At 46.5% G+C, this 70,243-nt stretch overlaps 2 protein-coding genes and 1 pseudogene across 23 annotated transcripts; 1 reads left to right on the top strand and 2 right to left on the bottom strand.

Moving 5' to 3' along the window:
- Gm5678 (predicted gene 5678) lies at positions 1,735–4,214 on the bottom strand (annotated as a pseudogene).
- Cbr1 (carbonyl reductase 1) lies at positions 21,849–24,361 on the bottom strand. Its single transcript, NM_007620.2, has 3 exons — positions 23,944–24,361; positions 23,302–23,409; positions 21,849–22,403 (listed from the first exon to the last, which is right to left on the bottom strand). The coding sequence occupies exons 1-3, from the start codon at positions 24,230–24,232 to the stop codon at positions 21,967–21,969; spliced, it is 834 nt and encodes a 277-aa protein (NP_031646.2). The 5' UTR covers positions 24,233–24,361; the 3' UTR covers positions 21,849–21,966.
- A 3,045-nt stretch (positions 24,362–27,406) lies between these two features.
- Positions 27,407–48,741, top strand: Setd4 (SET domain containing 4). Of its 22 annotated transcripts, XM_030249097.1 has the most exons (14): positions 27,412–28,632; positions 29,002–29,061; positions 30,400–30,560; positions 32,891–32,986; positions 33,533–33,881; positions 34,778–34,837; positions 35,863–35,900; positions 38,863–38,951; positions 40,895–41,324; positions 42,113–42,287; positions 44,298–44,379; positions 45,881–45,961; positions 46,896–47,019; positions 48,514–48,741. In XM_030249097.1, the coding sequence occupies exons 7-14, from the start codon at positions 35,880–35,882 to the stop codon at positions 48,646–48,648; spliced, it is 1,137 nt and encodes a 378-aa protein (XP_030104957.1). In that variant the 5' UTR covers positions 27,412–28,632; positions 29,002–29,061; positions 30,400–30,560; positions 32,891–32,986; positions 33,533–33,881; positions 34,778–34,837; positions 35,863–35,879; the 3' UTR covers positions 48,649–48,741. The 22 variants fall into 22 exon arrangements, 14 of the variants coding, with proteins under 14 accessions (XP_017172466.1, XP_017172467.1, XP_030104959.1 ...); XM_030249095.1 differs by lacking the exon at positions 34,778–34,837 and having other exon boundaries at positions 27,411–28,632; XM_017316973.2 differs by lacking the exons at positions 29,002–29,061; positions 33,533–33,881; positions 34,778–34,837 and adding an exon at positions 48,298–48,397 and having other exon boundaries at positions 27,410–28,632.
- The last annotated feature ends 21,502 nt before the right edge of the window (positions 48,742–70,243 follow it).

Genomic DNA, 70,243 nt, shown 5'->3' with positions numbered 1-70,243 from the left:
GGGCAGCTTATGGGTAGTTCTTGATGCTCACTGCAGGGGTCCTGACAGAGGGCATTATGGGTAGTTCTTGATGCTCACTGAAGCTTCCTTGGGTGACAGTAAATATGTGCTTTTCTTAATTCTGGGGATTGTGTCATCCCCAATGGCAGTGTGACATGACACCATATCCTATGCATGCCTGCATGCCTGATAATGCTTGCACACTTAAACGGTGATGTGTATCCTGTTGTTATCTCCCTGACTTGATAGTCAATGTGATAGAGGCACATTGACACGTAGTCATCCTGGGTCAGATCATGCATTAAGTAGGGAAAGCCGATGGTCTCTTCCTGCTCCTCCTTGTTCTAAGGACTCAACCCATTGCCTCAGGCAAGCTGGCATATACTTTATGGCTGAGTAGGATCCTAGTCTTTGGCCAAGGTTGGAAATCTTTCAACAGATAAAGAGGTGAACAAAAAATTAGTACATGCCTCCTAGCCTCTCCCATGGTTGGAGAGATTTCAGCAGATTTAAAAGTGAAAGAAAAAAAATAGTCTAGAAGTCATTGTGCAGGTTGAGGAGTGAGTTAGGCCAATCAGGGAAGTGCTTGCCTTACAAACTTGAGTCAGAGCCCAGGACCCATGGCATAGACTTTATCCCCCACACTAAGCAGGTAGAGACAGCAGATCCCTGGAGCTGGTTGGCCTGCTAGTCTAGCAAGTAACCTAACTTTGAAACTAAATGAAGAACCAAAATAAATCAGAGCAGGGCCCAGAATGTGAGGAATGACCCCTGAGGCTGTCATGTATGTGTACATGAAAGCACACATTTACATCATGTATGTGTACATGAAAGCACACATTCACATCACGTATGTGTACATGAAAGCACATACACATCATGTATGTGAACACAAAAGGACACATACACATCATGTATGTGCACATGAACACATACATACACATCTGTATAGAACCACATGTACTTTCCCAACTCTGAACTAACCCCTCATGTTAATAAATAAAAACCTCTTAGAAGCTCCGGACTCGGTAGAACACAGGCTCCCAGCAATCCAAGAACTAAGAATGTCCTCAGGTAGCCTCTTGGGCCTATAGATGATTGTATGTGTCTCACTGCTGTGCTCCTCACAGTATTTCAAGGTTGCCTTGATCAATAGCTTTCTTAGTTTTATAACTATAAAACCCTCCTGAAAGAGCTTCCAAGGTGCACCATGTAGTTGGGTAATCTCATGGTCACTCAAAATGCCCCCAGGGGAAATGATCTCTTTTCCTTTTGAGCACCTTGTTTTGTGTCAGCATTGCCATGACTCAGGCTTTCCACACACAGTGTCTGTTAAGGACACCCCTGAGCTGATAGCACATACTGTAGGGTGCACAAGCATCCCCAATCTGCTTTGGCTCCTGAGATGTTCACTGTCTGCAGTCACACCGTGCCATCCCTTGGCCTGAGTTCTGTTTTAATTAAACGCCTGGGATGAAGGCAGTTTTGCCTGAAAGGCATCTGTAGAAATGAGGACAGAAGACATGGCTCAGCAGGGAAGCTCCCTTGCTGCTCTTGTAGAGGCCAGAGCTCCTTTTCCAGCACACACAAACAGGCTTACAACACCTTTATGCCCAGTTCCTGGCATCCACTGTCTCTCCTGGCACTCAAGAGCACTGTATGGGTGTAGCACCCTTCCTGATATACACCAAAGACAATCATATGAACAAAATAAAGGATAACTTAAAAACATTTGTAAACCTCTGTGCATTCAAAGAATTCTATGTTTATTTTTCAGAAGTGTTACTACATTATAAATGTCCTTGCCTTCAGCAAGTCTGGATATAAGGGGGTGAAAGGGAAGAGTTGGGTTCACCATGGTTCAACTGTTTTATCTTGAACAAACTGCCCATGAGGCCCCTCTGCATCTGGAGGCAAGAGGGCCAAGTACACAGGGGTCTCTGCTCCTTCTTCTGGGCTTTTGGTGGCTTGTGGTCCTGTCATGTCGGTTCTGACCCACCCAGGGCAGCAGGCATTCAGAAGGATCTTGTCCCCTCTCCTCTGCTCATTGAGTTTCCTGGCAAGGATTCTGGACAGGACCGTCACTCCTATCTTGCTGACTTCATATGCACTATTAGGCCAGTCTTCTTTCACATAGACTCCTTTCTTTGCATCCTCCACATACTTGTTCATGAGCCCCACCAGCTCCTCCTCTGTGATGGTCTCACTTCGAAACTTCTGCTGCAGCTCCGGGCTGCAGTCTTTCAGGGCACTGAGACTCACCATGCTGGACACATTCACCACTCTGCCTAAAAACACATCACCATGTAGAGATGCACATACAAGAACAGCACTTTACATCTGGTGAGAATTGTATCAGAAAGATTTCATGTGAGACAGGGATGCACAGAACAGGAGTTAAGTAGCAGAGAATCTGGTTTTTTGCCTTTGAGGTTTGTGTGAGCTGAGACACCAGATGAGCATCAGGTTTGGTCCAGAGGGGAAGACAGGAGAGAGCCATACTTAGTCAACTCTATACCAGAGACTCACATTTCTAAAGGGACTCCCTCATCATTCTGGTGTGTATTTAATGACCGGTCATTCACCTGCTATCCAAAGACTTGGGGTATGAGAGCAGTTCATGAGAAATTTAACATAATAGCTTATCTTGTAGAAAGATTCCTTATTTTAATGGAGAGCTAACATGAGCCCAGATGAAGGAAGGGTCACATCACAGAGTCTTATGAGCCCTGCTTAAGGCCTGATCTCCTTGCTGAAGGATTTTAGGAGGGGAGGAGTTCTTAGAGAGGCACAGAAGCCCTGGAAAGGATCCTGCTCCAGAAAAGAGGCCTCATCAAAGGGTTTGCAGGGTGCATCTTGACAGCTGAGAGCTGCTGTGTAGCTGAGCTAAGGGATGTAGTTGGGTACAATCTTAGCACTTGTGGGGACAGGCCATTGTGGCCAATGGGATGTCAGTACGTGTGCAAAATGTTTCAGATATTAATGGAATCCTAAAGCCCCTAATGGTTGAGGATGTGGAAGAAATGGATTCTGGAATCTTATTTGGAGATTAAAGAAAGTTGGATATGCAAAGGGAAAGTCAATGGCCACAAAAGATTGAGGTCAAAGAACAGAGCCAGGCCTCCAGGTGGCAGAGAGGCTGTGTGGAGAGGGAGAGGAGCTGAGCCCGGAAGTCACCTGGCAGACTCACCTTGGGGTTTTATTAGAGGGAGCATCTCCTTGCAGACATCTCGGGTACCAAAAAAGTTCGTTTTCATTGTCACCTCTCCTTTAATGTGGAAGGGGGTGGGGTCATCAACTTTCAGGGTGAAAGAAAACCGAGTTAGCGGAGTGGAAATGTAAAGACTTAAGCCAGAGCTTTAGAGATCCACTTGCAAGTACAGTCTTGTTTACATACAGCTCTGTGTCACTGTCCATCTGACAATGTTCTGTTGTTTTTGGAAGACTCCACCACTGGGTGAGGCGGGGGAAATTTGTATATATCAGGATCTTAATGTAACACCTTTCCCCTGGTCTCTTTCCTCCTCTAAATCTCTTTATGTCATTATCAGTTAAGTATCTGTAAACCAGAGTAGTTAACAACCTAGTGAGGCAAACCTGGAAGAGATGGCGACTAGAGATACTTAGGTAAACACACTGAGGCTCTTCATTCCTGTATCCCTGCAGCCTGACCCTGTCCTGATTCTCCCAGGGGATCTGTTTCAGAGTCCCACCGTATAGTGCTGCTGGTCCTAGAAATGCCAGAGAGGCATAGCCCACCATTGTACCAGGCTTGGGGAAGCCACCTTCCCTCTCTACATCCCATGTCTTACCCTTGAAGGCTATACCCGCATTGTTAACCAGCACGTCCAGTCCCTTGTACTCCTTGAGCAGAAAGTCGCGCAGAGCGTGGATGCTCTGAGGGTCATCAATGTCCAGCTGGTGGAAGCGTGGGTTCAGCCCCTCAGCCTGCAGCTTCTGCACTGCTGCGCAGCCCCGTGCCTCGTCCCGCGCAGTGAGCACCACGTCCCCGGAGAATTTCTGACACAGGTCACGAATGATCTCAAAGCCGATGCCCTTGTTACCTCCAGTTACTAGGGCCACACGGCTGCAGGGCGACATGGCTGCGTGTTCCTAGGGAGGCAGTCAGAGAGCAATGAACATATGGCAAATTCTGATGCTGGAGGCAGCTGTACAGCCTCTCTAGAAGTGCTTTTCTAGGCGCCTGGAAGTGGGCGGCCCTGAGGGTGGAGGAACTGTGGGCCGAGCAATCATGTCCTATGTAAGCCAAACCAACAAGTGGGCCAGTTCCCACACACTGGGGACAGTCTTTGCAAGCTTTTCTGAAAATTGGTGTTTATTTACCGTGTGGTGTCTCACTCCACCAACAGGGAGGCCCTGCAGAACTCGGGCTGTTTTGACAAAAGTTTGCCATGGAAAGAAAGGTGTCAAGTTGTCTGTTAACTCAGAGTATTCAGGGTGACGTAGGGGGTAAAAACCAGCCAGGAAAAGGATGAGGTCAATGACTGGCATCTTGGGCTTTTTCCTTAAGGAGTTTTGAAGCCAGGTAAGACTGTAGGAGAAGGCTGGCAGGAAGGTGCTCAGCTGTCTACCTGGCAGTCATGCATTCAGCTTGCCCATGCATCTCGGTCTTCTTCTGTGTTTCTATACATTTTCCATTTTTTACCCAGTCGTACATGTTCTTTTTGGTGTTCATATAAAATAACGTTGCCCCTTAACTCCTAGGAACTTGAATTGCAGGTGGACCTGGCAGAAAACGAGGAGGAATTGAAACTTGTGTTGAATTTCCCACTTAGGACACTAACACAACTTCATCAGATAATCCTTGGGCAGGGAAGTTTTTTGCTAGGATAGAGCATCCCTTTGGATACTTCTAACAGCTTTGCTCAGTCTCAGATTGTCAAGCCAGTGCCTTTCCATCGCACCGACTTCCTACTGAGAACTCTTGACACTCTGAATTTGAAGTCGCATGGGTAAGGGAGCCAGATGTTATTCTATAACAGGGAAGAGATGTTATTTTCAAAACAGGGAAGCTATCTTTGTGTAAGATCTATCAATTCTCTCTCTATCCTCCTTCCCCAATTCTCTTGGCATGCCTTGTTTTTCTTTCTTCTTCTGTTTCTTTCCTCTCTGATCTGGAACTCAGAAAGCCCTGAGCTCTCAGACCTGGCAGCTTTTGGGAGCACAGTCTTGCTGTGCTCTTGGGTTGGAGTGAGGGCTCTCCTGGTTTTCCTATCCCACTGCTGTCCAGGAGGTGGCAGAGCTAGGCTTTGCTCTGATCTGGGATCTCTCTCCTTCCTCCCCTGAGTTCTGTAATCCCCGAGGAGACCTAGGTCTCATTCCTTTTGGCAATGCAAGTGTTTGGAATAGGGTCTGGCACACAATTTGTATTTGATACATATTTACTGATGGACATATCATAGAGCATTTATGGAAAAAAGAGCTTGGACAATGGTTAAAGAATCCTACCTTGGGAGACAGACAGACAGACAGACAGACAGCCTTTCCTGGGGTGGTGTGTACAGGAGAGTGTATTTGCAGGGTAGGTTACGGGGTAGGACTCCTTTGGAGAGCAGAGAAATAATTCATTGGTCACCTGGTTTTGAAGTCCATTGAGGGTATGCAATGAAGGGGACACAGTTAAAATCTGGGCCTCTGCTGCCACATCTGCCTCTGCATGGAATGGCATCTTGGGAATATGGAGGCTGCCTTGTTAGCTCACAGGATGCTGAGTGGAGAGCCTAGGGCAGCCTCGCTGTTTCATGTGTGGCTGAGGTCATCAGTTGCTACTTCCCCCCACCCCCGGGCGTGTGCGAGTGTGTCTGTCTGTCTGTCTGCCTGTCTGTCTGTCTACATTGTTTCTTTGTGTAGTAGCTGTTATCCTGGAACTTATTCTGTAACCAGGCTTGTCTCCAAATCAGAGCTCTCTGCCTCTGCTTCTGCTTCTGCTTCTGCCTCTGCCTCTGCCTCTCTGCCTCTGCCTCTCTGCCTCTCTGCCTCTGCCTCTGCCTTTCTCCCTCTCTCCCTCTCTGCCTCTCTGCCTCTCTGCCTCTCTGCCTCTCTGCCTCTCTGCCTCTCTGCCTCTCTGCCTCTCTGCCTCTCTGCCTCTCTGCCTCTCTGCCTCTCTGCCTCTCTGCCTCTCTGCCTCTCTGCCTCTCTGCCTCTGCCTCTGCGTGCTGTTATTACAGGCTTGCACCCCCCACCACCGAAGATATCTAATACTCCTATAATGAGATAGGTTTACTCCAGTACAAGGCTGGAGAGCCTGTCAGCATTAGCTGAGAGGGTCTGTGGTTGAGGCTGGTGAACGATGCCATGCATGTATAGGGCAAGAGTGGGTAGCAGGACACAGATAGCTCCCACTGGGCTCAAGTCTATTGGTGCTTCTGTGCATCAGGAGGAAAAACAGTGGCTGTGTAGGCTTCTGCAAGAAGAGTATAAACACAGCGGGCATAGGACACAAGGGCCTTGAACTAACAACGTCCTTTTGTTATTGTGTTTTTAAAGATTTTATTTATTATTTATTTGATACACGAATGTTCTATCTGCACATATGCCTGCATGCCAGAGATCCCATTACACATGGCTGTGAGTCACCATGTGGTTGTTGAGAAGCAAACTCAGGATCTCTGGGAAGAGCAAACAGTGCTCTTGAAAACTGAGCCAGCTCTGCAGACCTGTGTTGTTGTTGTTGTTGTTTTTCTTTTCTTTTCTTTCTTTCTTTCTTTCTTTCTTTCTTTCTTTCTTTCTTTCTTTTTTTTCTCTTTCTTTTTTCTTTTTTTGGAAGGCATATCTTCAAATAGAACTTCTGGCTGAGGTTACATGGAGAAGTGGTTTTGTTTTTCTCCACACACACAAAAAACTTGTGTAAGAATTCCCATGTGGGTGAATTTAAATGGACTTAGTTACACAACATCTGCCTTCAGAATTTCCTCAAGCAAAATTGTAAAGCAAAACAGAGCCACCTATGGCCTCCTGAAAAGAAGCTTGAGCTGGGCAGAGCCAACTGGAGTGCCAGCACTCTGTCCAGGGGACGGAAGGTTTAAGGGCAGCTTTGATGATATGGTCAGTTTAAGGTTGACCTCAGCTGTATAGTGAGACCTTCTTGAAAAACAAAAAAGAGTCTGTTTTGTGACCCCTAGTTAGAGAATTTCCTTAACGTTTTAATATTAATGGGAATGTGAGAGTCAAACTTGAAAGGTGCCTCTGCTCACACCAGCCGTGTGCTCACACCAGCCGTGTGCTCACACCAACCCTGTGCTCACACCAGCCTTGTGCTCACACCAGCCCTGTGCTCACACCAGCCCTGTGCCTGTGGATGTGTGTTCTCGTGAGAGTCCTTGTCTACCATGCAGTTAGGTAGAATGGCACTGGGCTAGTGCAGGCTAGACCATCCTCTAGCAGAACCTGTCAGCACAAATCATGGTCCAGGTCAGGGGTGGTGGGCTAGACAAGACTGAAAACTCACCCTTCTACAATTTCATTTTTGGAAAAGATCAGGTTTTATATTGGGCAGCAAGACTGAGGCCACACCAGCTGTGGTGGCTGGATTTTTTTTCTTTTCTTTTTTTTTTTTTTTTTTCGTTTTTATGTTTGTTTTTTGGTTTTTTTTTGAGTTGTCCAGGATGATCAGAGACATCCTTGCTCATTTTTACCCTAATCTTTGTGGTTTCTCTAATGGTTTGGAGAATTCAGCTTTGAATCCATGTGGTCTTGGAGTTTTGCCTTGTTGGAGGATTTTGTGAAAAATTACTTCCTTATCTTGTTGATGGTTTAAGCTCTTTAAATCATTTTGCTTTAATGTTGGCATGTCGTGGGTGTTAAGGCCTAAGTAACTCTTACTTGGCTAGCCTGCCATTATAAGGAAGATTTCTCACAGGTTTCTGCTGTTACTGGACCCTTCCTAATGCCAGGATAGGTGACATATTCTGTTCTGTCTGTGCCCATGGAAACCAATCACGACAGAAGTCATGGAACTGCTCTGCATAGTTACCCACAACAAGACTGGACCAGAAGCAACCACCACCAGCACTTCCTGTACCTGTGTACAAGATTTTATGATACAAACTGCCCCTGGGACAGACCCCAACATAAGAGAGACACAAACCATTTGGAATAAGACTTCCATTTTGAGTAGTGCTCTTGTAAAGATCAGGTTCCCAAGCCCTTCCTGGGAACGGACACCTACTTGGCAGAAAGAGACATGGACGTGTGTAACTGACATCCTAGTTGGCAAGTTAAGACATGAATCTGAGACAAGTCCTGTTCAGTTAGATAAGTGAGGACATGAATGTTATTAGGCAAGGGAAGACCCCGCCTCCTTTGAATACTCCCACCAATGGGAGCAGGATGAGTGTCCAACAAAGACGTGTTCCTATGGAAATCCCCTACCCCTACATCCTGATTGGTGGAATAACTTGTCACAGATGTTTGTGGATTTGGGACTTAAAACTTTTATAGAATCTTAACTCAGGATCATGGCTCAGATTCTGCGTCTGGACCATGGCCCTGGTTGACCAGTCTTGGGGCACATGCTCAATAAACTCTCCCTGTCTCACTGAGATCCGTGTCCATGTGGTTTGTGAAGCAACTCCTGAACCCTAATAATGGGTCTTGGAATTTACCTATTTCACTAGGATTTTCTCGTGTTTGCAGTAGGGCTTGTTATAGCATTTCATAATAAGTCTCTGTATTTAATTGGAATCTACAAGAGCTCCTCTCCTTTCATCTCTAATCTTTAAAAAATTGTTTGAGATTGACTGACTTATGTGTGGGTGTTTTGCCTACATGCATGTCTGTGCATCATGTGCCTGCCATACCCAAGTGCTGTGAGCCATCATGTGGTGCAGGGGAGAGAACCCAGGTCCTCTGGAAGGCACTCAGTGCTCTTGTCTCCTGAGCTCTCTCCAGCCCCTCACCTCTAATCTTACTTTTTCATCTCTCCTTCTTGGCGAGTTGGCTTGAGTTTTCTCAATTGTTTATTTTCTTCATGAACCAAACCTTTTATTGATCCTATCTATTGTTCGTTTAGTCTTCATTAATTAACTACTGCTGAAGCAAGTTTTTATTTATTGCTATTGCTGCTTTGGGTTTATATTGTTCTTGTCTTTGTAGAGTCCTGTGGCACACCAATAGGTTATTCACTTGACATCTGTCTAATTTTAAAGGAAAGAATTATAATTATTTGTATTTCTTTTAAACCGCCCATAGCTGTATTTCAAAGGTTTTTTTCTTTTCTTTTTTTTTATTACGTATTTTCCTCAATTACATTTCCAATGCTAACCCAAAAGTCCCCCCCCCCCCACTCCCCTACTCACCCATTCCCATTTTTTGGCCCTGGCGTTCCCCTGTACTGGGGCATATAAAGTTTGCCTGTCCAATGGGCATCTCTTTCCAGTGATGGCGGACTAGGCCATCTTTTGATACATATGCAGCTAGAGTCAAGAGCTCCAGGGTACTGGTTAGTTCATAATGTTGTTGCACCTACAGGGTTGCAGATCTCTTTAGCTCCTTGGATACTTTCTCTAGCTCCTCCATTGTGGGCCCTGTGATCCATCCAATAGTTGACTGTGAGCATCCACTTCTGTGTTTGCTAGGCCCTGGCCTAGTCTCACAAGAGACAGCTATATCATGGTCCTTGTAACAAACGCTTGATAGTGTATGCAATGGTGTCATCGTTTGGAGGCTAATTATGGGATGGATCCCTGGATATGGCAGTTTCTAGATGGTCCATCCTTTTGTCTCAGCTCCAAACTTTGTCTCTGTAACTCCTTCCATGGGTGATTGTTTCCAATTCTAAGAAGGGGCAAAGTGTCCACACTTTGGTCTTCATTCTTCTTCAGTTTCATGTGTTTTGCAAATTGTACCTTATATCTCGCTATACTAAGTTTCTGGTCTAATATCCACTTATCAGTGAGTACATATCATTTGAGTTCTTTTATGATTGTGTTACCTCACTCAGGATGATGCCTTCCAGGTCCAACCATTTGCCTAGGAATTTCACAAATTCATTCTTTTTAATAGCTGAGTAGTACTCCATTTTGTAAATGTACCACATTTTTTGTATCCATTCCTCTGTTGAGGGGCATCTGGGTTCTTTCCAGCTTCTGGCCATTATAAATAAGGCTGCTATGAACATAGTGGAGCATGTGTCCTTCTTACCCGTTGGGATATCTTCTGGATATATGCCTAGGAGAGGTATTGCAGGATCCTCCAGTAGTACTATGTCCAATTTTCTGAGGAACCGCCAGACTGATTTCCAGAGTGGTTGTACAAGCTTGCAATCCCACAAACAATGGAGGAGTGTTCCTCTTTCTCCACATCCTCGCCAGCATCTGCTGTCACCTGAATTTTTGATCTTAGCCATTCTGACTGGTGTGAGATGGAATCTCAGGGTTGTTTTGATTTGCATTTCTCTGATGATTAAGTATGTTGAACATTTTTTCAGGTGCTTTTCAGCCATTCGGTATTCCTCGGGTGAGAATTCTTTGTTTAGTTCTGAGCCCCATCTTTTAAGGGGGTTATTTGATTTTCTGGAGTCCACCCTCTTGAGTTCTTTATATATATTGAATATTAGTCCCTTATCTGATTTAAGATAGGTAAAGATCCTTTCCCAATCTGTTGGTGGCCTTTTTGTCTTATTGATGGTGTCTTTTGCCTTGCAGAAGCTTTGCAGTTTCATGAGGTCCCATTTGTCAATCCTCTATCTTAAAGCACAAGCCATTGCTCTTCTATTCAGGAATTTTTCCCCTGTGCCCATATCTTCAAGGCTTTTCCCCACTTTCTCCTCTATAAGTTTCAGTGTCTCTGGTTTTATGTGAAGTTCCTTGATCCACTTAGATTTGACCTTAGTACAAGGAGATAGGAATGGATTGATTCGCATTCTTCTACATGATACCAACCAGTTGTGCCAGCACCATTTGTTGAAAATGGTGTCTTTCTTCCACTGGATGGTTTTAGCTCCCTTGTTGAAGATCAAGTGACCATAGGTGTGTGGGTTCATTTCTGGGTCTTCAATTCTATTCCATTGGTCTACTTGTCTGTCACTATATCAGTACCATGCAGTTTTTCTTTTTTAATCACAATTGCTCTGTAGTAAAGCTTTAAGTCAGGCATGGTGATTCCACCAGAGGTACTTTTATCCTTGAGAAGAGTTTTTGCTATCCTAGGTTTTTTGTTATTCCAGATGAATTTGCAGATTGCTCTTTCTAATTTGTTGAAGAATTGAGTTGGAATTTTGATGGGGACTGCATTGAATCTGTAGATTGGTTTTGGCAAGATAGCCATTTTTACAATGTTGATCCTGCCAATCCATGAGCATGGGAGATCTTTCCATCTTCTGAGATCTTCTTTAATTTCTTTCTTAAGAGACTTGAAGTTCTTATCATACAGATTTTTCACTTCCTTAGTTAGAGTCACACCAAGATATTTTATGTTATTTGTGACTATTGAGAAGGGTGTTGTTTCCCTAATTTCTTTCTCAACCTGTTTATTCTTTGTGTAGAGAAAGGCCATTGACTTGTTTGAGTTAATTTTATATCCAGCTACTTCACTGAACCTGTTTATCAGGTTTAGGAGTTCTCTGGTGGAATTTTTAGGGTCACTTATATATACTATCATATCATCTGCAAAAAGTGATATTTTGACTTCATCTTTTCCAATTTGTATCCCCTTGATCTCCTTTTGTTGTCGAATTGCTCTGGCTAGGACTTCAAGTACTATGTTGAATAGGTAGGGAGAAAGTGGGCAGCCTTGTCTAGTCCCTGATTTTAGTGGGATTGCTTCAAGCTTCTCACCATTTACTTTGATGTTGGCTACTGGTTTGCTGTAGATTGCTTTTATCATGTTTAGTTATGGGCCTTGAATTCCTGATCTTTCCAAGACTTTTATCATGAATGGGTGTTGGATCTTGTTGAATGCTTTTTCCCGCATCTAACGAGATGATCATGTGGGTTTTGTCTTTGAGTTTGTTTATATAATGGATTACATTGATGGATGTTCGTATGTTAAACCAACCCTGCATCCCTGGAATAAAATCTACTTGGTCAGGATGGATGATTGCTTTAATGTGTTCTTGGATTCGGTTAGCGAGAATTTTATTGAGTATTTTTGCATCGATATTCATAAGGGAAATTGGTTTGAAGTTCTCTATCTTTGTTGGATCTTTCTGTGGTTTAGGTATCAGAGTAATTGTGGGTTCATAGAATGAGTTGGGTAGAGTTCCCTCTACTTCTATTTTGTGGAATAGTTTGTGCAGAACTGGAATTAGATCTTCTTTGAAGGTCTGGTAGAACTCTGCACTAAACCCATCTGGTCCTGAGTTTTTTTTTTTTTTTTTTTTTTTTTTTTGGCTGGGAGACCATTAATGACTGCTTCTATTTCTTTAGGGGATATGGGACTGTTTAGATCGTTAACTTGATCCTGATTTAACTTTGGTACCTGGTATCTGTCTAGAAATTTATCCATTTCGTCCAGGTTTTCAGTTTTGTTGAGTATAGCCTTTTGTAGAAGGATCTGATGGTGTTTTGGATTTCTTCAGGATCTGTTGTTATGTCTCCCTTTTCATTTCTGATTTAGTTAATTAGGATGTTGTCCCTGTGTCCTCTAGTGAGTCTAGCTAAGGGTTTATCTATCTTGTTGATTTTCTCAAAGAACCAACTCCTCATTTGGTTAATTCTTTGAATAGTTCTTCTTGTTTCCACTTGGTTGATTTCACCCCTGAGTTTGATTATTTCTTGTCGTCTACTCCTCTTGGGTGAATTTTCTTCCTTTTTTTAAAAAGAGCATTTAGATGTGTTGTCAAGCTGCTAGTGTGTGCTTTCTCTAGTTTCTTTTTCGAGGCACTCAGAGCTATGAGTTTCCCTCTTAGAAATGCTTTCATTGTGTCCCATAGGTTTGGGTATGTTGTGGCTTCATTTTCATTAAACTCTAAAAAGTCTTTAATTTCTTTCTTTATTCCTTCCTTGACCAAGGTATCATTGAGAAGAGTGTTGTTCAGTTTCCATGTGAATGTTGGCTTTCCCTTATTTATGTTGTTATTGAAGATCAGCCTTAGGCCATGGTGGTCTGATAGGATGCATGGGACAATTTCAATATTTTTGTATCTGTTGAGGCCTGTTTTGTGACCAATTATATGGTCAATTTTGCAGAAGGTCCCATGAGGTGCTGAGAAGAAGGTATATCCTTTTGTTTTAGGATAAAATGTTCTGTAGATATCTGTCAGATCCGTTTGTTTCATAACTTCTGTTAGTTTCACTGTGTCCCTGTTTAGTTTCTGTTTCCACGATCTGTCCATTGATGAAAGTGGTGTGTTGAAGTCTCCCACTATTATTGTGTGAGGTGCAATGTGTGCTTTGAGCTTTACTAAAGTGTCTTTAATGAATGTGGCTGCCCTTGCATTTGGAGCATAGATATTCAGAATTGAGAGTTCCCTCTTGGAGGATTTTACCTTTGATGAGTATGAAGTTTCCCTCCTTGTCTTTTTTGATAACTTTGGGTTGGAAGTCGATTTGATCCGATATTAGAATGTCTACTCCAGCTTGTTTCTTCAGACCATTTGATTGGAAAATTGTTTTCCAGCCTTTCACTCTGAGGTAGTGTCTGTCTTTTTCCCTGAGATGGGTTTCCTGTAAGCAGCAGAATGTTGGGTCCTGTTTGTGTAGCCAGTCTGTTAGTCTATGTCTTTTTATTGGGGAATTGAGTCCATTGATATTAAGAGATATTAAGGAAAAGTAATTGTTGCTTCCTTTTATTTTTGTTGTTAGAGTTGGCATTCTGTTCTTGTGGCTGTCTTCTTTTTGGTTTGTTGAGGGATTACTTTATTGCTTTTTCTAGGGCGTGATTTTCGTCCTTGTATTGGTTTTTTTTTCTGTTATTATCCTTTGAAGGGCTGGATTCATGGAAAGATAATGTGTGAATTTGGTTTTGTTGTGGAATACTTTGGTTTCTCCATCTATGGTAATTGAGAGTTTGGCCGGGTATAGTAGCCTGGGCTGGCATTTGTGTTCTCTTAGTGTTTGTATAACATCTGTCCGGGATCTTCTGGCTTTCATAGTCTCTGGTGAAAAGCCTGGTGTAATTCTGATAGGTCTGCCTTTATATGTTACTTGACCTTTCTCCCTTACTGCTTTTAATATTCTCTCTTTATTTAGTGCATTTGTTGTTCTGATTATTATGTGTTGGGAGGAATTTCTTTTCTGGTCCAGTCTATTTGGAGTTCTGTAGGCTTCTTGTATGTTCAAGGGCATGTCATTCTTTAGGTTTGGGAAGTTTTCTTCTATAATTTTGTTGAAGATATTTGCTGGCCCTTTAAGTTGAAAAATCTTCATTCTCATCAACTCCTATTATCCATAGGTTTGGTCTTCTCATTGTGTCCTGGATTTCCTGGATGTTTTGAGTTAGGATCTTTTTGCGTTTTCTATTATATTTGATTGTTGTGCCGATGTTCTCTATGGAATCTTCTGCACTTGAGATTCTCTCTTCCATCTCTTGTATTCTGTTGCTGATGCTCACATCTATGGTTCCAGATTTCTTTCCTAGGGTTTCTATCTCCAGCGTTGCCTCACTTTGGGTTTTCTTTATTGTGTCTACTTCCCTTTTTAGGTCTAGTATGGTTTTGTTCATTTCCATCACCTGTTTGGATGTGTTTTCCTGTTTTTCTATAAGGACTTCTACCTGTTTGGTTGTGTTTTCCTGTTTTTAATTAAGGACTTGTAACTCTTTAGCAGTGTTTTCCTGTATTTCTTTAAGTGAGTTATTAAAGTCCTTCTTGATGTCCTCAACTATCATCATGAGATATGCTTTTAAATCTGTGCCTAGCTTTTCGGTTGTGTTGTGGTGCCCAATACTAGGTGGGGTGTGAGTGCTGCGTTCTGATGATGGTGAGTGGTCTTGATTTCTGTTAGTAGGATTCTTACGTTTGCCTTTCGCCATCTGGTATTCTCTGGAGCTAGTTGTTATAGTTGTCTCTGGTTAGAGCTTGTTCCTCAGGTGATTATGTTAGCCTCTATCAGCAGACCTGGGAGACTAGATCTATCCTTAGTTTCAGTGGTCAGAGTACTCTCTGCAGGCAAGCTCTCCTTTTGCAGGGAAGGTGCCCAGATATCTGGTGTTTGAACCTCCCTCCTGGCAGAAGTTGTGTTCCACTCACCAGAGGTCTTAGGATCCCATGGCGGATCTTGTGTGGGTCCTTGCGGGTGTCCGGAGACTCCCCGGGCCAGGGACCCCGGTGCTGCAGTGGGCTGGAAGGGACTTCGTTTTTTTTTCTTTACAAGTTGTGATTTCATTTTCAATTGATTCTGTAAATTTAAAAATTCCCTCCCTCTTTCCTTCTCTTCATCCTCTTCCTCTTCTCCTTCCTTCCTTTCTTTCTTTTCCTCTTTCTTCCTTCCTCTCTTTATTGATGAGTTTGTACTGCCCATATGGACAGGAATATGGCACCATACACTGGAGCATGATCAACCTATCAGGGTCAACACTCTAAAGAACCCTGACTCCCCTCCCTTAGCAGCTCTCACCTGTTAGCAGCTCCTTGACTAGGGGTACGGTTTCTGTCTCTGGATGGCAGATTCTTACATATCTATGAAGTCAATTTGATCAGTGCTATAGTTTAACTCTGCAGGCTTTTGGTTGGTTTTTAGTTTAGATGTCTTATGTAGAGTATGGGCTTTATTCTTATCTTCTGTGATGGGATCAGGACCTGTCTGTCCTTGTATGTGCACTACTTTTGTTTCATTAAATTGGGAGCCCCAACATGTTATGCACATATGTTTCTAATCATTATATCATCTTGATGAAGAGCTTCCTTGATCAATATGTAGTGGTCTATATCTCCTCTGACTAGTTTGGTTTGAAGTCTAGGTTATTCAATGGAAAGATAGCTATGGTGTCTTATTCTCAGCCTCCAGTTACAGGTTCATTGTTCTCCATTCTTTGACTCTCGGCTTGTGTCTTTCACAGGGATGTGTACTTCTTGGAGTCAATGCATAGTTAAGCCTTGTGTGGTTTGTTTGTTTTGTTTTTTCTATCGTATCATTCAGTCTGCCTCCCTTTATCGATGAGCTGAAGCTGTTTACATTAAGGGCTGTTGGTGAGTGATGTTCACTAAGTGATGCTGCTAAGGCTGAGGAGCTGAGTCTCATTCCTGGGACCCACATGATGGAAGGAGAAAACCAATACGTGCAAGCGTGCACATACATACAAAATAAAGTAAATGCCATTGAGAAACTTTGTAAAGAAAGAAAAGGAAAGAATCCCAGCTGAAAAAATACTCAAAAAAGTAGAAGGGGAACAAAATAAAAAATGCAAAAAAAAAACATACTAAAGGTAAAAAAAAATACCGCTGAGAACAAAGTAAGGAAGAAGTAAATGGGAAAAAAAGAGATTCAAGGGAATAATTAGTAAGTAAATTAAAAAAAGGGCCTTGAAGCAATGTGTGCACAGACAGGGCCAGGTAGAGTGCTCTAGACTCCTATTGGTGAATGTGTTTCCTTCCTTCCCAGCGCCCTCTGCTGGCCACCCTTAGCATTGTATCTGTGCCTGGGCAGGTTCTCCACCTTCTGAGGAGAGTTGTAGCCCTCTCCCCCTTGAGTAGCTGATGGTTCATATCACCCAGAAGCACTGACCGTGGGGAAGAGACCTCCACTCTGGGATCTGCAGAATCAAACAGTGTTTCTAAAAGTTAAACTACAGTGCGTGAGCAGGACATAGTTCTTGGGCTGATTGCCAGCCTGCCTCTCCCTGGAGAGTGTGTTACCAAGTTTTATCTGTGTTAAGGCATTCACTGGACTGTGGTAGATATTTGTGTTTACCCAAGTTCAGTTAATAAGTTATATATGGAGTTCTCCCATGCATTGTGTGCCTACCAATCAAATCTTTACTGGATGAGACCTCCCAAAGATGTGTCCAGGAGTCCATGTACAATTTGACACCTCCTCCCACTCTGAGGTCTAAGCCACGTATGTGTCCAAGGATAAGTTCAATCTCATGGTGACTCAGGCTTTTCCAAGCAGAACTTGGCCACCTGCCTCTGCTTCTGTTATCCTGTAAAATCAAGTCAAAGGTGAGGTAAAGAAGGCAGGCATAGGTGTGGGCCTCTTTATGTCCCGGCCAATATTCTTGGTTTTGTACTTAGAGATCATTTGAAGCTTATATTTAAAATTTATTATTTTTGAGAACGTCATATATGAGTACTGTGTTTGCATCTATTCTGCCTCTCTACCTCCCTAATTCTACCTGCTGCCCCCTTCTCTCTCAAGTTTATCATCCCTCCTTCTGTAATTATCATTTTACACACACACACACACAGAAGCATAAAACAGACATACACACATACATCTCCAACCCCCACAGACACACATACACACCATATAGACACCCTCTACACACACTCAGACACCATATATATACACACTCTCCCAAAGGCATACATACACACACACATACACACACACACACACACACACACACACACACACACACACACACACACAGAGTATTGAAGTCATCGGTGTTGTGTATGTGCACACAAGTTTAGGGCTGACCACTTTGGATTGGATGACCTATCATGGGCTTGGCTCTAAAGAAGACTAGCCTGTATCTCTTCATTGACTGCCTGTAGCTCTTTTTTTTTTTTTTTTTTTTTAATGAGACAGGGTTTCTCTGTATAGCCCAGGCTGTCCTGGAACTCACTTTGTAGACCAGGCTGGCCTTGAACTCAGAAATCCGCCTGCCTCTGCCTCCCGAGTGCTGGGATTAAAGGCATGCGCCACCACACCCAGCTTGCCTGTAGCTCTTTATCTAGATGTTGGACCTCATGAAATTTCCTCATCCATGTTGACTGGACAACTGGTGCTTACCTTAGGCAGGTGTTATGTAGGCAAGCCTACTGCTGAGATTTCACAGGTTCAGTATCTGTGTCCTGGTCTAGATGTTACCACATAGCATCAGGCAGTGTGGACCTCTCACTTGAACAGTCTTACTCCCAAGCCCTAGGAGTAGAGATGGTGCTGTAGGTTTATCAGTTGGGGCTGGCACCACATGGCCACCTACTCTTTGCAATGTGACCACCTGTGGCTCCCTGGGTGACCTTGATTCAGTGGAGGAGGAGGAGGAGGAGGAGGAGGAGGAGGAGGAGGAGGAGGAGGAGGAGGAGAAGAAGAAGAAGAAGAAGAAGAAGAAGAAGAAGAAGAAGAAGAAGAAGAAGAAGAAGAAGAAGAAGAAGAAGAAGAAGCAGCAGCAGCAGCAGAAGCAGAAGCAGAAGCAGAAGCAGAAGCAGAAGCAGCTTTATTTTAGAGGAGAATCCTTATGTTTCTAACTTTTCTTGAGTGTTGTTCAGACTTTCGGGTGTCTCCCTTAGTTGTTTGTCCTGTGACATGAAGTTGCTCACACCATGACTTCCTTGTTCTCCACGAGTTGTAGAGCTGACATTGAGAATCGCTGCCTTTCCTGTATTTCCTGACAAAATGGCTGCAGGTCATGGATGTGTTTGCAGTGGATTGGGTCTTGGTGACATAGGCAGTCTCTCTGTGCTCTCCTGTGGGTCTTTTGGGTTCTTCTCTGGGCATGGTGATGCCCTTTCTCCTGCGTGTCTTCTCTTCTGTTCTTTCTCTTTCTGAGAGATCACCTGGATTTGAGACTGTTCTCTTTCCTCATAAAGGCATCAGGTGGTGTAAGTTTGCAATGACTTCTGCAGTGGCATCCTTGACTTTCTGTGAAATGATGTAATTAAAAAATACTTCACTTTGCCCTGCTAATTATGCATTTATTTCAAGAGGTGCGTGTGGTATGTGGTGTGTCTGTGTTTGTCTATTTGTGTGTGTCTGTGAGTCTGTTGTCTGTGTATATGTCTGCTTGTATTCATGTGCACCATGCATAAGCCTACAAAGTTCAAAGGAAAGATGAAGCCTTCAGTTAGAGGGACTGCTTTAGGAAATCTGAGGAAGTTACTCCATGAGGTAGTTAGCACTAGAGAGCAGGACAATTAGGACTCAAATTGTTCACTCCCACAAACCTCCTCCTGGTCTCCCTTGGGCATGATGGTTCCTTATCAAGCTCCTTCAAGAGTGGTGACTGTTTTCCAGGAAGATCTCAGCACTGCACTTTGGCCGCATTCACAGTGCTTACAACTTGTGAATTGTAAGGCCTGACAGACACTTAAATGCTGGGATTTAAGTGATTTCCCCTACACCATGGACGCACTGGGTTTTGTCTTTGTCCATCCTTTAACTCAGTGTGCCTTTTCCATGTAACCTTGAACCTTTAATCTTTATTTTTGGACTCACATCTGTCTGGATCCCTCTTATCATACAAATAATCATACATGTGTTAAATAGAAGCTTAATATTGTATCTGTGCCAGTCATAATTTTACCTTTTTCTAAAACTCTCATTTTAGCCTTGTGTATTTTACCCTTCAGCCTAAGAAACCATTAAACCATTAAAAATATTGAATAATCATACTCCCAGATGCCATGGTTAATCAACAATTTTGACCTGGCGTGCATTCCTTAAAACCTCTGCAATGCTAGCTGGTATTTAGGACAAATGTCTCTGGATTGGAGTATACATTTTCAGACTATCACTTGGAACTCTGCGGCTGTGATATTCCATCTTGATGTTCTGGCACTTGTTCTCAAAAATACAAAATAAGCAAGAGGAAGTGAACAGCCCTGTTGGGAGAGGAGCCTTGTGAAGCGAACACCTATGAAAGGCCTTGCTTTGTGTTCCTCTTCAACCTGAAATCACTGGTCCACAGTGAGACTGTCAGAGGCCTTGAGGAATATGGAGAGTTCCTGACAGAGCCAGGGTGATGGGCACGTCCACATTCTGCAAGGTCCCTTGTGACAGAAAGTGAGCATGTGGCATTCTTCACTTTTGAGGATTGTGTCATCCCCAATGGCAGTGTGGCATGACACCAAATCCTATGCATGCGTGCATGCCTGATGATGCTTTCACACATAAACGGTGATGTGTATCCTGTTGTTATCTCCCTGACTTGATAGTCAATGTGATAGAGGCACAGTGACACTTAGTCATCCTGGGTCAGCTCATGCATTAAGGAAGGAAAGCCGATGGTCTCTTCCTGCTCCTCCTTGTTCTAAGGACTCAACCCATTGCCTCAGGCAAGCTGGCATATACTCTGTGGCTGAGTAGGATCCTAGTCTTTGGCCAAGGTTGGAAATCTTTCAACAGATAAAGAGGTGAACAAAAAATTAGTACATGCCTCCTAGCCTCTCCCATGGTTGGAGAAATTTCAGGAGATATAAAAGTGAAAGAAAAAAATTGTCAGGAAGTCATTGTGCAGGCTGAGGAGTGAGTTAGGCCAGTCAGCAAAAGTGCTTGCCTTACAAACGAGTCAGAGCCCAGGACCCATGGCATAGGCTTTATCCCCCACACTAAGCAGGCAGAGACAGCAGATCCCTGGAGCTGGTTGGCCTGCTAGTCTAGCAAGTAACCTAACTTTGAAACTAAATGAAGAACCAAAATTGATCAGAGCAGCGTCAAGCACCTAAGGAATGACCCCGAGGCTGTCATATATGTGTACATGAAAGCACACATTTACATCATATATGTGAACATGAAAGGACACATACACATGATGTGTTTGAACATGAAAGCACACATACATATCATGTATGTGCATATAAACATACACCTCTGTATGCACATAAAATCACAGAGTGCAAATGACAACACATACATACATCATGTATGTATACATGAACAGATACACACACATCTGTACATGCACATGACAGCACACATACACATCATGTGTGTGCACATGAAAACACACACACATCATGTACACATGACAGCACACATACAATCACACAAATGAAGAAAGCCCGTACACCATGTGTTTGCTTCCTGTACATGCCCACTCACTTTTCAATCCTTGTGTTGCGGTTTGTTGTGAACAAAAATTCTTGAAAAGAAGCTGCGTCTGGCTGTGAACCAGACTCCTAGGAGGAGTCTGAAGAGATCGAAGGACAGGTTGCTGTGGAGAGACTGGAATTCTGCAGGTTCAGAGGTTAATGACTTTATATTGAACTAGGTCAAGCATTTAGAACAGCACATCCTTGCTCAACTCTGAACTAACCCCTGATGTTACTAAATAAAAGCCTCTTAGAAGCTCTGGACTTGGTAGGACACAGGCTCCCAGCAATCCAAGAACTAAGAATGTCCTCAGGTAGCCTCTTGGGCCTATAGATGATTGTATGTGACTCACTGCTGTGCTCCTCACAGTATTTCAAGGTTGCCTTGATCAATAGCTTTCTTAGTTTTGTAAACTATAAAACCCAGGTGAAAGAGCTTCCAAGGTGTACCATGTTGTTGGGTAACCTCATGGTCACTCAAAATGCCCCCAGGGGAATTGATCTCTTTTCCTTTTGAGCACCTTGTTTTGTGTCAGCATTGCCATGACTCAGGCTTTCCACACATAGTGTCTGTTAAGGACACCCCTGAGCTGATAGCACACACTGTAGGGTGCACAAGCTTCCCCAATCTGCTTTGGCTCCTGATGTTCACTGTCTGCAGTCACACCGTGCCATCCCTTGGCCTGAGTTCTGTTTTAATTAAACGCCTGGGATGAAGGCAGTTTTGCCTGAAAGGCATCTGTAGAAATGAGGACTGAAGACATGGCTCAGCAGGGAAGTTCCCTTGCTGCTCTTGTAGAGGCCAGAGCTCCTTTTCCAGCACACATGAACAGGCTTACAACATCTTTATGCCCAGTTCCTGGCATCCACTGACTCTCCTGGCACTCAAGAGCACTGTATGGGTGTAGCACCCTTCCTGATATACACCAAAGACAATCATATGAACAAAATAAAGGACAACTTAAAAACATTTGTAAACCTCTGTGCATTCAAAGAATTCTATGTTTATTTTTCAGAAGTGTTACTACATTATAAATGTCCTTGGCCTTCATAAAGTCTGGATACAAGGGGGTGGGAGGTGAGAGTTGGGTTCACCATGGTTCAACTTTTTTATCTTGAACAAACTGCCCATGAGGCCCCTCTGCATCTGGAGGCAAAAGGGCCAAGTACACAGGGGTCTCTGCTCCTTCTTCTGGGCTTTTGGTGGCTTTTGGTCCTGCCATGTCGGTTCTGACCCACCCAGGGCAGCAGGCATTCAGAAGGATCTTGTCCCCTCTCCTCTGCTCATTAAGTTTCCTGGCAAGGATTCTGGACAGGACTGTCACCCCAATCTTGGTGACCCCATATGCACTATTAGGCCAACCTTCTTCCGCATGGACTCCTTTCTTTGTATCTTCCACAAACTTGTTCATGAGCCCCACCAGCTCCTCCTCTGTGATGGTCTCGCTTCGAAACTTCTGCTGCAGCTCCAGCCTGCAGTTTTTCAGGGCCCTGAGACTCACCATGCTGGACACATTCACCACTCTGCCTAAAAACACATCACCATGTACAAGAACAGCACTTTACATCTGGTGAGAATTGTATCAGAAAGATTTCATGTGAGACAGGGATGCACAGAACAGGAGTTAAGTAGCAGAGAATCTGGTTTTTTGCTTTTGAGGTTTGTGTGAGCAGAGAAGCCAGATGACCGTGAGATCTGGTCCAGAGGGGAAGACAGGAGAGAGGACAGGAGTTCTGAGAGAGCCATACTTAGTCAACTCTATACCAGAGACTCACATTTTCAAAGTGGCTCCCTCATCATTACTGGTGTGTTTAATGACTGGTCATTCACGTGCTATTCAAAGACTTGTGGTATGAGAGCAGTTCATGAGAAATGTAATGTGATAGTTTGTTTTTCCAGAAAGGTTTCTCATGTTGATGGAGCACTAACATGAGCTCGGAATAAGGAAGGGTGAGATTATAGAGTCTTGTGAGCCCTGCTAAAGGCCTGATTTTCTTCCTGAAGGATTTTAGGAGGGGCTGAGTGCTGTAGAGAGGCAAAGAAGTCCTGCTCCAGAAAGGTGGTTTCCTCAGAGGGTTTGTAGGGTTCATCTTGACAGCTGAGAGCTGCTGTGGAGCTGGGCTGAGGGATGTAGTTGGGTACAATCTTAGCACTTGTGGGGACAGGCCATTGTGGCCAGTGGGATGTCAGTATGTATGCAAAATATTTCAGACATAATTGGAGTCCTAAAGCCCCTAATGGGTGAGGAGGTGGAAGAAGTGGATGCTGGAATCTTATCTGAAGATTAAGAAGAGCTGCGTATGCAAAGAGAAAGTCAATGGCCACAAAAGAATTGAGATCAAAGGTCTGAGCAGTGCCTCACAGTGGCAGAGAGGCTGTGCAGTAGGGAGAGGAGCTGAGCCCGGAAGTCACCTGGCAGACTCACCTTGGGGTTTTATTAGAGGGAGCAGCTCCTTGCAGACATCTCGGGTACCAAAAAAGTTCGTTTTCATTGTCACCTCTGCTTGAATGTGGAAGGGGGTGTCGTCATTGACTTTCGGGGGGGGGGGGGGGAGAAGAGAACCGAGTTAGCGGAGTGGAAATGTAAAGACCTAAGTAAGCTAGAGCTTTAGAGATCCACTTGCAAGTACAGTCTTGTTTACATACAGCTCTGCATCACTGTCCATCTGACAATTTTCTATTGTGCTTGAAAGACACCACCACCACTGGGGGTGGCTAGGTGAAGTTTGTATATATCAGGATCTTAAGGAAACACCGTTTCCCTCTGTCTCTTTCTCTCTCCTCAATCTCTTGCTTATTTCAGTATCAGATATAGTTCCACTTAAGTATCGCCAAGTCCAATTCAATTACTCAACAACTGGGTGAGGGAAACCTAGAAATGATGGCGAACATTGAGGCTCTGCTTTCCTGCAGCCCCTACTACCCTGTCCTGTTTCTCCCAGGGGATCTGTTTCAGAGTCCTACAGCATAGTGCTCCTGGTCCTAGTAATGATCCCAGAGAGGCACAGCCCACCTTGCCACCAGGCTCTGGGGAAGCCACCTTCCATCTCCACACCCAATGGCTTACCCTTGAAGGCGATGCCTGCGTTGTTGACCAGCACGTCCAGGCCTCCGTATTCCTTGAGCAGAAAGTCGCGCAGTGCGCGAATGCTCTGCGGGTTGTCGATGTCCAGCTGGTGGAAGCGTGGGCTCAGGCCCTCCGCCTGCAGCTTTTGCACTGCCGTTTGGCCCCGCTCCTCGTCCCGCGCCGCGAGCACCACGTCCCCGGAGAATTTCCGACACAGGTCACGAGTGATCGCGAATCCGATTCCTTTGTTAGCACCGGTCACCAGCGCCACGGGTCTGCTGGAAGACATGGCTGCGTGAGAAGGGAGGCCGTCGGAGACCAAGGAACTTGGCGCAAACTCTGCCTCTCGAGGCTGCTGGAGAGTGGTTCAAGACCGGTTCACTGGCGGACTGAAATTGGCGTCGACAATGTCGCACCTAGCACGCATGCGCAGTTTAAGCCCCCTCCCTACGGGGGGCGTGGCTGGTGGGGGGTGTGTTTGTTGTTTAGTGTGGATTTTAAAGTTGCCTCTTGTCAAATTGCTGTGTATTTAGGAAATGGCTCACCTTACCTGAACTCCGTTTTTTTTTTTTTGTTTTTTGTTTTTTTTTTAAATAAAAGTTTACCATGCAACGAAAGGTGTCAGGTTGTCTGTTATCTCAGATTATGCATTATGCAGTTGGGGGTTACATACCAGCCAGGAAAAAAACCGGCCAGGTCAAATGACTGACATCTCAGGCTTTTTCCTGAAGGCGTGTTGAAGCCAGCTGCCAGGCAAGACTGCAGGAGAAGGCGAGAGAGAGAGAGAGAGAGAGAGAGAGAGAGAGAGAGGGAGGGAGGGAGGGAGGGAGGGAGGGAGGGAGGGAGGGAGGGAGGGAGGGAGGGAGGGAGGGAGGGAGAGAGAGAGAGAGAGAGAGAGAGAGAGAGAGAGAGAGAGAGAGAGAGAGAGAGAGAGAGAGAGAGAAACACAGCTTTGCACCTGGAAATCATGCATTCAGCTTGCCCACGGGTCTAGGTCTTCCTCATTACTTGTATGAATTTTTCACTGTTTTCCCCAACTTGCAAATTGGACCTCTGTACGTTTTCTTTCTGGTGTTTAAAAAAAATAACATAAAGCTGCCACTTAAGTTGTAGGAACTTGAATTGTAGGACAAACTGGGAGATTATGATGAGGAATCGCAATTTGTGTTGAATTCACCTCTTAGGACACCAAAGCAAAGCTATTGGGGTAATCTTTGGGCAGGAAACATTCCTTACTAGCCTGTGGTATCCCTTTAGATACTTCTAATTGCTTTGTCTTACCTGGATGTTTGTATTGAGTGTACAGATGTGTACAGGGCCTTCAGGGGATGCTGCTCTTCTGTGCACCACAATGCACCCTTTTAGTCCCTTTTTAAGATGACATGATGCCATATGCTCGCAAAATGACATTTGGTTCAGTCGTGGGAAACAGATTTCGTCACTGGTTCCTAACACCCTGGCTATAGGGATCTCCAGGTCAAGTTTCGTTTCCTCTCCATTCAGTAGGTTGCTATTAGAAACAAGTGGCCATTTAGATTAAAATAAGACATTTTAGTTATACTGACCCCACAGGAAGACCTCTCTGTGTGTATGAAGGTCATTGTATTAGGAATACAGTAAAATAAAGGAGACAGGTATAAGATTTCCATTTCAAAATATTCTACTGCCTCATATACATTGCTTGTAAATTGCCGTTCAAAGTAAGCTCCTAGTCAATTGCTTAAGAAACCTGAATAATCCAAAAAAAAAAATGCTGCCCAGGGTGGGATGGCTCAGCAAGTGAGGGCAAGGACCTTGGTCACCCAGCAGCCTGAGTTCAATCCTTGGAACCCATGTAACCACAGGAAGCAAGAACGGTGTATGCGTGTTCTGATTGAACCCATGTCTGCGTACCATGTGCCATGCCCAGAGGGCAGAAGAGGGCACCGGGCATCAGATCCCACAGACTGGAGTCACACGAGGTTGTGAGCTGCCGAAAGTATAGTAAAACACCACGTATCCACAGCAAGACAAGCTTCCAGTTCTGTTCAGACTCCTCTTTTGTGACCTCAGGTAAATTTATTCATTCTGTATGATTTCCTTGGCATTTTAGGTTTTGTGTCCATCACAGTCAAGGCATAAAAGGATCTTGTTGGTCTTGCTTGAGCAAACACCCCTCCAGTGTCCTCGGCGCTCAGCAGTGTCACATAGATGTGGTCACACCTTGCATGGTCTGGATACCTGCTCTGTCATCCAGGATAATTTAGCTGTTTATGGTTTGCTCTTTTATATATCAGTGACTATTTGGTCTGCAATCTCCATACCCCCAGGGACTTTCTTCTGTTGCTGGAGTGAGACAGATGTTCATTGAATTATTTCAGTACAAAAGCCACGCAGGGGTAGTTCGTGGTGTATAAGGAACCTTGAGGGCAGTGCAGATCCTGCTGTCTTAATAAACAAAGTTGCAGAAGAGCATAATGAATGACAATTAGGGGGTGGGGGAGGTTTTGGGAGACAAGCTAGGGTCCTCCTGATCACTCTTGATTTATTATTTGCGCCTTGCATTAGAAACTGCCTCAATCTGTTAAAGATGTTTCAAGACAGATCAAAGCCATTCAAGATGAACTTGGCTCTTTGCCACCATGGTGGGGACTGACCTCCTCAGTGCATCCCACGGAGTGATGTACACTCTCCTCAAGGGACAATGCTGTCTTTACAGCAACCAATCAAAGGTGGCTTGTATGAGGCCCAGAGGCTTAGGGACCAGATACTGAAAATCCAGTGTCCTTCTTGCATCCTGGCTCCTCCCCATTCTCCTGACTTTCCTCTGTATCCTCCTTATCCTGACCTTTTGGCCTTTTAACCTTTTTCCCCCCTTCATCTTCTCTGGAGACAGGGTTTCTCTGTGGAGCCCTCACTGTCTTGGGATTTGCTAGGTAGAGCAGGCTAGCATAGATCCACCTGCCTCTGCCTCCAGAGTGCTGGGGTTAAAGGCATGTGCCATCATACCGAGCCCTAACTTTTTTGTTTGTTTGTTTTTTTAACAGAAGTTTCTCTTGGATCGTTTCACTGACATTACTCAGTTATTCATACAAATCAAAGCCAAAACAGTACTTCTTTTAGAGTCATGCCAGATCAAACCCCTAGAAAATGATGCTCCCTGCCAGCAGGAACTAGGTAGACAGAAACAGTCGCCCCTATCCTTTGCATATAAAGGATCTGGAACAAACACCGCACCCCCCCCCCGCGACCCCCCCTCCCAATCAAGACCCTGAAATTGAATTCAAACGTAGCGATTCAGAGATTGCAGAAATAAAAAGTAGCTGATATTGTTAGCATCAGGACCTCCCAAACCTATGACATCACATAGGCGACAGCGCGACCTGCAGCATATTCCCAGCATCCACTTGGCTCACCTCCCACCTTTACCTTCATTACGTCATTTTCCATATAAATAAGGAGAACGCCCCCTCTGTCACTCCCTCTTTTCTCTTTCCGCCGCCACCTCGTCCCTCTCTCTCAATAAAACCTCTTCCACGTGGAACTGTTTTGGCCTAGTATGCTGTTAAGACGCGACCTGACATTCTAACACATCAGATATCTATCCCAGTGGCAGTGGTTGCAAAAACGTACAACAGGCGCTGTAGTGTCAGAACCCAGCTTTCTCATTCTGTCCCTTTCTCCCTTCCACATCCTTAGCTACAAAAACTCCAGCTTAAAGCATGAAATGTGCCTTTTCCTGACCTCTGGTCTTTATGTGACAAAGTCCCGTGCTTGGATCGCGACATGCAGAGCTAGAACTAGAAAACCCACTTCTTTGAGTAAAGCTTGCTCCTCGCTGTTTGAGGACGTCTAAATTCTCTCTCTCTCTCTCTTTTTATTTCTTCCCATAATCCTAATTCGTACTTTTACTCTGACCCTAACAGTTCCAGTAACAGTCTTGGGACAAGACAGAAATGCCTTCATAGTGGATAAGAGGAAAGGCGGGGGACAGGCTGTCTGGGAGAATGGACCGCCTGGGTCCTGGCAGCTGGAGGGCAGGGCAAGGTGGGGATCAGGTAAGCCAGTCTGGTGGAGGGGGCAGGAAGTCGGAGGAAGAAAGGACACGGTGAGGAAAGACTTCCCGTTGGCTATTTGGAGCATGGGTCAGCAGCTATGCTCATCGCGTTATGGCGTAGCTGTGGAGGCCTGGGAGTTGCGCATGCGCGTGCCAGAGGCGTAGGCTCGCCGCACCGCAGCCGCTTTCTCCGTAGCTGGTGGAGCGGTCTGCGTCCGTACCCCGGCTTCGCCGCGGTTTCTAAGGTAAGCAGGAGCACTTCCGGTGGGCCTGGCGTTGCCTGGGCAACGGGAGCGGGGTTCCGTTGGCTTTTTTGAGTTCTGTGTAGCTCCAGACCCCAATTTCCTCTGCGCGTGTGGAACCTCTCCCGGAACGGAAGTCAGGACCAGAGCGACTACTGCGCAGGCGTGGTGTGCGGCCAGCGGGCCTGGGTTGGTTCGCTGGTGCGGGTGGCATGGATTGATTGATGTCCGGTCCGTCCAGGACTGCGAGCCAGGACGGCGCTGTGGCGTGTGGCCATCACTGAGGCCCCGGTGGCAAGCAGGGGGCAGGGCTGCGGTGGAACTGCGCGTCCTTGTGCACCACACGTGGGCTCCAGGACGGACCTGGTGCCTGGCTCCAGACTGACTCGTAAAGCAAGTCTTGCTGCCGAGGTAGATTAAACTACCTGGGCGGCTTGGTGGGCGGTCCTTTCCTGCCCTCCTTTATTTTTAGAGTAGATTTTAAAATCATTTCCACTGGTTTGGCACATGTTAGATGGATGTCACTTTAGTACGGTACAGGGTAGGATGGAAGTAGTAAAGGCTGTTAAGAATGCTGGACGTGGTGGCGCACGCCTTTAATCCCAGCACTTGGGAGGCAGAGGCAGGCAGATTTCTGAGTTCAAGGCCAGCCTGGTCTACAGAGTGAGTTCCAGGACAGCCAGGGCTACACAGAGAAACCCTGTCTCGAAAAACCAAAAAAAAAAAAAAAAAAAAAAAAGAATGCTTTCATATAATGTTCTCTAGGGCGTTTTGTTACAGAGTCCTGGCATTCTTTTTACCCAGAGGCAGGACCCAAAGGGGTTTATCTTATGTATAAAGGTAAGTTGCCTACAGGTATGTCTACGCACCACACGCTTGCAGTGTATAGAGAGGCTAGAAGAGGACATTGGATCCCCAGGCAGTGGAGTTACACATACGGGTGCTAGGAACTGAACCCTGATCTGCAGGAGCCCCTTGCGCTCTTAACCCCGGAGCTATCTCTCCAGCTGCCCACTCCCCGCCCCTATCTTTTAAACTAGAATTTTCTTCAACTTTAGTGTTACTCAGTATTTCTTGTATGGTTTTAAATGTTAGCATGTATCTTCCAAGGACGCTTGCCTGTGTTTCTGTTGTTAGTTTCTACAGTTGGTCTACACTCTTGTCTGTTCCTGGATCTTTCCTTTTTGGCCTCTGAGAGGCTAATGTGGAATGGAGTCATTTTATGTCTTCCGGTCTCTCTGCCTTGTGCTCTCTTTAGTCTACTGCGAATGCCCATTTTAATCATTCTGACCTTTAGAGCTAAAAATCCACTTTACACCGAGTGGGGCTTATTTATTTTTTCTAAGACTTTTGAACTGATGGGTGCTTCATAATGACCGGGTATTTTTTGTATTAGTTATTATTTTATGTGCATAGATGTTTTGCCTTCGTTTTCTTCTGTGCACTGAGCTGTGTCTCCAGTCCCTGTGTGTTCTTCAGCACAGTTACGTAGCACTATACTAAATGTTCACTAGCATTGAGCTGTGAAAGTCACCAGAGGATATGTTTAGAAAATCAGCTGTGAGATTTTAGTCGGTAGGGCCTCCTGATGGTTTTGTTTGCTCCTTTTAAAGCAGTGGTTCTCAACCTTCCTGATGCTGCTATCCTTAAATACAATTCCTGATGATATAGTGACCCCAGCCATAAAATAATTTTGCCGCTATTTCATAACTGTATTTTTGCTACATTATGAATCATAGTGTACATGTCCAATATGAAGCATATCTAATAGACGACCCCAAAGGGGTTGTGAATCACAGGTTGAGAACTACTGTTTTAGAGGCTTCCCCTCATAAGTGGAACTTGTTACTTCAGGGATCCCAATTGAGCACTAGATAAAATGGTTTGGTGTTCAAAGCTTTTAAGAAAAGGATTTTTTTTTTCCTTAAAGAATGAAAACATGGGGCTGGAGAGATGGCTTAGCATTTACAAACACTGACTACTCTTCCAGAGATCCTGAGTTCAATTCCCAGAACCCACATGGTGGCTCACAACCATCTGTAATGGGATCCAATGCCCTCTTCTGGTGTGTCTGAAGACAGTGACAGTGTACTCATTTATATGTAAAATAAATAAATATTTTCTTAACAAAAAAAATCCTGAAAACATTCACCAAAATAAGTATTTGTATATTCAAAGGTGCCCAGGCCCGTGGTTCTCGTCCAGCTGGAAGGGAGGGCTGAGCTGCGAGTTGTTCTCAGCTAAACACAGCACAGGCTCCAGGGATAGCATGCAGAGACGAAGAGGAAGAACAGAGAGGGCCAGGAAGAGACGGCGGCGAAGCTCTGGTTCAAGAGCAGGTACAGGCTGCTGCTCCTGGGAGGAAGCCCTGTGTAGAGGAGGGTCTGCTCACCGTGCTCCTCAGAGCACTGTTGTTCCTAAGGAACACTTGTTAATGGCGTCCCTGTGTGCTGTGAGAGGTGAAATGTGCCTTACACACTCCTTCTGGTTTCTTCTCTGTGGCTCTGCTTCTGTCTGTCCATCCCTTTCCCTCCTCCTGTCTGTCTATCCCTTTGCTCTGCTCTCTCTCTCTCTGAAGATGATCAGATGTGTGTCTGATCGACGGTGTGAAATACTTTGGTCTCGTCCTCGGCCTGGTGGATGCTGCCTTTTCATGGATTTCTTGCATCTGTCGTCTTTGGTCTTGTTTTCTCTGTGTTGAATATCTGCTTTTTGTTTCTCTGTTTCTCCTTTAGTGTTTTATATTAGATTGGTATATTAATTTCTAATTGCTTTTTCACTATATACTTTTTACATAAGTTTATTTTCATTTTATGTACGTTGGTGTTTTACCTGCGTGTATGCCTGTGGGAGGGTGTTGGGTCCCCTAGAATTGTACTTACAGGCAGTTGTGAGCTGCCATGTGGTTGCTGGGAATTGAATTTGGGGGTCTCTGGAAGGGCAGTCAGTGCTCTCAACCACTGAGCCATCTCTCCATCCTATATATGTGTGTATATATGTGTGTGTGTTTGTGTGTGTGTGTGTGTGTGTGTGTGTGTATGTGTGTATGTATAGAGTTTCACTGCGTATCCCAGGCTGTGCTTCTACTCATTATATAGACCAGGCTAGCCTCTAACTCACAGATGTCTGCCTGCCTCTGTCTCCTGAGAGCTGGGATTAAAGGCGTGGACCACCGTGCCTAGCTTACTAAATATATGCACACATACACCCATTTATTACCATAGTGATAGTTTCAAGTCTTACCCACCCATTCTTTACTAGTTTGAACCATGGCCTCACTATAGCCTACGCCCTGAATATACTAGTAACTGAGGCTGGCCTTGAAATCCTGGTCCTCCTGTCTCCCAAGTGTTGGGGATAAAAGTGTGTGCCACCCCTTGTTCATCCGTCTTGATCAGAATCTGTTTTTGTTTAGGTTTGAGTGTGGGCTGCCTTCTCTGAATGACATGTACCGGCTAGCTTAAACAGAAAGGTCGAGAAATGTAACATCAAGGTCTGGATACCTTGGAAAGAGCTGTCTGCCCAGCTTGTGGCTAGCTTGAGTCTCATCCTGTCCTCACGTGGCAAGGAAATCTGTGTTCTTTCCACTTTTGGAAAGGGGCGCTGGCAATCAAACCTGTGGCCTCATGCATAGTACCACTGAGAAATGTCCCCTCTTTTAAGGCCACCAGTCATCATTGGAAGCCATCAGGGAAGGGCCGCCCTTGTGACTTTAACCCCAGTTATGCACTTCAGGGTCCATTTCCAAATATCACGAGAGCTTCGACATATAATGAAAAGAAACATAAAATCTAGTTAATCTGTTTATGATGTGTCCCTTGTTTTCAGTGGTGTTTATAGCTTTTGATGTATACATACACATATACATCATATACTTATACATACATGTATACATGTATACATACATACATACATGTATACATATGTATGTATATGTATATACATACATATATATATATATTTGGATCTGTGAAGAATTTTGTATTAATAGCACTTTTGGAATTTGAATTTTTGGTTATTACTAGTATGTGGAAATAAAATTATTTTTTAATGTATTGTTTATATCTTATTTGCTAAACTCATTTGTTGTTTAGTAGCTGTTTTCATAGTCTTCTCAGATAGTCCATGATTATACTTACATCTTCTGAAAATAATTTTGCTTTTTTTCCTATTTGATGCTTTGTATTATTTCCGATATCATGCTGGTTAACTATCTACTCTATCTCACCCTGCTTCCGATCTTAGGAGCAGGTCACTTAGCTTTCACTGTTGCTGTGGTAGTTGTGTGGCAGTGCTGGGTCGCCCTGGGCTGTTCCCAGCCCCTGCCCTGCCCCACCCACTCCACCCTGCCCCACCCTGCTCCTGTCCCGCCATCACCCTGTGTTTTCTGTTACATGTCTCTGGGTTTGGAAGTTAGGAAACTGTCTTCATTTGTTGGTAATGTTTACCAGACTGAAAATAGATTTTATCAAATGTTCTTGTGCGTGCATTGAAGTAATGGTTTTGCGAATGGCTTCTCTGTTTAGCTTGTATCGTTTTCATTTTTAGTGAGATTCGTTCCCTCTGTGTTTTCCTGTCTGCTCTGCCTCATCAGGTTTATGCCCTTGAAGGGCTGGCCCTGCTGATCCAGTGGTGGTAACTGTGCTGTGTTCTTTTCTCTCCTGGTCAGTAAATGAGAGCTACAGATCAGAATTTATAGAGCTAAGAAAATGGCTGAAAGAAAGGAAGTTTGAAGACACAGACTTAGTACCCGCCAGCTTTCCAGGTGAGAGTCAAGGGGAAGGTGGGTGTGTCATTCCTGGAAACACATCTGTTGCTGTATATTGGGCTTCCTATGTCACTATTGGTGTGTGTATTTTATCTGACTGTCCAAAGAGGGGTGGTCTATGGAAAGAAATGACAAAGAGAAAAAAGAAGATGTAAAGGAGGAGAAAGATAAAATAAGATGAAGCTATGGATTGGGTGTGGCAGCATACGCCTTTATCCCCAGCACTTGGGAGGCAGAGGCAAGCCAGTCTCTGAGTTCTAGGTAAGCCAGGGCTATGTAAGGAGACCTTGTCTCATAAATAAATAAAAAAATAAAAAGGGAAAATAATGAGGGAAAGACAAAGTCTGGGCACGGGATGCACCCGGGGCACGGGATGGGGAGGGGAGGGGCATCCTTTGAGCCATCTGTAAAGAGCCCACACAACTGGCAGGACCAGCGACCCCAACCCAAGCATCTGTAAACAAACCTTCAAAAGTGTTCATCTTCATCGGCACTTTCGGAATAGCAAGTTGAGAACATTGTTGAGATTTCATCTCATCCCAGTCAGATGGCCACTGTCATCAAAGCACGTGGCCAGGACCACTGGAGACCTTGAGGAGAAGCAGGCTCCCCTGTGTACTGCTGGTGGGAATGCAGCCCAGTCGGCCTCTCTGGAGAGCAGCATGGAGAACCCTCAGAAAGCTAAAAAACGAATCCACCACACAACTGCGCTGTAGCACTTGGCATATGTCCGAAGGACTCAACAGAACAGGACTCAGCCATCTTCACTCCTGCTCTGTCACGGTAGCCAGGGAACGGAAACAACCTAATGTCCTTCAGCAGTGAAGTGTGGATGTGTGCACAGCGGGATTCTACTCTGCTTCGAAGGGAAATGAGAGCATGAGCTTTGCAGGTAAATGGATGAGCATGAAAAGACCCTGTTGTGTGAGGTAACCCGGACCCAGAAAGATAAACAGTGAGTGTTCTCATGTGAGGTGCCCAGCTTCAAATCCTCAGATGTAAGTGTGCCTGCCGCCTTCATGGAAGAGGCCACTCTTCACAGCAAACCACCACAGAGCACCGCAGCTGGACACAGTGCAGAGATTGACAGATCATGGCAGCCCAGTCCCAACAGGGACATCTATCTAGATCGGAGTGTCTGTGTCCCTGAAGAAGAAGAAGGTGGCATGTAGGAGCAGTAGACCAGGGTGTCTGTGGGAAAAGTCTCTCCTAGACTAGGGTAGGGTTAGGGTTAGGGTTAGGGTTAGGGTTAGGGTTAGGGTTAGGGTTAGGGTTAGGGAAAGACTAGTCTTTCCTAGTCAAACAAGACTGGAACAACAGCGATGGCAATGTACATGTTAACACGGAACAGGCAAAATGTTGTGGGTCCCACCCCTGGACAAGAGCTACAGGCAGCTGAAGGCTGCTGGGAGGAGGCTGTGTCTCTCCCATGGATGAGTCCCAAGTGGTCAGCCTTGAAGTTAATACAGCCTGCGTTAGTCATCAGCTTAGCAGAAGTTTGGGTCTCCTGGAACCCCGGCCTGAGGGAAAGACCTCGCCCAAGTCCTCACATGCACAGTGCTGCATGCTGGCTGCGTGCTGATCGTATGCTCCACCCCGTCCCTGGAGGCTGTAGGGTTTGGGGGATCATGCCCGTAGATGGGGTTGTCTCAGGCACAGTGCATGAATAGATTTCTGAGGGTGAGGCAGGTTCCAGCTAACCATTGTAGTGACTTTTTCTGTAGCTTGTGTGCCTCCAGGACAGGAACCCTTGCTGGGGGCCTCAGCAAATGCTGTCTTGTCCCTTAGGTCATTTGGATTTCTCTCATGGAGCTGCAGCTTTGTGGGCTTCCAGTCATCCGAACTGAGGCAGGTTTACATTTTCCTCTGGAATTTGATAGCCTCTTGTGGGGGAAGACATTAACAAAATTTGACATTAGTTGGGAACCAGTTTCTTAGAGCTTGGGCAATGCACTATGGACACATGCCTGCAGACAAGGCCACAGGTGGGTTGAGGTAACTACAGAACACACCAAGGTATCACAACAGGGCATGCTTCATAGACTCATAGCTTTAAAAACATATGCTGTTGGCTCATCCCTCTGGCCACTAGGGAGCTTCATTTGGGATATATTAACTTCTTAAAGCTCCCAAGGTAAATGATTTCCCGAGCGTGTCTCTGGCTGAGTGAGGTGATGCACCAGAGAATGGCTATTTGAGTGAGTCACACGAGGTGACGGAGCCACCAGGCTGAACATCAAGAGGGTATGATAGGGGCAGAGTGTCTGGCAGAGTGAAGTATGGATGCGGTTAGGGAGGCAGAGCTTTTAAAGGTGATGTGGAAGGTGACGTGGAAGGCGTGCACCATTGCTCTGGTGCTGTCCCCAGGACAACAGGATGAGCCTGAGTCTGGTGCTGGGCAGGCATCCTCTCATGAGTGTGTCTGTGTAAAGTGCTGGTTCCTGTTGGAAGACAGTTAATATGAAGAGTCTCCCCTCCCCTGGCTCCATTTGTCAGGACCAACACCCGTTTCGTTTCTGATGCCATTCACAGGAAGGTTGAGGTCTCTGCTGGTTTATGAGAGTGACCTGCATTGCCAGCCAAGGACAGGACCTTTCACTTTGTGTTTTCTTGTGCCAAAGGATGGGCACTAAGTTCCGTTCCTAGGTTAGCACATGGAGTTCTCCAGAAGCCACCGGGAGAGCAGTGTGAGCATCGTCCTGTGTCAAGGCCCTTAGGGCATGGCCGAGTCACAGAGAGGCCAGGTCATTCTCCAGAATAGCTTTTTTGCTCCCTTCATCCCTGGGAGGGAGAGGCTGAGACACTGTTGAGTGTGTAAGGGCTCGCCAGGATCTGCAAGGTGCAGTGGGATTTACTCTGTGTTTTCCTTCTAGGAACAGGAAGAGGGCTGATGAGCAAAGCGTCGTTGCAGGTGAGGACTGTGTCTTTATCCTTGAGGCCCAAGATGGATGGTGGGCTTGGTGTGTGTGTGTGCGTGCGTGCGTGTGTGTGTGTGTGTGTGTGTGTGTGTGTGCGTGTGCATGCATGCATGCATACGGAGTTTGCTCACATCAACTGGATCAAATCTGTAGCCACTTCTCACTTACCAACTGGGTGTATTTGGTTAGGATTATGTCCAGGAAACTTGGGTTTGCTGTGTAGCGGACATTGGAGCCTAGATTGTATGAGGGATGTCGGCAGTAGCTGCTCTTGTCAGAGTGGAAACACGATGTCAGGAGGCCCTGGAGCCTGGTCCAGAGCCTGGCTCCAGTCCTCCAGCTGGTTTCCCTCCTGGAGAGTGGCGTCCATGATAGAGGTCATCTCCGTGGACTCCTTTTTGTTTTTTTCTGTGCTATTTTAAAACATTAACCAGTATACAATGTTCTTAAAAGTTACAAATTAATTTCTTTATTTTAAAATCACATACACTTAAATTTTCAACAAAATTTTTATTCTGATGTTTGTATCCAAAGTCTTACCCACAGGACGCACACTTTGCACTACAGAGCTACAGCCTAGCCCCTAAGTTTGATTTTTAAATTCCTTAACTTAATTTGTTTAAATTTAGTCTTGTATGCATGCTTAGCCAAAAGAATGTGCATTTCTGTGCTGTGATTTTATAATGCTACTTTGTTTTTATTTATCATATTTACTACTTTGAAGTATTCAGTACCAGTGAGCGGTGCCATGCTAGTGTGTGGTATTTCTACTTTTTATTAGGTGAATCATCTTTAAAGTAAACTATTAGTATGTGGTTTTGGGATGTGCCACTGCATATGTGCAGATCAGAGGGCAACTGGGTGTTGTTGGTTCTCTTCTTCCACGCTCATGTGAGTTCTGGGCACTCCAGGTTTGTAAGGCAAGCTCTCTACCCCTGAGTGTTTCTGTTTTTCATGACTATCATAACTGACTTTGCTCCAAAGCAGTGCATGGGAGGTGAACTACAGCTGTCCCGCATACAGCATGTGTGCCGATGTGCTTAGAGCGTGAAATGGACATTGACCATGGCTTGGCTCTTTCCTCTCCTTTTTTTTTTTTTTTTGCGGTATGTGGAGAGATGTAGGTAGGTCTTTAATGTATAGTTTGATGTATATTATACTTATAGATACTATAATGAGCCTGCTCAAGTCTTTTCTCTGTTGTGCTAGAAGTCAAAAGCAGCTTGAGGAGGCGTGAGTTATTGTCCATCACGTAGGGAAGTCAGGGCAGCAGCGATTGGCTGGAACCTGACGGCAGGAACTGAATCAGAGACCATGGAAGAATGCTGTTCCCTAGGGTCTTGGTTTTCATGACTTGCTCAGCCTGCTTTATGGTACAATCCGTCCAGGGTGGCATCACCCACAGTAGGATGTGTCCCACCCATATGCCCACAAGTCAGTCAGATGGAGGCAGTCTCTCAATTCGGACCTCACTGAGGTAGACTGTCATTTGGAATGACACTTGAAAAGGTGGATTATTTTCACAATGCAGCTCTGACGTGTAGAGCTAATGCGCTGCGGGACTTTACCCATCCTGCTGAGTTCTCACTTCTCCTTCAGGTATCACTGGTATAGATCATAATGCCGTAAAGTGGGGGCGCAACGTCAGAGAAAGTCTGCAGGCAGCCACGTGCTGCAGGGTTGAGGAGGAGGCTGAAGCCAGACAGAATACTGAGACCATCCTCGTTAATATTATTTATAAGACATTTAAGCACATTTTCAATACTTTTCTTTACCTTCTAAGGAAGTCTTGCAAGACTCTTCCGACTCCTCAGACCTGTTTGAGGTGTGTTGTGTAGTGAGGAAAGGAGAACATGGACAGATCCCGGGAGTTTGTATGTCTGTTACTTAGTTGTCTTTTTCTGTTGGCTTCCACTTCTTTTTTTTTTTTTTTGGTTTTTGGTTTTTGGTTTTTTCGAGACAGGGTTTCTCTGTGTAGCCCTGGCTGTCCTGGAACTCACTCTGTAGACCAGGTTGGCCTCGAACTCAGAAATCCACCTGCCTCTGCCTCCCAAGTGCTGGGATTAAAGGCGTGCACCACCACACTCAGCCTGGCTTCCACTTCTATATGTGTTGTGAATATATATACTGTATCTTTTGGTGGTTTGAATTCTTTTTCTTTTTTAAAGTATTTTTTGTTGGCTGATTTAGTTGTATAGATTTGAACCTGATTCAAAGAGATTCTGAGTTTTGTTGAATGCAATGAAAATATGTGATATAATAAAAATTATGAGACTTAGAAAAACAAGTTAAATGCTGTCTCACTCCGAAAGAGAAGAACCAAGGCATAAGACACATCATGCTCAATCAAAGCCTAAGTCCTGCATTGTACCTCTTGATTCTGGAGCTCGCTGTCTGGCATCTGGAGCTCACTCGCGATCTCCTGGGCTCTGCCATCCATGAACACCCACAGCTTGTCTTGTAGGCTGAGGCCAGCTCCACTCCACTCCTGCTGCGGTCCCTCGTGGTCACCTCATGGTCCTGGCATCCCCAGGATACTGGGATCTCCTCTGCAGCTGAGGCTGTACCTTCACCAGTGTCCTCTCCTGGCCTCTGACAGTGCCAAACTTGTTTCTTCCCATGGCCCTTCAGCCCTGGCATTTCCATTGCAACAGAGGCTGCACCGTCACCAGCGGCCTCTCTTGGGTCTCAGTGCCAAGCCTTAGCTGTTGCTTCAGACACTTACGTAAACGTTGTTTACCCTGTTGATGTGCAGCCTTGGCTCCCCCACTGGGCCCCAGCCTCCGTGTGCTGACCCTGAGGAAGTGCCCCCAGAAGATCTGATCTCCACGATGCTGGTCTTTGGTTAATCAGAGCTAATCTTGAAGCCCATGCTCATCCTCACTGCTTGTCCTGGTAAAGCTGAGGTTTTACTTCCGCAGTGTTCTTCCTAAACTCTGCTTTCTCTTTGGCAAGGAGGGCCAGGTGATGATCTCACTGCCTGAGAGCTGTCTGCTCACCACGGACACTGTGATTCGAAGCTCCCTAGGGCCCTACATTAAGAAGTAAGTGACCACACCTCACACCTGGTGTCTGCCAGTGCTGCTCACAGCCCACGTCGGCAGCACAGGGCGTGAGGACCCAGCTCTCGGCTAGCCGAGAAATACTTAGTACGATTGAAGGTTTATTCTCTTCCAGGGTTGTTCTTGGTTCAGTGTGAACTGTGTTTCCAAGGTTTTCCAGGCTGCCTAGGATGTGGTGCTCACCCTGTCCCCTATTTACTAGAAAGTGAGCATGGGATGGGATGGTGTACGTGACAATGGTGTGGCTGTTTCCTTCTACCCTAGAAAGCTTGGCAGATGCTAGGCCACTGTCCCAGGTTCACCCTGTTGTACCAGCTTGGCTTCTTCACCTTTGAACAGATTTGACCTTAGGGCAGAGCTTTAGTTAGGAATGGGGGAGGGTAGGTGCTGTAGGTTGAGAGCCACGTCCTGGGCATGTGGTGGTGAGCCTTGCTTTCAGAGCATCCCTGAAGTCAGAGGAGGGAGAGCCTCAGCAGAAATTATTTCTACGTTGGGTTCAAAGATGGTGCTGACCCTTAACCCAAGTGGATACCCCTCCACCTGCTCTCTATGAACCCCGTTACCGCCAGCTCTCTATAGGCCCCTCCCCCGGCTCTCTATGAACCCCATTACCCCTCAGCTCTCTATAGGCTCCTCCCCTGGCTCTCTATGAACCCCATTACCCCCCCTCTCTATAGGCCCCTCCCCCGGCTCTCTATGAACCCCATTACCCCCCCTCTATAGGCTCCTCCCCCGGCTCTCTATGAACCCCATTACCCCCCCCCTCTATAGGCCCCTCCCCCGGCTCTCTATGAACCCCATTACCCCCCCTCTCGATAGGCCCCTCCCCCGGCTCTCTATGAACCCCATTACCCCCCTCTCTATAGGCTCCTCCCCCGGCTCTCTATGAACCCCATTACCCCCCCTCTCTATAGGCCCCTCCCCCGGCTCTCTATGAACCCTGTACCCCTGGCTCTCTATGTGCCTGTGCAAAGTGAAGATGCTCTCTGGCCCTTATTCTCTGAGTCACTCAGATCGCAGTACAGTGTGTGGTAACATGGGAATTTGGGCTTCGAAGAATAACGGTAATGTTTCTGAGTCTGTTTGTGCCTTAGGGACTGAATTATGAGTAATTATTCAGCAGCTACATGATTTGTATTAGAACCTGGGAGTTTCGGATTCCACAGTTCTGTCTTGGTGGTGCCGTCCAGTAGAACCCCCAGCAAAGGTGTGGCTGCTTTGTTCTGCACTGTCCAGGAGCCACAGATGCCTGTGCAGTGACTGGAATGGGAATGTGCCTTGTGTTACTAAACAATGATTCCTTTTGGTTTGGTTTTTTTTTTTTTTTTTTTTTTTTTGGTTTTTCGAGACAGGGTTTCTCTGTGTAGCCCTGGCTGTGCTGAAACTCACACTGTACACCAGGCTGTCCTCGAACTCAGAAATCCGCCCGCCTCTGCCTCCCGAGTGCTGGGATTAAGGGCGTGCGCCACCACACCCGGCAAAGAATGAGTAGTAGTTTAAATTGAAATAGTTACTTGAGCCAGCATTCACTGTGTTGGCTGGCGTGGCTCTGTCCTTCTACCCTCTGTACCCTGTGTTATTTACCCTGTGTTATTTACCCTGTGTTATTTACCCTGTGTTATTTACCCTGTGTTATTTACCCTGTGTTATTTACCCTGTGTTATTTACCCTGTGTTATTTACCTTTACACGGTAAAACTCAGAAGCCTTCAGCAGGAGAACCAGGCTGGAAACAAGGTGTTGGGTTTTTAAACGGGAGTGAATCTTACCTGCTAGTCACGGAAGTGGCGGCTCGGGAGAGGCACGGCCCTAGGAAAGATGCCTGTGTCTTGGAGAGTTGACAGTTTGAACACAGCCCCTCTGAGGCAGACGACATTGTGAGAGTCCACACTTTAACTCTTCCCATCTGTCTCCTCATTTCACCAGGTGGAAGCCTCCTGTGTCTCCTCTGCTGGCCTTGTGTACTTTCTTAGTCTCAGAAAAGCATGCCGGCTGTCGGTCCCTCTGGAAGTCTTACCTGGACATCTTACCCAAGTCATACACCTGCCCGGTGTGTTTGGAGCCGGAAGTGGTAGATCTTCTTCCCAGCCCTTTAAAGGCGAAGGCGGAAGAGCAGAGAGCCCGAGTGCAGGACCTGTTTACCTCCGCTAGAGGCTTCTTCTCTACCCTGCAGCCTCTGTTTGCAGAGCCTGTGGACAGCGTTTTCAGCTACCGAGCCTTCCTGTGGGCCTGGTGCACGGTGAACACCAGGGCTGTGTACCTGAGGTCCAGGAGGCAGGAGTGCCTTTCCGCAGAGCCGGACACGTGTGCGCTTGCTCCGTTCCTGGACCTGCTGAATCACAGCCCACATGTGCAGGTGAGAGGGCGGCATGGAGACAGGTCCTGCCGTTACAGAAGCCTGCCATGTAGGGACAAGGGTTCTGAGTCAAGGATGGAATGGTAGTGGAGGTGTAGCCTGCTTCAGGTGGATGTGCCGGGCCACCGCCTTCATGCTGCCCTGTCGTCATTCTAGCAAATGTCTGCTGAGCTTCTGCACTGCGCTGCCCTCCAGGCCTGCGGGCCCTGTGCTGAGCCAGGCCTTTCCCCGATCCAGGCAGTGACACTGGGCACACAGAGCATGTGAGGCTGGACACAGGGACTCAGTCATTCCCCAGCAGCCTCACTTGGATTTTATTGCTGTTTGTGGACATTTGTGGACCTTGGTGATTCTATAGATGACCATAGAAAGCCCCAGCCATAGTTGGTGGGAGCCTGAGGGTCCTGAGCTACAAAAGACCTTTCTTACCTTAAAGAACTATTAACAAATAACAGCCAGTGATCAAGACCACAGTTGGTGGAGCCTTTGCAACTGCTAACAACAGTCTTAGTACTGCCATAGTTTCTTCTCTTAGGCTGTTTGTGACAGATCAACTCCCAACAGATGTCACGCTTGGTCATTTTCAGAGTCCATGACTGGAGTTCCTCCCTCACCTGGGTAAGGGCGAGATGGAGGAGGGAACAGGCTGAAGTGCAGGAGTCGGATTCTCTGTCCGTGGGAGTCTCCCTGCTGAGCGTGTCACACTGCCTCGTACTGAAATTACCATGGTGGCTTGATGAGCCTTTAGGCCTGCGCTAACAAGAGGACTCTCATACCTTCTCCTGTAGGTAAAAGCGGCGTTTAACGAGAAAACCAGGTGCTATGAGATTAGAACAGCCTCGCGCTGTAGGAAGCACCAGGAGGTGTTCATCTGCTACGGCCCCCATGATAACCAGAGGCTGCTCCTGGAGTATGGCTTTGTCTCCGTCCGCAATCCTCACGCCTGCGTTCCTGTCTCGGCAGGTTGGACTGGCTGATAGTGGTTATTTCCCGTTCTAATGGAAAGAGCTGTCCTAGGCAACATTCAGTTTCTCAGGCAGAGCCTGCCTGCGCTTCCTGAGTGGAATTTCTTTGTTGAAGTAAAATCAGCACAACTGATTGATACTGATTGATCGGTTCATCCGGGTCATGAACCAGGACGGTGGAGTGGGAAGAGAGCTGCTTAGCGGATGAGTGTGAGTGTCACGGCTGGGAGGAAGCAGGCATCTTTGTTCTGAGGCGTCATTGTTGCTGCAGAGGGAGTAAGCCTGTCGTGAGTGGAAACTTACTCAGCACTCAGGTAGAAGAAGCAGCTAAGCCCTGAGCAAGCCGCCAGAGGCTTCAGTGCCCGGCTTATGTTCATCTGTGTAGGCTGGGACGAGTATAGTATAGTAACTCTCAGGAGACACTGTCTGCCTTCGTAAGGCAGAATATCAAGTATGCTTCCTAGAGACACAAGAGCCAGAGCTGGGGCAGCGAGATGGGACGGGCCAGTGGGTGGAGGAGGGGCTTGCCGTAAAGCTTGGTGACCCGAGTTCAGGCCTCAGGACGTCCAGGGTGGAAGGAGAGAACTGGCTCCGGTAATTTGCCCTCTGCCCTTCCGTATGTATGTGGTACACTGACAACACATGATAAATGCATGCAGGGATTTCTCTGTAAAGAAAAGTGTGAGTGGGGACTTGTCCAGTGAGTTAGGAAGCCGGCTGGCTTTGAGATTGGCCTGTTCTGAGTCCTTGTAGTTGTCTTGTGGTGGCTCTGACTGTAAGCAGTTCATGTGTGTCTTAGTCAGGGTTTCTATTCCTGCACAAAACGTCATGACCAAGAAAAGAAGCAAGTTGGGGAGGAAAGGGTTTATTCAGCTTACACTTTCCACATTGCTGTTCATCACTAAAGGAAGTCAGGACTGGAACTCAAGCAGGTCAGGAAGCAGGAGCTGATGCAGAGGCCATGGAGGGATGTTCTTTACTGGCTTGCTCAGCTTACTCTCTTTTTTTTTTTAAAGATTTATTTATTTATTATTATATGTAAGTACACCGTAGCTGTCTTCAGATGCACCAGAAGAGGGCGTCAGACCTCATCACGGGTGGTTGTGAGCCACCATGTGGTTGCTGGGAATTGAACTCAGGACCTTCGGAAGAGCAGTCAGTGCTCTTACCCACTGAGCCACCTCTCCAGCCCCCAGCTTACTCTCTTATAGAACCCAAGACTACCAGCCCAGAGATGGCACCACCCACAAGGGGCCTTTCCCCCTTGATCACTAATTGAGAAAATGCCTTACAGTTGGATCTCATGGAGGCATTTCCTCAGCTGGAGCTCCTTTCTCTGTGATAACTCCAGCTGTGTCAAGTTGACACAAAACTCGCCAGTACACCGTGTAAACACATGGAACAAGCATTATGTTTAACATGGAGTAGGGCCCAGGGGTTGGCTCAGTGGCCTGCCTGGTCTGGCATGTGCAGGCCCTCTCTGAAGGAAAAGGAAAGCTTGCTTCTGTCAGAGTTACACCCCCAAATCCTTGCTTTTCTTTCTTTTTAAAACACAGAATGGAAGTCTTCTATCACCTCAAAAAACAAAAGAGCCATTGCTTTCTCTCTCCTTCAGAAACGTCCGCCAGGCTTCACAGTTTAGGCTGAGGCTGTGGTCACGGCTGCGGGGACTGCTTTGAATCAGGTGTAACGCAGTATTGCCGTCCTGGGCGTGTGCTGAGGCAGCCTGTTCCTAGCTGGCCCCCAGCAGGGCTAACCCTCTGGCGGCTTCCTCTTAGGCTGTTGATGTGCTTAGGGGCAGCCTGAGCCTCGCGTCTGTGCTTCTGTCCTCCGCCTTGGAAAGCTCACAGCTCTTCAGGGAGCCGGGATCTCAGCGAGCTGTCCTAAAGAGGACACTTGGTGTGAACTGGCAGACACTCTGGTTATCGTGGGCGGCTGATGGGAGGGAGAGGGGCATGTGCTTTATCTGAATCACATCCTAAGTCTGATGGTCTCCTCTCTAATGCAGACATGCTGGTTAAGTTCCTCCCTGCAGCAGATAAGCAGCTCCACAGGAAGATAACCATTTTGAAGGATCATGGCTTTACAGGGTAAGGCTTTTCTGTCTGGAAATTATCCCTTCAGGGAGTTCCCATGGGAATACTCCTGGCTCTGGTTTCTGTAAGTGTGACCCTCCTGTCTCTGTGTTGGCTGTCAGGTGGGTGTTTATTAAGCTCTTAGACTGTAGCAAGTTGGGCTTGTTGTCCTAGGCACTCAAGGGGTGAGAGTCAAGCTTGAAACAGTCCTGTCCGTGACCCAGGCCCGGGTCAGGTGGGGTGGAGCTGCGCTGTCACAGGCCATGCTGGTCCCTAGCAGAACATCAGGGACGGTGACCTACACCGGATCCCCAGCTCTTTCACGTCTTCTTTTCTGGATAAAATCAGGTTTTTTGGGTACACAGCGACAGTGGCTGTTTGCTCTCCGGGATGACCAGGGTCTCTGTGTTCATCTCACTGTAAACGTGTGATGTAGTTACCAGGCCGCTTGCTGTGGTCCCGTGACCAAGTTCAGTGTCTGGCTGAAATTGATTGGAAATGGCTTTTAGCCTTGTCTTAGTTAGGGTTACTAGTGCTGTGATAAAACACCATGACCAAAAGCAAGTCTGGGAGGAAAGGGTTCATTTGGCTCACACTTCCACATCACAGGAACTCAAGCACGGCAGAAGCCTGGAGGCAGGAGCTGATGCAGAGGCCATGGAGGGGTGCTGCTGCACTGCTGGTTTTGTGTGTCAACTTGACACAGCTGGAGTTATCACAGAGAAAGGAGCTTCAGTTGGGGAAATGCCTCCATGAGATACAACTGTAAAGCATTTTCTCAATTAGTGATCAAGGGGGAAAGGCCCCTTGTGGGTGGTGCCATCCTTGGGCTGGTAGTCTTGGGTTCTATAAGAGAGCAGGCTGAGCAAGCCAGGGGAAGCAAGCCAGTAATGAACATCCCTCCATGGCCTCTGCATCAGCTCCTGCTTCCTGACCTGCTTGAGTTCCAGTCCTGACTTCCTTGGTGATGAACAGCAATGTGGAAGTGTAAGCCGAATAAACCCTTTCCTCCCCATCTTGCTTCTTGGTCATGATGTTAGTGCAGGAATAGAAGTCCTGACTAAGACAGCTACTTACTGTTTTGTTCCTCTTGGCTTGCTCCTCCTGCTTGCTCATAGAGCCCAGGACCACCTGCCCAGGGATGACTCCACCCACAGTGGGCGGGGCCCTGCGCCATTGTTCACTGATTAAGAAGGTGCTCTGCAGCTGGATCTGAGGGAGGCAGTTCCTCAGCTGAGGTTCTCTTCTTTCCGGTGACTCTAGCTTGTGTAAAGATGACATCAACTAGCCAGCACAGCCCAGAGCAGTCAGAGCAGGTTCCGTTTGTGTGGAGTGACCCACACAGAGGCTGGTGTTACCCAGCTTCATTCGTCGTAGCCGCAGCCTGATTTTCTCGCCTCTGTGTGGAGGTGACCTAGCATTGTACTTGTTCAAAGCCACTGCTGGCTTCCTTGGGTGCTTGCCACGGAGTCGTTTCTACGCGACACATTTGGTGTTGCCTGCTTCTCTTTTGTAGAAATCTGACGTTTGGATGGGATGGGCCGTCCTGGAGGCTACTCACGGCTCTCAAGTTGCTGTGTCTGGAAGCCGAGCGCTTGTAAGTCTCCCCTGCATTACGTACAAGCTGCGCCTACTTCCTGGTGAAGCTGAGGGGTTTGGGAGGCTTGGATTTAGAGGGAAGGAGTGGACTGTGCCCCGCTGCTTTCAGGGGCCTTAGCCTTCCAGAGTGCGTGGCTCTGAGAACTTGCCCCTCTGTCCAGGTGACCCCTGGTGACTGAGTATTGTCAGCGCTGTCACTGTTCAGGGCACATCTGCCAGTGGGTGGCTTTTCCTGTGGTAAGCAAGCTTCTAACCACAACCCTCTAACTGTCCTAACCAGCCCCGCTGAAGGCCTTTTTCGTGAAAGGAGCCGGGTAGAAGAACCCAGTGTAGACGTTCATCTTGCTCAGGCTCCTCACCCTTTCTAAGGGGTTAGGGCTGCCAGTCACACCCCAGAGCCTTCACCTCTGCAAGCCAAGGCACCGTGAGTGACTGACTCACCTGGGTGTAGAGGATGGCCTAGCTGCAGACTCCTTCCATTTGGAGGGCGTGTGGCAGTGAGCTGTGTTTGTGGCTGTCACCTTTTAGGAAAAACTTTCCCTTAAAGGAGCACACAGTGCTACAGCTGCTGAGTCTTGTGGCCATTTGCCAGAGCCTGGCCTTCCGGTTTTGTGTTTCTGCCCCTTGTGCCCCTGTAGCTGGTGGGTGTGACTTCAATGACTTGTCCACCAGACCCAGGACTGCTGTGAAAATAGAATCCAGTCTCTGCTGGCCGGGAGCCGACTGACTAGCTGGCCCTTGATTTACTCTGCTCCTCTTTCTTCCTCCGTGCTGGTGGCTCCCACTCAGGAGCTGAATGATGTCACGGCTTAGGAGCCGAGCTTCACTGTGCTCCGGAAGAATGGGCGTGCTGTGTGTCATCTTGCAGAGTGAGTGCCATCTCCGGTAACGGGGACCTGCTGAAATGACTTTATTGAATATTTCTGCTCTAGCACATCCTGGAAAAAGGTGCTCCTTGGCGAAGTCATCTCCGATACAAACGAGAAGACAAGCTTGGGCGTGGCCCAGAAAATATGCTCTGACGTCATCGAGGAGACGCACGCTGTGCTGCGCAAGGTGTGGGCCCAAGGTTTCAGTCCCGAGGCTGCTTATCATGTGTGCCATTAGGGAAGTCCTGAGAGTTCCTGATGAACAAATGTGGCTGTGTTAACAGGTTTACATTTTACAAGTTAAGTAAATGCGGCTGGGGAGCTGGCCTGATGGTGACGACCGGCATGCAAGCTGGGATGGCAGCCTGTTTTCCCGGGGCCTGGGGTGGGGATAGGCAGAAACCAGTGGATGTAGGTGGAACCAGGAGAATTAAGGAGGCTCGCTGGCCAGCTGGCCTAGTCCAGCGGTGAGTTCCAGGTTAAGTGAGAGACCTTGACTCACAGCAATAGAGGTAGACAGCAATAGGAGCTGGTGCCCAGCATCCCCCTCTGGCTTCTGCGTGTGCGTGCGTGGGCCAGCACATCCCACTGCAAGTTTTATATGTAGTGTACAGTGCACAGCGGTGCTTGATACACACACACCTGTGGAGTGGCTTCACCAAGCACAGCATTGTCCACCTGACTTTCTGTGCTGAGAGCTCTCATCGTCTGTGTGATGAACACGGTGCCTTGTTCCTAACTCTGCTCACGTGTTGCTGTCCAGAGAGCTCTCTCCCCTCTGTGTGTTGACGGACATCCCCACAGTCTCGCCTCCATTCACGTGCTGTCGGCCATTCTTTCTGCAGTCCTAAGTAGAACATGGAGGCTCTGGCCTATTTCATTTAACTTTGTGTCCTCCTGGCTTGTTGCTGATGTCACACAAAGGGTCTCCTGATCCCCGCCCCGTTTTTGTGACATTGGGATTGGAACCCAGGGCCTGATACCTAGGCTTGTGCCCCACACCTGAGTTCGGTCACTTGCCCTTGGTTCTGTTTTGGACTGTACCCATTTTTTTATCCACTGATCATCACTGGGTACTTGGGTTGAATCTTAGCTTTACCTCATGTTTTAGTAGATAGAAATCATTGCCTGGTCTCTTAGTAATAGCATTTCAACTATTTCTTTCTGTGTGTGTTTTAATTTTATTTATTTTATTTTATTTTTTCAAGACAAGGTTTCTCTGTGTAGCCCTGGCTGTCCTGGAACTCACTCTGTAGACCAGGCTTGCTGGACTTGAACTCAGAAATCCGCCTGCCTCTGCCTCCTGAGTGCTGGATTAAAGGCATGCGCCACCACCGCCCAGCAATTTTTTTTCTTTTAATAAGAAATAATTTATAAGAAATGTGATTGTTAAAATTAAAAATTTTAGTGCACTTTTATGCTAAGTGAAAATAAAAATACAAAAGGACAGGTGCTGTCCACACAGGGGAGGACGGGTGCTGTCCACACAGGGATTCCCCAGAGCAGTGATTCCCTACACGTTCATCCTTAGAGTGTTTCTGTTTGGACTGAACGAGTAACCTGGAGTGAGTTGTAGCTGTGGTTACCCCATGTGGGGGAGGGGGTGGGGACTCTAAGCAGTTTACATGGTAAATTTTCTCGTACATTTCTATTATAATAAAAATTTAAAAATAACTTTCAGGTTTCTGACATGAAGGAAGGGACAGTGTCACTGAGAAGCCAGCTCTCCTTGGTGGAAGCCTTGAGGATGGAAGAGCTTAGGATTCTCCAGGCTTCTGCTGAGATCCTGAGTGGCTTGCTAGCCCCCTTTTCCTGACCTCCCGGGGTCACGTGGTTCCCTCCTATGGAGGATGTACCAGCGGCTGCGTCTTTACTGAGGTTGGAATAAACAGACTTTTATATGAAATCATTTGCAGACTGTCTTAGTCGGGGTTTCTATTCCTGCACAAACATCATGACCAAGAAACAAGTTGGGGAGGAAAGGGTTTATTCAGCTTACATTTCCATACTGCTGTTGATCACCAAAGGATGCAGGACTGGAACTCAAGCAGGTCAGAAAGCAGGAGCTGATGCAGAGGCCATGGAGGGATGTTCTTTACTGGCTTGCCTCACCTGGCTTGCTCAGCCTGCTCTCTTATAGAACCCAAGACTACCAGTCCAGAGATGGTCCCACCCACAAGGGGCCTTTCTCCCTTGATCACTAATTGAGAAAATGCCTTACAGTTGGATCTCATGGAGGCATTTCCTCAACTGAAGCTCCTTTCTCTGTGATAACCCCAGCTGTGTCAAGTTGACACAAAATTAGCCAGTACAATTGACCCCTTGTCAACTTGACACACAAACAAATCACTAGTAAGCCTCAACCCTTACATTCTTATTCATCCCCAAGATTTAAATAACTTTAAAAGTCCCACAGTCTTTACATATTCTTAAAATTTCAATTTCTTTAAAATAGCCATCTCTTTTAAAATCCAAAGTCTTTTTACAATTAAAAGTCTCTTAACTGTGGGCTCCACTAAAACAGTTTCTTCCTTCGAGAGGGAAAATATCAGGGCACAGCCACAATCAAAAGCAAAAGTCAATCTCCAACCGTCCAATGTCTGGGATCCAACTTACAATCTTCTGGGCTCCTCCAAGGGCTTGGGTCACTTCTCCAGCCATGCCCTTTGTAGCACACGCGTCATCCTCTAGGCTCCAGATGCCTGTACTCCACTGCTGCTGCTGCTCTTGGTGGTCATCTCATGGTACTGGCATCTCCAAAACACTGCATGACCCCTTCAGTCCTGGGCCATCAATTGCAACTGAGGCTGGACTTTCACCAATGGCCTTCCATGGCCTCTCACAGTGCCAAGCCTCAGCTGCTCTGCTCAACTCCTTCATGCCTTCAAAACCAGTACCACCTGGGTGACCCTTATACATTACCAAGTCCAGCCACAGCACAAGGTACAACTTTGGCTATATCTGGAACACAGCCACTGTGCTCTCAGAAAACACTTCCCAGAAGATGTCACCTCAATGATGCTGGTCTCTTCTTAATCACTGCTAATTTCTTAACTCCAGCTAACCAGCATCAATAGTCCCAGTAATGCAAAGTTTTTGCTTTAGTAGTTCTGGTATCTTGTTAATCACAGCTGATTCTTCAGCCCCAGCTAACCAGAACTACAGAATCTTCACAATCAAAACAGCAATGGCCCTGAAAAGAGTCTTTAATTTTCCCTCTGAAATTTCACAAACCAGACCTCCATCTTCTGCAGTGTTCTCAACATTATCTTCCAAGCTCCTACACAACATCTGACAGAGCTTTTAACAACGGGTGGATCTTCAAGCCCAAAGTTCCAAAGTCCTTCCACAGTCCTCCCCAAAACATGGTCAGGTTGTCACAGGAATACCCCACTCTGCTGGTACCAATTTGTCTTAGTCGGGGTTTCTATTCCTGCACAAACATCATGACCAAGAAACAAGTTGGGGAGGAAAGGGTTTATTCAGCTTACATTTCCATACTGCTGTTGATCACCAAAGGATGCAGGACTGGAACTCAAGCAGGTCAGAAAGCAGGAGCTGATGCAGAGGCCATGGAGGGATGTTCTTTACTGGCTTGCCTCACCTGGCTTGCTCAGCCTGCTCTCTTATAGAACCCAAGACTACCAGTCCAGAGATGGTCCCACCCACAAGGGGCCTTTCTCCCTTGATCACTAATTGAGAAAATGCCTTACAGTTGGATCTCATGGAGGCATTTCCTCAACTGAAGCTCCTTTCTCTGTGATAACCCCAGCTGTGTCAAGTTGACACAAAATTAGCCAGTACACAGACTTTGGACTGTTTCCATTAAACGGTGACGTGTCTTGTGTTTCTCCTGCTTTCCTTCCACTAGTGAGCTGTGACAAGCATCTCCTTGTTCCCAGCCCAGCACAGGGAGCAGGGGTGGCTTCTAGGTGATGAGGAGCCATGGACAGACACGCAGTCTTCAGTGACACTGTCATTGGGTGTCAGTGACAGACTGCAGAGCGGGAGCTGTAGGGGTTTCCTGCTGTCTTCCATTTCAGTGCACTCCCGTGGTTGACAAGATGTGACTCTAAGCCTCACAGGCACTGTTGGCTAAAGGGACGAGTTGGGGCCAGCTGGCTGTGGTGACAGTGTGGCAGAGGTTGGCAGTGTTGGGTCACAGCTGGATTGCTCAGGCCTTCTCGTGTAGTCTTTGAGGGAAGTGTTGAGCCTCTCGGGGAGGGGAGTCTTGGAGGTCACCATGCTGGTGGCCTTTTGCAGCCAGAGGGAGGAAAGGACCGTGAGCCACACAGGTCCTTTCCTGGGTGGCTATTCCATATGGGGCTGCAGACTGTTTATTTCATGATTCTAAGCAGGGTTGCAGCAGGCTTCCTGATGGTGGCCCCTTGTTCCCAGAGACCTGGGAGGAGAAACGGCAGGAAGGCACAGGGACAGGTATTAGGATCCATAGTGGAAGAATGAGGACTCAGGGCCTATAAAATACCCAAGCCAGCATCCATTTAGGGAACTTCCGGCCTCAGGCTCCTCCCATCCCCAGGGTATAAAATGGCTACCTTTCTCTGTAGCTTGGCCTCTAGGTTTTCCTGGTGGTTCAGATCTTTGTTCACTCCAGGGAGGGAACTTGGCAATCCTTTAGGCAACTGCTGACACCTCCAGTACAGTTAGAGCTCGGTCTAGGACAACTAAAGCCACATTTTGCCCCGTGTCTCAGTTTTGTCTTTTCTCCCTTAAGACTTAGAGTTCAGGAAAAGGGGCAGAGATTTTGAGCAGCCTGTGACCTTCGGGGACCCCCCAACTGAGTAATGGAATTAAAACTAACAGAGGCTTGGGGTTCCTCAGGCAGTCAGTGCTGCTGCCCAGAGTCCTCGCTTCCCTCGACATCTCCCTGGGGCTCGAGTTCTCTCTCTCCACAGAGCCCAGTGAAATAGTGTGTGCAGAAACCGGTGGAGTTCAAGCAAGCATTTCAGCTATATTTTGAACATCTTTCCTTGTACGTCATACATAGAAGCAAACACGCACATATAGTTTGTGTTGGCCTGCCTTTTAAATACATTTGTGTGTGCACATGTGCAAGAGTGAATGTGTGTGTTCCTATGTGTACGTGTGTGCATGCCTGTGTGTGTGCATGTGCATGCCTGTGTGTATGTGTTTGTGCATGCCTGCATGTGTGCATGTGTATGTTTGGGTGTGCATGTGTGTGTGCGCATGCCTGCATGTGTGCATGTGTGTGTGTGTGTGCATGCCTGTGTGTGTGCATGTGCATACCTGTGTGTATGTGTTTGTGCATGCCTGCATGTGTGCATGTGTGCGTGTGTGTGCATGCCTGCATGTGTGCATGTGTATGTTTGGGTGTGCATGTGTGTGTGTGCATGTGTGTGCGCATGCCTGCATGTGTGCATGTGTGTGTGTGTGCGCATGCCTGTGTGTGTGCATGTGCATACCTGTGTGTATGTGTTTGTGCATGCCTGCATGTGTGCATGTGTATGTTTGGGTGTGCATGTGTGTGTGTGCATGCCTGTGTGTGCATGTGCATGCCTGTGTGTGTGTGTGCATGCCTGTGTGTGTGTGCATGCCTGCAAGTGTGCATGTGTATATGTGTATGCCTGTGTGTGTACATGCCTGTGTGTGCATGTGCATGCCTGTGTGTGTGTGTGTGTGCATGCCTGCAAGTGTGCATGTGTATGTGTGTGTGTGCATGCCTGTGTGTGTACATGCCTGTGTGTGTGTGCATGTGCATGCCTGTGTGTGTACATGCCTGCAAGTGTGCATGCCTGTGTGTGTACATGCCTGTGTGTGTGCGCATGTGCATGCCTGCAAGTGTGCATGTGTATGTGTGTGTGCATGCCTGTGTGTACATGCCTCTGTGTGTGTGTTCATGCCTATGTCTGAATGTTCCATGTGTGCTTATGGTGTTCAGAGGATAGATAACTCATGGGAATTGGGTCTGTCCTTCCACCGTGTGATCCCAGGATCTCAGGATGGCAGGTGTGGTGGCAGGTGCCCACCTCCAGTGAGCCATCTCATCAGCTCAATTCTTTTTCTCTTTTTAAGAATGTATTCACCTGTGGTATGTGCATGACATTGATAAGCAAGTCACCTAGCTGTGTTTCCATAAAACTGTTTTCAAGGCCACGTTTGCCTCTGTGCTATCTGAGGATTTCTTCTCCTGCTACCTTAGTAAAAATTTTTCCTTCATTCAAAATGAAAGCCCTTGAACTTCAAGACTTTCACAGACACCACGTGGTTCTACTTGTTTTATTTTTACTTGTATTGTTATTTTTAACCCCTGATTGAGGGTGGGGCCGCCTTGCTGACTGGGTCTATAAGTGTACTCTTGCTCAGGGTGGACAATCGCTTGTCTCATGATTAGAAAGAAACCCTTGCGCCACGGCTACTCCACTGCAGTTCCACAGACACAGTTACATACGTGATGCTTCGGGTCCACAAGCAGTCAGAGTTTATTTGAAGGACAGTTGTGTAGTTCTAGCTTGCAGACAGTTCTTGGCTCACGTAGACACAGGAATGAATGAGAAACCACAGGCTCCTGGCAGGAAGTCTGGAAGTCTGGCTTCTGACAGGGCCTACTGTGGCCTCCAGGTAAGGCCAGCTTTTCTAGGCTATTCCATCTTGATGTGTTCTTTAAAAACAACACAACCAACACAACAATGGTCAGAGCTGCCCCACCTTGGGAAGGCCCAGCCTTGGTACTGTCTCTTTGTTTTTGAGTACTGAGCACCCTGCTCCTGTACCCTTTACCTTGGACAGGACCCATGGTTCTGAGTCTGAAAGTGGCCAGACTCAGGCTAGAAGGTCTCAAGTTGGCCAGCAGCGATTCTGTCCTACATGGCAGGTTAATGTTTGGCCATTTTGTCCCAAGAGAGAAAGTAGAACAAGCGCACACTGGTTTCTGAGCTGGAAGCTGCACCTGGGACCTTTGTCAGGAATTCGACAAGTTGGATCACCCAGGAGCAAACTTGCTTTTATAGAACAAGAAAGTCAAGTGTGAACAGAAGGGAGCATGGCCCATAGGAGGGAAGAAGTGGCCCAGTGAGTGTGTTTGTGTCTCCTCATGTGGCCAGGTGTGTGTCTGTGTGTTTGTGTATTGTATGGGGGGGGGCACGTGTGTACCCAGGAGTGCAGAGATCAGAGGAGCTGCCAGGTGATCTCTGCCTATGCTGACTTGGAAGACAAGCGATGTGGGATTCTGAAGGAGGAGGCCTGGACGCTACCGAGTCATTTCCTGAACTCTTGACAAAGACATTCAGCACACTTGACTTCGGGTCAGTGGCGATTTGCCTTGAGAGTGACTTGAAGCAAGTCTTCATGGATTCAGCATATGAGGATCGGGGCTAAATGGGACCTTGGGATTATCTTTTAGAGCCCCCATTTTGTGGTGGAAGCCCCAAGAGTTTGAGAAACACTCTGAGGAGAAGCCACAGGACCAGAATCCATGTCCCTGCCCATTTTGATGGGTTTTCCCCTTCCTGCATCCACCTCTCAGACTGCGTGGTCTAGATGCCCTTCTTCAGGGGTCCCTGAAACCATCTGGAGCCAGGAAACTGGATCAGGGCTGTGGGAGGAGAAAGGGAAGTGGTACCCTACACCCAAGAAAAAAAGAAGACTGTCGGTATGTCTGTCTGTGTCCATCTTTCTCAGCTGTCACAGTATGAAATATTGAGTGCAGCTTCTTTTAGTGATAGAAGCCCAGACATTGAGACACAAGTGACCTGGTTCACATCATATGCTGAGATCAAAACAAGAAGTGTCTAGTGTGTGTTCTTTGTGTGTGTTTGTGATATAATGGGACACACAGAGCCTACCCCGTAATTACTGGGACAGTAAACAATTTCAGTCCACCTCTGGGAGACTCTCAACTACTTTAAGATCAAAAGGTGTTCAGAATGTGGCTGCAGACTCAAGCCAACCCTAAAGGGGAGGGGGAGTGTTCTGACTGCAGAGGTCTCTTTGGAGTCTCTGAAACCGGTTTTGTTATTTTGCCTCCCAGGTCTTGTCTGTACATTGGATCCCCACTGCCATCCCGTAAGATGATGTGCACCCCTGAAGAGGTTCTCACTTGGAGTGTGCCATGGTGTGGGGGCCATTAAAGATCCCAGTGTTCAGCTGTCTGCAGTTTCTCTCTGAGACTCTGGGATACAGGAGCAAGCTGCTACAACTTTCCCAGCTGGAACATTCCTGTTTCAAAGACCTTCAGCTATGAAGGGAGACGAGAGAGTGGTTACTGTTACACAATCTCTTAACTGGTAGCGTTTGGTGCTAAGTAAAGAGGCAGCCAATGCTTTATTTATTGTTTAGTTCAAAATCAGAGTTAAATATAGGTATCCAGTGTACGACAAATAATATACTTGATATTTTCTCAGGAGGCTCCCTTAAACACAGACACAACTTCACGGACTTTGCAGTCTTGAGTCATTACACATTCGTCCACCAGGTGGCGCCAGAGGACTGTTGCACTAAGGATGCCGAGTTGGGCTTTTAAAAGGGCTCCATCAATTCAAGTCACCAAAGGTGTCCCTCCTAGTGCTCCCCATATTAGCAGGAGCCAAATAAGGCAAAACAACTCCCTGTTTTGCTTTTGGGACAAAAAAGTCAGACGGTTACTTTCCTTTTGGGAAGCAGTAACTGTTCAACCAGCGAGCACTGAGCAGATGAAGGGATATGAAGCAGGGACGAGGCTTGGCCAGTGTGTATGAGGGGTGAGTTCAGGGCGGAGGAGGGGCCAACTGTGTTGCGCTACAGATGAGCCCTAAGTAAATGAATAATGTCTTCAGCACTGCAGAGAAAGACCAGGCAGACGCCAACTTCCGTCTTAATTGAGAATTTAGACACTACCCGAAGGACAGGCAAACACAAGAGCTGCCTTTAAGGAGCTGACTGGACCACCCACGCAAAGTCCTCAGGGCCTCAGAGTGCCTCATCTGGTAGATGTTTCTAGAAGGGTGCGTTTTGTGGAGTGCTGGGAAGAATCTTTTTCTGCGGACAGATCGCTCAGCATGAGAGGGGTGCGCTAGATCTGGGGGCAGAGCTTCGAGGCACTCTTGGCTCTTTTGTCCACAGGCAGCTGACAGACTGCAGATCACTGCGGACTGACTTAGTCCTACCACCCACCAACTTGACACTGGTGGTCTCAGGAAAAAAACAAAAAACAAAAACAAAAAAACCAAGCAAACCCCATGGCCGGCCAAGTTTCCTTCTGTAGTGACCTGTTTCTGCATCTGAGATTCAATCAGCCTTGCGTTGAAAATTGTTTTGGTTTGCTTTCTGTTGCTGCGATAGAAACACTATCCAAAAGCAACTTGTACCTCATCCACTGTCAGGTCACTGCCCATCCCAGAGGGACATCAGGGCTGAACTGCTTGCTATTCACAAAGCCTTGCTTCCAAACTGGAAACGCACTGACACCCAAGGACACACAGCAGGACACAGGGAGGCAAGCTGTTTGCTGGCTTATGCTCTGCTAACTTCCCTGTACACACAGAACTACCTGCCTGGGGACAGTACAGCTCACGGTGGCCCGGACCTTTCTACACCAATTAATAACCCTGACAGTCTGCACAGGTCAGTCTGATCTAGGCAGTGCCTCAATCCCTGCTTTCCTCTCAGATGACTGTAAACTGTGTCAAGTCAGCAGTGAATGGTAACTAAGTCAACAGCACACCTATTGGTGCAATGTTTACGTTGGACTAAGCTTTAAATAGTAAAGATTTAAAGCACACATATGTGTGGGCGATTTGCAAATTGTTTGCCATTTTGTGAGAGGGCCTTGGTATCCACAAGGGAATCCAAGGATGCTAGATACCTGTCTTCTGGGTTGGTCTGTGTGACCATCAGTAATCCATTCATACTGTGGCACCCCTAAAGGGGGTAGCTCTGCTTAGAGGACTCCGGGTGGTGACAGTTTTTGTCTCTTCACTGGGGAGCATAACTGATCTCAAATATCAAATATGGCTTCTGGACCACCAACCACCCTACCGTATGGGAAGTTGGGCTGCAGCTTCACGGACTGCCCAACACAACACTTGGAGTTTTACCTCCATTTGCTCACGGGGAAGGCCATTCTTTGCCCAAATCCCCTGACTGGGAGGAGACAACACAGGCTTCTTGTTCATCCAGCCTTTCCCTGGCTGCTCTCTGATGCCCCTCAGCGACTGTGGTCAAGTCTTTGAGAGTGAGAGGCAGGGACGGTGGTGAGAACATCGGGTGTGGGGCTGGCTTTGTCTTTGTTCTGTCTGTCTGTAGGTACCGGGGCTTCTGGGAAGGAGTGAGCAGGGGAGGGAGGGCCAGACGAACTCACCCTGAACACTGTTGGGCCTTTTCTTTCTCTGGGCTTTGGTTCATTCTTCAAGTCCTGACATGCCCATGGCTTGTGTACAGTGGCAAGGGGAGCTGGCAGCAGCTGCAGGCGTGCTGGCTGGCCAACCTCATGGTATTGTTTTTGACTATTATCTCATGTGCAGAATGACAGCGACCAGGGCTTGGTGGCCCTCTTTGTTTATGTACATCTTTTTGCTTTGGGAAAGGGGAAGAAAGAACTGGCTCCCTTTAAGAGACATGAACACCGACAAACAAAAGTCAGCTAAGAAGCCCAGATCACACGGGGCCTGTCCTGGGCAGGAAGTGGGGCCTCAGCGTGAGCGTGTACGTTACAGTAAGTTCTCAGCAGACTGAAAACCCTTTCATCACGTTCTGCCCCCCCCACCCCCACACACGATTTGACTTCATCAGCGACATCACTCAAGCACAAATGGTATTCGTCAGGGGTAATCGGCCAACCCCGGAGGCTGTGTTCAAGGTTGCTCGGATGGGACATCTCAAAGCAGTTGTCCGAGTTGAAAGAAAACATTACATTTGATCTCCCTTGAATATGATTTCTGCAGACACTGTGTGCTTCTGCCTTCTTTAGCCCTCTCACCCGTCTCTACCTGGGGGGGTGGGGGGGGGGTGGGGCTGCAGGAAATAGCAGTTCGCAGTTAATTTTACAGTATGTCTGCAGAAACCAGGGCAATGAACAGCCATCCGAGACGTGACCAAGGTTTATTTTCATTAGCCGGCTAATGAACCCGAACAGGTGTGCAGGTTGTTAAATGTTGAGTGACGATCTCTCGCTTCACACATGTCTATGAGGATATTTGTTCTCTTGGATGAGATGGGTATAAGGACTGTGGCAGCCATTCATGAGATGGGGTAATGCCTGCACACGGTCTCCTCTGTACGCTCCTCACTTCTCGGATGCAGGGCATCCAGGATACAGCCAGCCAGGGAGACTCATCCAATGTAACAGAGAAAAATGTGACTCTGCTGGTTTGTGTGTGTGTGTGTGTGTGTGTGTGTGTGTGTGTTTCCGAGTTGAAACAGGGTAGAATCATTTTGGAAGAGGAACCTTCATTGAAGAGTTGGCTCCATCAGATTGACCTATAGGCAAGTTTGTGGAGTGTTTTCTCAATAAATGATAGATGTGGGAGCCCAGGCCACTGTGAGCAGTGCCACTCCTGAGTAAACCAGGGGAGTAGTTCAGTAGTTAGCGTTCCTCTGCGGCTTCTGCTTCAGCTTCTGCTTGAGTTCATGCCCACCTCCCATTGACCATGGCTGTCAGTTGGAAGGTGAAATGAGCCCTTTCCTCCTCAAGTTGCCTGTGTTCGTGGACAGGGACTGAGGCTACTAGGTGAGTGGGGACTTGGTCCTTGAAACCTGTGGTTACATGATTGAAATCTGTGGTCACATGATTAAAACCTGTGGTCACATGATCCATTGGATGGAGAATTTCTTCTGCCCAGGCCCAGAGTACGGTTCAAGTCACAGACCTGAGGTGGAAGTTCACACAAGCAGTGTAAATGTGTCTTCCTCCATATCCTAGGCTTGCGTGTGGGTGCTTATGTGCACATGTGCTTATGTGCACATGTGCTTATGTGCATGTGTGTTTATGTGTATGAGTGTTTATGTGCATGGGTTTGTGTGTGTGTGTGTTTATGTGTATGGGTGTTTGTATGTGGAGGGGTGTTTATGTGGGTGTTTATATGCAAGGGTATTTGTGTGTGTGTTTTGTGTATGGGCGTTTGTGTGTGTTAATGTGTATGGGTATTTGTGTGTGTGTTAATGTGTATGGGTATTTGTGTGTGTGTTTATGTGCATGGGTGTTCATGTATATGGATGTTTATGTGTATGTGTATTTGTGTGTGTGTGTGTGTGTTTATGTGTATGGGTGTTCATGTGTATGGATGTTTATGTGTATGGGTGTTTGTGTGTGTGTGTGTTTATGTGCATGGGTGTTTGCTTGAAGTTGAAATAGTCTATTGGCCATAGTGTTCCATCACAGCAATAGAAGCCCTAACTAAGACAGAGGCATCTCACATTCACAACCCAGGGTATGTCAAGACAGGTGACAGGTTGTGGGTCACTCCTTGACCGAGGACAGCCTTGTCCTTCCCCACCCTCCCCTATCAATTACTAGTTAAGTAAATGCCCTACAGGCTTGCCTACAGCCTGATCTTATGGAGGCTTTTTTTCAATTGAGGTTCCCGCCTCTCAGATGACTTCAGCTTGAGTCAAGTTGACATAAAGCCAGCCAGCACAGACCTGCACAGGATCATGTGTTTGAACATTTGGTCCTCAGAGGATGGCAGTGCTGTGGAAGGTTATGGAACCTTTGGGAGGTGGAGCTCCCTTGGAGGAGGCGGGTCATAGGGATGGGTGCGGTGGTTGTACAGCATGCCCCGCCTTCCTGTCTTGTCTTTGCTTCTTGACTGCAGGTCCAACATGCTCAATGCTCATGGTCCTGCAGCTGTGCCTTCCCCACCACAGAGGGCTGCACCCCCTCTGCTGTAGCCGGGATGAGCCCTCCCTCCCTTCAGTTGCTTCTTGTGGGGTGGCTCCTCCCTACGAGACAGGAAACTAATACGAACCCCAAACTCAACCACATCAAATTTCAAAATGTGTTTCCTTACATTCTATCTTAAAATGAAATGAAACGAAACCAAACAAAACATGCAATCTGAATGGGAAGGAAGGAAGTGAGGGAACATGTTTGAGAAGTGAGATTTTTATTATTTTATAACTTCAGCCTCAAAGTTCTCGGCTGCCTTTCGGCCTTGTCTTGTCTTGTCTTGTCTTGTCTTGTCTTGTCTTGTCTTGTCTTGTCTTGTCTTGCCTTGCCTTGCCTTGCCTTGCCTTGCCTTGCCTTTTCCTTTCCTTTTCCTCTTTCTTCCTTTCTTCCTTTCTTCCTTCCTTCCTTTCTTTCTTCCTTCCTTCCTTCCTTCCTTCCTTCCTTCCTTCCTTTCTTTCTTTCTTTCTTTCTTTCTTTCTTTCTTTCTTTCTTTCTTTCTTTCTTTCATGGGGCACAACTCCAGAGATGCTTAGGGGATGGGTGTATATTTGTGTCTCATTAAAATGCACCATTTCCATTTGCCATTGTACAAGAGAAAAGGAAAGAGATGATTCATCATAATATATGTCTGACAAATATTAAACCATCTATGACAAAAGGCACAGAGGTGTAATGTGTGAGCCGAGCTGTGGGGATTCTGGAACCTGTGCAGACAAGATGAACTGACCTCATGGGCTGGGTCTAGCCTGATGCCTTTCCTGTGCAGACAAGATGAACTGACCTCATGGGCTGGGTCTAGCCTGATGCCTTTCCTTGTTAATGAAGTTTGATGGGAATAGAGCTACACTTACTCATCGTTTATTGTCTGCTTGCTTCTACAAAGGTAGCATCGAGCGTTCACTACAGAGGTCACGGACCTTCCACATACCTGGCTAAGGGATGGATATTTTTATAAAACATATTTTGATGAAAAGAAATTTAAAAAAAAGAGTTAACCCTCTTCTCAAAAGAAACTCAGAAAAAACTCAATGGGTCTAATTAAAAGGTTAGATGAAGCCTGGCTTGGTGATACAAGCTTATAATCTCAGCTGCTTTGAACACTGAGGCAGAGGGGCCACAAGTTCAAGACCTGGTGGGGTACAGACTGTGTTTGAGGCCAGTCTAGTCAACATAACGAGGCCCTATTTCAGATACTGATAAGTCCAAAGAGTGCCAGGAATATAGTTTGCAACAGAGCACTTGCCTAGCTTGACCATAGCCTCAGTGCCCATAAAAAGAGATTGACGCTAAACATAAACCATGAACTATGGACACACTTGTGTAAACACAGTGTAAACATGGTCTTATGTAACAATAGATGGTATTCCCCATTCTCACTTTACCTTCTAGGTGACAATGAGGGCTAACTGGTCAACCTGACAGTGAGAGCTAACTGGTCAACCTGCCCAAAGCACATGGTAGTGAGTAGATGGGGCACAGCTTTGGCTTACTGTATTCTTCCTCGGGAGGATGTCATCACGTTTGAGGTCACACGCCATATTTCTCTTTGCTCCCCAAGCACCGATTCACTTTAATCTGTCCCTAAAATGTTGATAAATACTGACTAATGGATGTTTCCCACAGTCACAATGTTTTTGAAAAGCAATCAGTGACACGTAATAATGAAGTCATTCATCAATTATGAAAGGCCGCACTGCACACAAATCTTGTGAGTTCTCATCGCAGATTCCATGACTATAAAATAATGCCATACTCACATCTTAACAACGTGGAGCTTGCATTTTGACCACAGAAAAAAGTTCATCCTCTTGTATCACCTTTAAATCCTGTTGAACAGGAAGGCCTGCGAATGTTTTAGAATGCCCAGGAGTCACAACCAATACTTTAGTCAGCAAATAAAAACAAGAGTTTCTGATCTCTCTGTCTATCTCTGTCTGTCTCTCTCTGTCCTTCTCTCTTTCTATCTCTCCACCTCTATGTGTATGTCTGTGTACATCTGTGTAGATGTGTTCAGGTGCCTACACAGAAGAGGATGTCACATATCCTGGAGCTGGACTTACAGGTGGAAGTGTGTGCTGGGAACTGAATTCCTGTTCTCCAAAAGAGCAATGACTGCTCTTAACCATCAGACCCTCTCCTGTCCATTTACTGTGCAGTATTAAAGAAATTGTAGACCTAAACACATTGTATTTAGGATTTAGTAGATTCATATTCATCCAGCCTGTCAGGAACTTTTGTCCCCCTGTCTCCTGTTCCCCTCAAAGTACTGTGGTTGGAACCCAGGGCCTGGCACATGGTAGGCAAATGCTGTCCCACCTAGTCACAGCCCTCGGCTCTCATGTTTGTGTGTGTGTAGTGGGAGACACCTGATATGTCCTGTAAGCAAATGCAAACCTCTCATCCACAATGACTTAGGCATAGAAGGTTCCTGGGTGCATAGTTCTCTCATCTCTAATGCAAGGTGGGACACTTTGGAGCAATGTGCTGCTTCAGAGGCACAGCCCACATGGTCTTTCGATCTTTGCTTGAATTGTTTTTCTCTGTTAACAATTTAACCCATGGCCTTGTGTATGCTAGGCAAGTGTCTTGCCACTGGACCACACTCTTGCCCACAGAAGTTTTTGAAGTAAAGTAAGTGAACTCAGGACTATAAAGTTACGTATAACATCAAGACCTTTCTATCAACGTCAAATCACATATGGCCCTTGGATCCATATGATAGTATTGAGGGCTGGGGTTGTAGCTCAGTGGTAGAGCATTCACACAGCATGCAGGGCCCTGGAGCCTGTCCTTACATCATCTAGTGACACTGTAGTCTGTTTTTATTTTTAAGATTTATTTATTTATTTTATGTATATGAGTATACTGTAGCTGTGCAGATGGTTGTGAGCCACCATGTGGTTGCTGGGATTTGAACTTAGAACCTCTGGAAGAGCAGTCAGTGCTCTTAACCACTGAGCCATCTCTCCAGCTCTGACACTGTAGTCTTGTGTAAATGCACTCTGTGATCTTCAGACAATGACTTAATTGTGTTTGTCAGAACATGCCACCGTGAGCAAGTGACATAAAGTACTTCATGGTGGCAGCCATACTTTTGCCCTGAAAGAACGCTCTCCTAAGACATGCCTTTCTATCTGACTTGTGTCTCTTGGCTCACAACATCTCCACATGTCCTTCTCCCTCTGAGGAGTCACAGGCTCTATCTGCTATAAATTTCTTATTTCTGTTAAATTCCACTCCTCTATTTCTCGAGGTTACCCTTCTCTACTCATCCTTTGCCCACATCTTTTCTTTTCCTTGATTTTCCCTACCCATCCCACCTCCAAATTCTCAGTCTTTACTTCACAAAAACTACAGAGTTGGAAGGAAGTTCAGATGTCTATAGGTGGTGGAGAGGCAGAGGTGGGAATCAGTCCAGTCAATGCCATGCTTGCTGCACAGGCATGAGGACCCAAGTGTTGGGTGCCAAGCATCCATGTCCATGTCCCAGGAGGCCTGTGCAGGTCGTCTCTAATTCCAGTTCTGTGGAAGCAGAGACTGGAGGAGCTCTGGGGCTCACTGGATACTCATTCCACAAAGTCAGTGAGCTTCAGGTTACTGAGACATCTTGTCACAAAAAATAAAGCAGGGAATGATAGAAGAAGAAGACACCTGGAATCCACAGGGAGGTGTACCCCATACCTGCACACATACCCATGAGCGTGTGCATAAACATCTACCACATGCATACACATTAAAAAGTTTTCCACACTGCCAACATCACTAGTAGACTGTGGTGGTTTGAATAGGTTTGGCCCTCATGAACTAGTGTGTTTGAATGTTTGGCCACAGGGAGTGAATGGCACTGTTAGGAGGTGCAGCCTTGTTGGAGTGGATGTGGCCTTGTTGGAGTAGGTGTGGCCTTGTTGGAGTAAGTGTGGCCTTGTTGGAGGAAATGTGTCACTGTGTGGGTTGGCTTTGAGGTGATATATATATATATATATATATATATATGCATATATATATGCTCTAGCTCTGTCCAAGAAAGAAGATAGTCTTCTCCTGGCTGCCTGCTTATCCAGATATAGAACCCTCAGCTTCTCCAGCACCATGCCTGCCTGCATACTGCCATGCTTCCTGCCATGATGATAATGGACTGAACCTCTGAACTGTAAGCCAGCCCAATGAAATGTTTTCCATATAAGAGTTGCCTTGGTATTGGTGTCTCTTCACAGCAATTAAGACGTGTCCTAATTAAGACATAGACCGTTAGTGTCACTTCAGTGTCACTAAGAGACCATGCCTTTCTTCTCCTTACATGTGACGACTAAGGGCTCCCTGCTGCCCTTTGGCTTAGCATATGAGTCATAGAAGGAGAGCCTCTTCCACACAGCCTGAAGGTGTACATTATCTAGTTCTGGTTTCAACCCATGAGTCTGTGCTCCATACATCTCCTACTTGTTTCTCCTCACAATACTAATTGAGAATATCCTTGGGAACTCCAGATCCTCAAAGGTTGAGATACAACCCACATCTCATAAAAATTACCATTTAAAAATAGGTAGTTACTCTGGGCAGTGGTGGTGCAAGCCTTTAATCCCAGCCCTCAGGAGGCAGAGGCAGGCAGATCTCTGTGAGTTCAAGGCCAGCATAGTCTGCAGAGTTCCAGGACAACCAGAGCTACACTAAGAAATCCTGTTTCAACCCGCCCCCCCCTCCCCTTAGTGTTTTTAGTATCTGTATGAGGATGTGGACTAACTGGCTGCGTTGGCTTGCCCCAGTGATGGACTGCGACCTGGGACTCTAAACAATGTTAAGTCCTCTCCTCCTTTATGTTGCTTTAAAATTCATTTATTTTTATTTTCTGCATATGTCTGTGTACCTTGTGTGTACCTGGTACCTACAGAGGCCAGAAGAGGGCATTAGGTCTCTTTCAGCTGGAGTTACAGATAGTTGTGAGCCACCTGGGTGCTGGGACTCAAACCCAGGTTCTCTGCATGAACAGCCAGTGCTCTCAGCATCTGAGCCTGTCTCAGGCTGCCCTCACGTGCAGCAGCAGCCAGTGTTCTCAGCAGCCAAGCCTGTCTCTAGCTCCTCTTATGAGTAGGACAGCTTTGTCCACAGGCTTTCAGTTCTCTTGGGAACACAGCCAGGGTGGTGTGTTGAGGAACCATTAGGTTGCATTAAAGAGTGACTGCATCTGGCCCTAACGCACGTTCCCCTCACTGGTGCACAGGTGTTCTGGTTTCTCCACAGATCACCAATGCGGCTCTTGACTGTGGACATGATATGACTAGGTGTTTGAACTTCCTGCCTGACTTCTCAGCGTTGTACTCTGACCTGGAATTGCTAGCTTACTTTTTGGGATAAGATCTCCCCTGAACCTGGAGAGCACTTATTTGGCCGGGAATCCTGTTTCTGTTTCTCTAGCTCCAAGATTACAGGTATGCGTTGCCAAAGCCTTCTTTTTTATGTCGGTGCTGGGAATTGAACTAAGATCTTTGTACTTGCACGGTAAGCACATGACTGACTGAACCATCTTCCAGACTCCTGTATGCATGTATGTGTATGTATGTGTGTGTATGTATGCACATATGTGTGTATGTATGTGTGTATGTATGTATGCACATATTTGTGTATGTATGCATGTATGTGTATGTATGTATGTGTGTATGTATATATGTGTGTATGTATGTATGTGTGTATGTATGTGTGTATGTATGCGTGTATGTATACATGTATGTGTGTATGTATGTGTGTATGTGTGCATGTATGTATGTGTATGTATGTATGTGTATGTATGCATGTGTATATATGTATGTATGTGTGTATGCATGTATGTGTGTATGTATGTATGTATGTGTGTATATGTATGTGTGCATGTGTATATGTATGCATATGTGTATGTATGTGTGTGCATGTATGTATGTGTGTGTTAGTTTGTTTATTTATTTTTATTAAGTTAGTATACAAAATAGCGGGTTTCATTTTGGCATTTTCGTACATATTTGCCATTTTGCTTTGTTCTTTCTCAAGCCAGGATTACTACTTAATGGTATGGGTTTCCATAGAACCATTTTCATTCTTTGGCTTTGATGGGATCCCATTGCTGTGAATTTCCCACTTATGAGACAAGGAAAAACAAGAGGTAGAGAAACACCATCTCTGGTTGTTGATGCACTGACAATGAACATGAGAACCAGATGGGTTTTTTTTTCCCTGCAAATTTGAAAAAATGTCCAGTCACTTCTACAAATGGCTTAAAAGCCTCAAGATTTTAAGAATATGTATTTGTAATTACTCTTCTTAAATAATTAATTACTAATATGTATTAATCACTGAGAACACGGTTTTGATCATTAAGAATTTACAATGTAAAGATTATTTCAAGGTCAAACTCCAACTGTTAATCATCTTAACCTAATGCATGCAGGTCTCTGCTGAATTCAGTTTAAAAATAAAAAGTAAATCACGAGTCGGCCAGGCTGTACTTACTGGAAGCCATCTTTGATCATTCCAGTTCAAGGGCATGTCTTTAATCAAACTTCACGGCAGATACAGAGGCATCAGAGAAGAGCATTTCACATCCTTCTTTGTTTCTCTAAACGTACATCTCTCACAGGAGCCTCTCTGCCTGGCCTTCCCCCTTCCTCATTCCCGCCTCACCTTTATTTACTGCTTTATCCTTTTCCTTTTGTTTTGAGGGGAGATTGTGCCAACAAGCCTACGATACTTAGAATCATGTATTCTGTTTACTGGTGAGAGACACCTGTGTGTATCCGAACACACCGGAGGGTATCTTCATCTTGGTGAACTGGGCACCTCAGTTGCTCAAGTATTTCAAGTCTTAGCTGTGTTCTGCTCAGATAGGAGATGACTATAAGCCCCAATGGTCTGAATACCCTTGGTACTAGCTCTGTTGGATGTTTCTATCCCGTGTCCCTTCCTTCTGTGTAAATGGGGACCCACAGAGCTCCCATTGCCAGAGCCCTGCTGTAGGAAGGGCCTGGGCCAATACTGTGTAGAATCATTAGCTGAACTCACACCAGAGAGATGATGTAATCCCTTAATTCCAGTTTCTGTGTCTATCCTCCCAGGTTCCTGGGTGATAGATGACTCCTGTCCCATCCAGTGTAATGCGTTGTTCCATCCAGTTTATATTAAAAACCTCTGCCTAACTAAAAAAAAAATGCCTGTAGGCTACTGTCTAAGGAGAAGTAGGCTTCAGTAGCCTTCCAGTGTTTCTTTCCCTACACTGCTTCTGGGTGTGAGAAGGATGTTGGTATCCACATGTCTTACTTCCTACACTGGCTTCCTTGCCTCCAGCTGTTTCCCCTTCCCCACTTATCTGTTCCAGTGTCCTCGGAACAGTCCTGGAATTATGCATGCTTCCCAACTCCATATTCACTATCTTGTGTCTTACAGCCATACCTAAGATAAAATTTAATTTGCAAATTAAGCACAGTAAGAATAACAGCAGAGACTAACAGAAAGAGAGGACAGTTATGGCACACACTGTTATAGAAATTATGGTAATGTGGTTTCTCTCAAAATAAAACCAATTAGTACATCATCAGAAAAGTTTTTTTTGTGTGTATGTACAAGTCTACATATGCACAGATGCAGGTGTGCATGCATATGTGTGTACACATGCAGGTGTGTGCACAAGTGTAGATATGTGTGCATATGTGTGTGCATGTGTAGGTATGTGTGCATATATGTGCACATGTGTAAGTGTATGTATTTGTGTGTGCATATGCAGGTATTGACATATGTGTGCACACATGCAGGTGTGTATGCATATGTGTGCACATGTGCATATGTGTACATGTGCAAGTGTGTGGACTTGTGTGTGGAGGCTAGAAGTTGGTGTTGGTGATTTCTTCAACTGCTTCTCTACTTTACCTTTTGAGATGGAGTCTCTCTCTGAACCTGGAACGCAAGAGTCCAGCTACATCGGCTGGTAACCCCCTGAGATCCCTGTCTCCAACTCCTCAGCACCCAGATTATAGGCACGTGCAGCCACTTTTAGGTGAGTCTTGGAGATCCAGACTCAGGTCTCCGTGGTGGTATGAGAAGTACTCTACCATCTGCCCTTGCCCGATACTTCATGGTTCCCTCTGGCACTCCCAATGCCAGCGTCAGTCCTCTTTACTGTGGGGCCTTTAGGAAGTAAGATAGGGTTGCTTGGATATCTGCATTGCTGTAGCTGCTACAGCTGATCTGATAACTGAACCCGGAACTAAATGACTGATGGACAGCTACTGTGCACTGTGTGGATATACTAGACAATTCATGGGCGGGTCAGAGTGGGATGTCAGATTTATTCATGCTACTCCCAATTCATGTGCAGCATAACACGTATGAACTATCTATTTCTGACATGTTTCATTTAATATCCTCGGGCTCTGATTGACCACAGGGGACTGAATGCATGAATCAAAATCATGGATGAGGACGGACCACTGGAGTCTTGTCTTGCCTTTCTCTCTCCCTCCCTCCCTCCCTCCCTCCCTCCCTCCCTCCCTCCCTCCCTCCCTCCCTCCCTCCCTCCCTCCCTCCCTCCCTCTCTCTCTTTCTTTCTTTCTTTCTTTCTTTCTTTCTTTCTTTCTTCTCTCTCTCTGTCTCTCTGACTGTCTCTCTCTCCTCCCTCCCTCCCTCTCCCTCTCTCTCTCAGATCAGATAGTAATTACCTCCAGGGGACCTGTGCTACCTCTCCTTTGTTAGTACTTTGTTGCCTGCAGACCTCTGAGACCGGCTCTTACCTAGCCCCAGGCTGGGAATCCACACTGATGGAGAGTTACTTGTCTGCTGGCTCTCAGCCCCAGGGGAGCTGAAGTGACCCCTGATGCAGCTGAATTTTAAGGTGTTCCATTAGAATGGTCATGTTTTGGGAGCTGTCAAATATCAGCAGCACACAGCCCTGCTTGGATGGGCATGTCAGTCTGGATGTCCCAATTTGAAAGTGTAATGACCATTGGCTTCTCTTGACCTCCTGGCTCTGTGTTTTCTTCTCACCACACTTCACTCAGGGACAGAAAGGGGTGGGCCTTCCCTTCCAAGTGTTGCACAGTTTAGTCCTCTATGCCTGGCTCTTTCTATGCTACAGAGAATGAGCAAGGGCGGTCTTTCCCAGGTCAGCAGCCCAGTACGACAAAGTCTGCAGAGTGCTGGGGCTGGTCTGGTGCTGCTATCTGTTCAAACGCTCATTACTATTTCCCAGGACCTGATTTCCCCAAGACCGGTTCATTCTCTTGTATACCAGCTTTTGTTGTATAACACATTGTTCCTCAAGTTATCCCTGATTGGTTAATAAAGATGCTTACAGCCTGGGCTGGGCATAAGAGAGGGCTTCCTTGGCTTGGGGTCTGAGGTAGGGACCATGACAGTGAGAGAGAAGAAGGGAGTAGCCATGGGGTCTGTGGGTTGTGACCTCATTCATGGCCGTAAGGGCTGGCCCGATGGGATAGGTACTGCCCAGGTGGAACACGGCGAGTGATATTTCGGGGATCACCACAGGGAAGTAGCAAAATAGCACAGAGGGTTGAGATCTGCCCAGATCTGGTGCTTTTATCAAAATAGCAAAATAAACATAAGGGTTTCTCTGTCTTTTATCTGGGAACAATATGGTCTGGAGTTGGGTAGAAACCCCTACCAGATATTTAAAGATAACAAGGGGGTGCAGCAACCCCAAGAATAATAACAGTACATCAGATACCATGTTTCGATGTACAGAGGTGGATGTGCCCCCCCCCATTAACTCCTGTGTATCCCTGTCATCTTCCTTGTCCTAGGCAAGGGCAAACCTCTAAGATCAAGACAACAAAGGCTAAGGCAGAAAGCACACCGATAGCCTTCAAACTTCTCTCTTGGTAATCTTGTAATCTACCCTGACACTCAGAACAGCTTCTGGTCAAAATACAGTGTCTTAATTAGGGTTTCTGCTGCTGTGATGAGACACTGTGGCCATGACTACTCTTACAAAAGACAACATTGAATCAGGGGTTGGCTCATAGTTCGGGGGTTTAGTCCATTGTCATCATGGCAGGGAGCATGGTGGCAGCTTGCAGGCAGACATGGTGCTGGAGAGGGAGCTGAGAGTTCTATATCCAAATCCAAAGGCAGCAGGGAGGGAGAGGAGAGAGGAGGGAGGAGGGAGGAGGGAGGAGGGAGGAGGGAGGAGGGAGGAGGGAGGAGGGAGAGGAGGGAGAGAGAGAGGAGGGAGGAGAGAGAGGAGGGAGGAGAGAGAGGAGGGAGGAGAGAGCAGAGGAGCAGAGGAGAGGAGAGGAGAGGAGAGAGAGAGAGAGAGAGAGAGAGAGAGAGAGAGAGAAAGAAGTAGGGGAGAGACAGAGAGACAGAGACTGGGCTTGGCTTGAGCATCTGAAACCTCAAGGCCCACCCCAACAAGTTCACACCCTTATGAGACCATGGAGGCCATTTTCATTCAAACCACTACATAGAGAGTATTTGTTGAGTGCATGAATAGGTGATAAGGATGAGTAGTTCTCTACACAAACTTGTATAGATATATAACCTCCCTGGCAGTTCTAGAGACAGATATTTACATAGTCCATTTGGCTGTCAGACTCTT

This window comes from Mus musculus, chromosome 16, assembly GCF_000001635.26.
Source record: "Mus musculus strain C57BL/6J chromosome 16, GRCm38.p6 C57BL/6J".
In the NCBI taxonomy this organism is placed as follows: Eukaryota; Metazoa; Chordata; class Mammalia; order Rodentia; family Muridae; genus Mus; species Mus musculus.
Note: the sequence above shows the minus strand (reverse complement) of the source record. Positions and strands in the feature narration are given on the sequence as shown.

What these genes read in the sequence shown, in the direction of transcription:
- Cbr1 (NM_007620.2), bottom strand. Translation starts at nt 24,232, where the DNA reads ATGTCTTCCAGCAGACCCGTGGCGCTGGTGACCGGTGCTAACAAAGGA. An exon ending in CGCAGGCATCGCCTTCAAGG is followed by an intron (nt 23,410 to 23,943) that starts GTAAGCCATTGG and finishes CCCCCCCGAAAG; the next exon opens with TCAATGACGACACCCCCTTC. An exon ending in CCCTCTAATAAAACCCCAAG is followed by an intron (nt 22,404 to 23,301) that starts GTGAGTCTGCCA and finishes ATGTGTTTTTAG; the next exon opens with GCAGAGTGGTGAATGTGTCC.
- Setd4 (XM_006523018.4), top strand. Translation starts at nt 30,491, where the DNA reads ATGCAGAGACGAAGAGGAAGAACAGAGAGGGCCAGGAAGAGACGGCGG. An exon ending in CTAGGGCCCTACATTAAGAA is followed by an intron (nt 38,952 to 40,894) that starts GTAAGTGACCAC and finishes TCATTTCACCAG; the next exon opens with GTGGAAGCCTCCTGTGTCTC. An exon ending in CGCACGCTGTGCTGCGCAAG is followed by an intron (nt 47,020 to 48,513) that starts GTGTGGGCCCAA and finishes AATAACTTTCAG; the next exon opens with GTTTCTGACATGAAGGAAGG.